Source organism: Patella vulgata, chromosome 9 (assembly GCF_932274485.2).
Source record: "Patella vulgata chromosome 9, xgPatVulg1.2, whole genome shotgun sequence".
NCBI lineage: Eukaryota > Metazoa > Mollusca > Gastropoda > Patellidae > Patella > Patella vulgata.
The window spans coordinates 36673226-36745314 of NC_065887.2; the positions used below are offsets into that span (position 1 = coordinate 36673226).

The following is a 72089-nucleotide window of genomic DNA, read 5'->3' on the forward strand; positions in this document are numbered from 1 at the left end:
ACCTGTCATTCTCTTTGTCATCCGCATGGTAAACGTCTGTCATTTTCTTTGTCATTCGTCTGCTGAACCTCTGCCGTTATCTTGGTCATTTGTCTGCTGAACCTCTGTCATTATCTTTGTCATTAGTCTGGTGAACCTCTGTCATTATCTTTGTCATTCGACTGGTGAACCTGTCATTCTCTTTGTCATCCGCATGGTAAACGTCTGTCATTTTCTTTGTCATTCGTCTGCTGAACCTCTGCCGTTATCTTGGTCATTTGTCTGCTGAACCTCTGTCATTATCTTTGTCATTAGTCTGGTGAACCTCTGTCATTATCTTTGCCATTTGTCTGGCGGACCTGTCATTCTCTCTGTCATTCGTCTGGTGACCTTGTGTCATTAGCTTTGTTATTTCTCAATTGGACCTTTGTCATTCTACTTGCCATTCCTCATCTTGGAGTCTATCATTCTATTTGTCATTCGTCCGGTGAATCTCAGTCATTCTCATTATCATTCACCTGGTAAACCAGTTATTCCTTTGTCATTCGTCAGGTGAACCGCTGTCATTCGCCTGATAAACCGGACATTCTTTTTGTCATTCATCTAGTGAATCTGTCATTCGTCCAGTGAACTCCTGATATTATTTTTGTATAAAACCTCGTCGTTCTCAGGGGAGGATGGACAGTGATAAGAGACGCTGGGCAAAAAGGAACATTTTCCCCACAAACCATTTCATCCAACTACTCATTCCATAAGCAAAGCTTGGAACAATTACATAGATTGTTCCGTATAAGTGAACAAAGCTATATAATCGCATTTGAAGTAGCTAAGCCTCTAACTCAATATTCGAGAGAGAGAGAGTGAGTACGAGAGAGAGAGAGAGAGAAATGGGGTTTAACGTCCACTCGACACAAACTAGGTCATTTCGGGATTAACATATGGTTTAATTTTATTTCAATAATTCGTTCTCGCGTAGGGGTCTTTAGCAGTGTGGGGGGGGGGGGCGGAGAAAACCCACAAGATTGGACAGGTGACCCTACTCCTTTTCACGTACAACCGGGGGAACCGAAACCACGCCAATCCTTATGATACAGCGCCCACGTGCTAACCATTCGCCCCCCCCCCCACCACTACCACCAAAGTCTTCGACATTGAAAACACGAATTATTTGTCAATTTAAATCAACATTAATGTTGTGATCTGTGATCTTACCGGGAAAAGATGGGCTTCCGATATTTACGACAAAATAAACATTTTACCATTGGTACACGAATCGTGTACCATAATGAGTTTCAGTGCAAATTGTAACAAGGGACTCGAAGAACGAGGTTAGACATATAGACATATTCCACAAGTCATGTCAAATGGTGACCTCATGCGCAATAAATACTATCGGTGTAGACTGGATAAACCAGACGCTAAAGATTGCCATTCGATTGAGACTTCTGACGTACTTCGCCGAACATAGCTGATTTGAAATTAGAGTAAAACGGAAACGATTGCATGTAAATCAGTTTATATACATTCATATTACATTATTATATGCGTTGAGACCCATTTGTGTCAATCTCTAGGTCCCAAATATTAGCGATTTAGCGCCTTGAATTGTTTTGTCCTGAGGGGAGAAGTTATTGTATACAAATTTCTTGTCATTCGTCATTCGGTTGTCATTTGTCATTTAGATTAGGGAGTCCCGTAACTCCGACGTTTGTGACAACAATAATATATACACCCATATTTAATGTTTTCGTTTAAATAAAAATGGAATTTTGTGTCATTTTATATATTTATGGAAAGGTGGTAAATAGTATGCATGTGTATATGAAGTGGGTTTGTGGATTTTAAATGATGTACTTGTACATGAAGAGGTGGGTGGGGGGATACATTTTAAACTATATGTTGTAGGCCCATTAAATGGTTGGGAGGGTTGACTCTGCTGTATCCAGGGGCTCTAATATTAAAGTTGTCCCCACATTAGTTCTAAAATAAAATAATTTATGATTTTATTTATTATGTTGCATATGTTTGTGCCATTTAATTATATCTATCTCCCATACTGATATACAAATTGCATGTGTGTGGGTTTGACAGACAATGACCAGAATATGACCACTTTTTACTGTAGATGCAAGGGTCCAGTGACATTTTCAGCTATAGGAACCATGCAAGCTTAATTCGGCAACAGAAGGATGGCACGATTAATTTACATGCAATAATCGACAGTTCTTCCCCAATTTTGCCCTTCATTCCATATTTAGGTCATTTTGGGACTAACACATTGTTCATTTTTATTTCAATAATTTGTTTGCACGTAAAGGGTCTTTAGCAGTGAGAGGAAACCAGAGGACCCAGAGAAAACCCACGAGGTTGGACAGGTGACTCCTTGTCACATACAACCGGGGAATCGAAACCACGCCAGTTGACTCAATGACAGACCTTATGATACAGCGCGAAAGTGCTAACCATTCGGCCATCCAAACCCCCTCATTCCGTATCTTACTTTTCATATTTCTAAAAGGGAAACTTTACCGTGTTTCTATTCTTTAAAGAAAACACAAATACATTAATATGTAGTTATAGAATTTATTTTACTTCCATTCATAATTTACAGTACTTTCATTTAGCTTCTGTTTGTTATAACATATTGTATTCAGAACCAAACATTTAATATGGTGTTGAAGAAAGTTTAATTTTTGTCTAGGCAATTCAATATAAGTAGGAAACATCAAATTCAACATGTGCGGTTTCATAACCAAGAAATGATGGGGAGTGAGATATTCATGTTTAAAAATTACTGAGTTTTATCTAATATTGCTATTTAAATCCCCCCTACCTCCGAGTATACATAAATTATATATAAATTGGCGTCTAGAATATGAACAATATCATATATAAATAAATAGTGGATCCATTTCACTTTTTAAAACATTATTTATACATAACAACAATGATGTACATAATTTACATACTGCATATTTATCGTGATAAATAATTAAAAATATTCTTCAAAAAATAAACACAACACACCCATTGACAACAAAACATTCTCAAAACAAATTAACAATTTACGCATTTTCACAGACAGTGTCTGTGAAGTGAAAAAACCTTTATTTAAGGCTGACAATCAGCATCCACAATGAAGTAATAAGGCAGACTGAAATTTAATACTTTCCCCTAGATAAACATTTGAATTTTTCAACATGTGCAAAGACAAAATTTATTAAATAAAAGATATGTATATATAGTGTAGTCCAATAACATATTACATAAGCTTTAATGGATCTGTTTTAATTTTGTTCGAGAATGTTTTGTGAATGTGATTTTCAAAAACAATAAATTATTTTACACTGTGTATATAAAAATAAAATAATACAATTTTCAGAGGACGGATTGAGTTTTCATCCATATATGTAGATTTGTCAATGTGATAAACATATAGAAATATTTACAAGTAGTTGGACATCTGGTCAGTTGTTTTTATACAGTCTATTATATCCATACTGACATCACTGGTTTAAAGCGACAACATCCCAGATTAAAGATTAAATATACACAATCATACAACATACACAATCATAAAAAAATGAATCAAATGGACCAATTACAAATTAGGCTTACATTTGTTTCTACTGAATTTATACCACCATCTTTATGTGTCTAAGATAAATATAATAATAATAATAATTATGACATCTTCATGGAGTTTTATTTATACTCTGATGTCCTTAATTACACAGTATTAACAATCCTGTATGGTACATATTTTAACTTTTGAGATATGTGAAGTGCTGGCTGGTTGGTCCTTTAACAAATTTATTTTTTATGAGCCACGGTGGCTCAGTGAGTAAGACATTATTAGCTCTTTAGCCTGGAGGTCTCATGTTCAATAATGGTGTTGGTTGAGAAAGTTTATCAGGATTTTCCTGCGTTGTATCCTGTGTCAATAGTCAGTCGTTCGGATGAGATGAAAAACTGAGGCCCTGTGTACACACCGGTGTGCACTTAAAAGATTCGTATAGCAGGCATTCAATATAAGTGTAGGCTGTAGTGCCACTGTTTAGACAAAATTTCCCTCATAGTACACATTTCATTTCATTTCCTTTAACAAATATAGCACTACCGGTACCACAAAAATAATCAACATTAAACACATAAAACACACATTATTATTTCTATTGTATTCCAATTTATTGTAATATAGATGCTAATCATGAATCACATGGCTTAACTTCACAATAGCTTGATGACTTGGAACTGGAATATTCAATATTTACATGAGGTCATAAAGGGTTAATATGATATATTCCTAGATGTGGTCATTATTATGACATGCATCTATCAACAACAACCATAAGGTTTCGTACCTCTATTAAATAATTCAAAACATCACAAATAAAAACAAAGGCTTTCATGGTGGATTGACATCTTGTAGAGAAATAAAACAAACATTGAAAATGAAATAAGAATAGCAAATACTAATAAATTACAAACACTGGTCCTTGAGGTACTCCATTATTTGATGACCAGCTGCAACTACTGGTACTCAAACAATTTTAACAAAGCTCTTACACATATACAAACATTAAAGTTTAAAAAATAAGGTTCAGTGGATTTTTTGGGGATACAAAATCTACATAATTTATTACATCAGAAAACGAAGAGATTCAAAAATTTATATTCGTAGATCTACTACTATACAGAAGAATTGTATGTGACGTGAACTTCCTGATTAATCAAACTTGGCGTCAAAGGCCTGGTGACTTATTCACAAAATCTTAAACTAAAATGTTTTAAGGATGCAGCCATTTCATTGGCTGGCAGTTAAAAACCTAGTATAAATTAATACACGTGAACTTTTTAAAAAATTTTAGTTTTATTTTTGTTTTTATTAAAGCAGAACCAGAATATGACAGAATGAATATGATCTGGAATCATTAGCATTATTAGCATAAATAAAATGCAAGCAATAATTAATTTATATTTCTCTATAATTCTATGGTGAGCAAATCTTTGTACTGTTACAAATACAATCTCATCTGAATACTTCAATTCTTCCTGATCTGAAAATATCAATTACATTTTATTTCTAATTACTTATAGAATCAATGTAGTACATTTTAACATTAGTGAACCATTAAAACTGTAATTTGGTGACAATTGAGGATATATAAATGTTGCAGCTTATTGAGAAATATATCCATACTGTAGGCTCTAAATACTGATAATATTTATGAAATACATCTGTAATTTATATTTTTAATTTGATTAGATGAACAAAATGAAATAAAGCCATACAAAAAAAATATTTTGGTTCTCAGGCAATTCTTACCAAAAATTTGATGCGTGAGGGAGGTTTTTATTTTTGTGTTTTATTTTGTTGAAGGATCATTACTTTGTTAAATGGTCAAATTTAAAGGCACTACATTCATCTCATGTTGTTTATAGGAATGTATGATTATCCAGTATCATATATGATTGCCATTAACATTTATTAGGGTTGTGTACTTGATAAATGAGCCTATGCATTCATTCAATTTTTCTACCATTTTCATTCATAAAATATTTACATGTGGTAATTAATGAGACTGTTTTTATTTTTTAAAATAAAAAAGGGTCATGCGGCGCTTTTGAAATAACATGGGACTATCCGAGAACCCGAAAAAAATTTTTTTATATGGCCCAATAATTGAATTTTTCTAAAATAAATGAATCCATCGAAACCTTTTATCACAGAAGTAATCAATATAACAATCATAATTAATGAATATCTTTTCTACGGTAATTTCTTATTTTATGGTTCACTGAATTTTATGGCCTTTAACTGAAATTTGGATGGCAATAAAAACTACTAATAAAATATTTTCCATCCAAAAAAGGGTCCATGGCATGAAATTATCAAGACATAAAAACTGGTGGCTGTATAAGGAAAATGTATTGTTAGTTTTTTAAAATCATGTCCATTAGTGGTGCCAGTATGTCTAACTTACAATTTGTCATCATGTGATTCTATAGTGAAGGCTGGATGTAAACATAACAAACCCTTGCTAAAATACATCCCATAATAATATAAAAAGGGGCTAATTGGGGATAAAGAGAGGCTGTGTAGTATAGCACCCCAGTGTCGACAGTTGATCATATTTAATTTTGTATATTCAAACATAAAATAAGAGATCTATTTCGTGATAAAAATAACAACACTGTTATCATTTTCTATGTAATTATCACATTGGAGATATTTTTTGCTTTTCAACCAAGAAAACTATATCTTGAGGAACAATATTCATACATTTGTTTTTATATGATCTGATATAGAAGCATATTTTCATTCAAATTCATAATTGGTATTCATCTAGGGCAAGACTGCTGGTGGCCCCTAGTTATCTTCTATACAAATCTAGATATAAATTATTCCTCCAGTTTTCTATGCAGTGGTCAGGGTTTATTACTTCTCATTTAAGTGAAGTTTAACATACCACTTTTCTGAACCAACTGGGATAATGAAAACGGCCATATGCAAATTGTTTTCAATTTTTTTTTGTGTTTTACAATACATAATTATGCTAACAACTTCAACAATTCAATATATCATGAAATTCAACAGATACTGTTAAAGATTTTACTGATAGACTTAGGTAATGATGATTTTAAACAAGCTTTCTTCCAGTTAAAAAGGAAGTATCGAAGTTGTGCCATCAGTGGCATGGTCAGATTGAAAGTGGTGGGGCTGTCCTAGGCAATAAGGGTTACATGTATGATTTCATCAACCTGTTAGGTGAAATTTCCTGTGGCTTACAGTGAAGTTTCTGTCCATATTCTATCAGGAATGAAGTTACTGAGTCCCTGAACCAATCCCTAAAATCTCCTAAATCAAAACTTATCCAGTACCCAATACACTGGAAAGTAGAATATCAGAAGAATCTTCTGACCCCCTTGTGGATACGCCAATGGACACAAAATCAAGGCACTTAGACAGATCATCACAATTATCAGACTTATCATTATATCAGCTCCTGCTGGGACTTTCCTGTAATGTTATAAAGGGTAAATTAACAAAGTCGTAGTTATTATTTCATTATCTTCCCAAACTGATGGTGGTCCTTATAAACCTTTCTAATCAAAAATATAAAATATTGACATAAGAATCCATTAACTGAGTGAATAGAAAATAATGGTCCTTTGTTAGAAGCTCCACATGGAAATTAAAAAAAAAAAAAACCTGGTCGTCTGCTAATATTATGACATCACAGACATGTAATATTTACAAATGTTATCTGTGCGTACATCTTTAACAGGTTTATTTTACAGTTGCCCAGATTTCATCTAATAATAGGGATGCAGACTTGAACGTAAAATCATTAAATCTACTCCACGCGGAGCTGCTGTATGTAACAGAAGTAGCTGGGTTATATAGAGTAACACAACTAAATCTTTCCACTTATTCATCAATCAGAATTATCTCCTCCTGATCTTGATACCTAATCCCGGCATCAATGTTATCAGTTGAAACATCAGTTCTCCCTCGGTTTTATCATACAAATTCAACAATGGCCGCCAAAGCAGACGTATTGTTCCCTTATCATTATCATCTTTACATTAACAAAGCCAACACACAAGAATACAATCTAGTAACTGTATCATTTTCTATGGCTAAATTAGTCAAACAAGTATTTTAAATAGCTTTACATAATCAACTCCTTTTAAAATCATTGTTGCTAAGGAGCCATTTTCTTTCAAATGTAAGATTATGTTAATCTGGCCGTTCTTTGTACGATTTATAAAGATATCCTACTGTTTATTATTTGAAGAAAAATAACGTCTTTTATGGAATCACACTGAGATAACGAGGCAACTGTCAGGACATTTAAATTATAATGTATGTTTGTATACAGTGTTCTCTTTTATATAAAGAGTATTTAGACATCATTTCTGCTTATTAAAAGAAACAATTTTGTCTGCCGTGGAGACTGGAGGCTGATCAGCACTTTTTATTTTCAAAGAAATGGAGGCTCATAACAGTTGAGAGCACGGTCATATTAAAATTTGAGAGCATTCCCGTCAAATTCAGTTATCGTGAAAATGACTATATGTAACACTAAATTACCACACCCTTTTAGATAATGTTTGAAATGAGTAAGAATTACAAGTTAGTCTACAAATGGCTTTCTATAAGCTGTTCACAACATACTGAAACAAATCGAAACAGTTGATTTTAACCATTTCGATAGGTTGTACTGTCAGGCAAGATTATATTAAAAAGTCTGAATACTTAAGTTATTCATATGGGACAGCCTTGAGATTCACATGTGTACACGTGTGCAGATAAGAGAACTCTTGACAATTGAAATTTTATGGCAAGTATGTGGTAACGCCCTGGTCCGACCATGAATCTCCTTCCTGGCACATCTTTCCTTTCTTAATGGGTAAATAGAGAGATCAGAAAAGGTCATCAAGTTAAACAAAGTGTATGACAAATAAATCTAAAATTTGAATCACAAGTTACCTTCTTCATCATAATGCAAAAAGAGCTTGACTGTCTGTCTGGTTGATGTTTTTATCATCATCTTGATTATCCATATCATCTAGATTAGGAACTATGGCTTCTATCTTCTTTTGACGCCTTTTTTCATTAAAATTATCTGCAAAAATCACCTCAAATAATCAGATAGAAATCAGTATTTTACAAATATTTCAAAATTGGCAAAACATTTGATTATTTTTTTTAGGGGGAAATATCTTAACACTGAGACAATGTCAATACAGAAGAAAATAGTGACAAATTTTAGGAGAAACAGTTGATTATTTCTAGCACTTTCTAACTTGAATGCAATATAATGGGCTTTACATCTAATCAATGCTATAATAAATTTTACTTAGTTTATTCTGAGACTTTTTGTTTGATTGATATAACAATTTGCCAAATGAAAAATAATCAGGTCTGGATTGAACTTGCGTGGGTCCCTGGATGAAAATGTCAACAAGGACATTGCATCAACAGTGAAAAGGGGGCATATTCTGGTCACTGTCCATCACACTCCCGCAAATGCAATTTGTCAATTAGGTAAATAGATAGATGTATATGGCACAATCATATACAACATTATAAATGACATATTTAGGGTACAAAATCTTGTTCCAAACTAATTGGAGGGGGTGGGGGGCACTTTAACATGGGGGTTCCTCTGTCCTTTGATCTGACCCTGAGGATAATAGACAATAATGGATACTTGTTTAAAAAGACATTGATCAATAACCACTACAACCAAGACAGTACAAGATACAACATTAAAACCAAAGAAAAACAACCAGAAATTAATTTAACGACGAGAAGAGCAAGTAAGTATTTTTGTTTTCAATTTAGTGAGAAATAACTCAATAAACTTACCACCATCAGGAATGTCTGTCACAGGTAAACCAAACGTTTCCGAATCAAACATGGCTGTACCAATATTATCTCCAGCTAATGGAGGTAATTTCTTCTTCTTCTTTTTCTCATTATATTTCAAATTAACTATATTATCTACAGGTCGAGATTCTGGCGTCTCATTAATTGTACCATTTTCAGTAATACTTGTCTTCTTTGGTGCAGGCAATTTCTGTTTATGTTCAGATCTCTCTGTTGAGGAAAAAAACAACAAATAATCAAAAATCTAAAACAAAAAGTTTGTAACAATCATAATATACAAAATATACAAAATATACAGACTTTACTGTGCATTTATTCCTGAAAGACATACAGTGTACATATACATGTCCAGTATTTTCCGCTTTGTGAATTTCTGAATTTAAAGATGGAATGTGGTTTCTCAGCAAAATACATAGGTCATTTCTATGTGCAATGCCAGAGTGAAAATTTTGCCTGGATAACAGCTTTTCCACCTACTATTTTCGAATTCAACTTCAACAAGTTCTTTTAAGTGCTCTTTAAGTCCAATTTCCTTTTTATAGACTGATATTTCTTTCAGAGATTCAACTTTAACAATATTATAGTTTACATGGGATGAGTATCAGAGACTTTAAAATGAACAATAAGAAATGAAATGAAATGAAATGAAATGGGGTTTAACGTCCTACTGTTCTGCTCCTAAACTGGGCTAATGAAGACGGGCATGCGCCATACAGGGTGCTACGAGGGAAATTTTGCCCGGGCAGCAGCACTATCGCCTACTCTTATATCGAATTCCAACTGCCAAGGGATCTTTTACGTGCATTCCAATGTATACACGGGACCTCGGTTTTTCTTCTCATCCGAAGGACTAGACAGCTGTCCTTGTCAGGCCTTCCGCAATAAGAAATGAATCAAGAGAGTGTCAACAAAATATTAAATACATTGGTGTGTCATTAAATAAATTCAGTTTAAAATCATTTACAATTTTCTTATTAAAATCAATTGATAACTGCAGGGGAACTACACAACATATAAAACAGAATCCAATGAGACAAACCCACCGAGAAGACATATCATATAGAGTCAATCTAAGTAATCGACAGCAAAAATATTATCAAATCAAGTGAACTGATCCAGCGGCCAGCCGAAAGCATCCACCACGCAACTGTGTTACAACACCGCTGTGCAGTAAATAATTTCACGTTTTAAAGCCAGCTGTAAGTGTCCATAACACCAATGTTCAGTAAATAATTTCATGTTTGAAAGTCAATCGTAAGTGGCCAACACACCACTGTGCAGTAAATAATTTTATGTATTAAAGCCAACCGTAACCATTCACCACACCGCTGTGCAGTAAATATTTTTATGTATTAAAGCCAACAGTAACCATCCACCACGCCGCTGTGCAGTAAATAATTTCATGTTTTAAAGCAGTATATACCTCGTAATCCTTCTATTAATCTGCATCCTTTACCAAGTCTATCACACATTAAAGCTATATGTTTCTTTACTTTACTTGCATCTGATGGAATAGTTAATGGTGCTGGATTAATGGACGTATCTTTCGCTGTTTTAGCCAAGACTGTTCGTAATAAATGTGTTACAGCTGCATCTACCATTTCCTCCCATCCCTGGTAAAAATATTTATCATCATAAATAAAGACATTATTCTACAATTCAGTAATAGTTTCATTTCAAATTTTTTATATCTACTACATTAAAGTCGCCAATTCCAATTGGTATAGACTGATATATACAGTGTGTTACAGCTAACTTTTACTTCCAACTGGGCGGATCACGTGGCTAAGACGCCGGCTCTCTAGCCTGGAGGTCGGGTGTTCGATCCCTGCATTGGCCAAGAAAGTTCATCAAGATTTTCCGGCATGGTTCCCCCTTGTCAGTGATGCAGGACGGAAGGCCTGACAAGGACAGCTGTCTAGTCCTTCGGATGAGATGAAAAACCAAGGTCCCGTGTATACATTGGAATGCACATAAAAGATCCCTTGGCAGTTGGAATTCGATATAAGGGTAGGCGATAGTGCCACTGCCCGGGCAAAATTTCCCTCATAGCACACTGTATGGCGTATGCCCGTCTTCATTAGCCCAGTATAGGAGCAGAACAGTAGGACGTTAAACCCCATTTCATTTCATTTTTCATACTTCCAACTGTGAGCAGATCTTTAACGTTTTGCCAATGGTATACACATTAACTCCTTTTCTTGTCACATCTGAATGACCAGCCAGGTCCTCCATTTTGCATCAATGACATGGGCAAACTGGAAAAGTCAGGAAATCCTTGACAGTGTGCCAGTGCCATACTTACGGAGCAACCTTTGATTCATGAACCTGAGTACTTACATGTTGTGTTGATTTAGGAAGCCCGACTACTTACACGTTGATTGATGAAGCTGAGTACTTACATGTTGATGATTATCATTAACTATAGGTGTTATAACAGATGTTAAAACACTGAATTCTTCCTCCGTTAAATCTAACCATAGTTTAATTAAATAATTGAGTAGATTTGTTCCACTAGATAAATTATCTGACGTATTATTCTGAGCCTGATTATTATCTTCTATAGCGTCTGCTAACGCTAATAACTATAAAATAAATAAATAATATCAGTCATTTACCAATAATTCAAACATTTTCATGTTGAAAAATACCATATGAATCGCATGGGAGCAAATAACGACAGAGTTTAACTCCAATTGACACTAACTCAGTCCTTTTAGGAAGCGAGAGAAAGAGAGAAACAGGGTTTAACGGCCACTCGACAAGAACTAGGTCATTTTGGCCGAACTTTGGTTCAATTTTGTATTAATGATATGCTTGCGCGTAGGGTTTTTTAGCTGTGGGAGGAAACCAGAGGACCCAGCTAAAAACCCACGAGGTTGGACAGGTGACCAATTTTCTTGTCACATACAAGCAGAGATTTGAAACTACGCTACTTGACGGTTATTTTAGGACTAACATATGGGTATTTCAAGCATTTGCTAGCATGCAACGATGTTTAGAACTGGAAGGAAACCGGAGTAGTACCCAAAGAAAACAGATAAGGTTAGATAGGTGATATTACTACTGGTCAAGTACAAGCTTGGAACCAAACCCATGACTTGCATAGAGAACAAGGTTTATGATTCACATTCCTCACAAAAAAAGGAGAGAAATGGGGTTTAATCTCTACTCAAAACAATCTAGGTTATTTTGGGACTAACATATGGTTCAATTTTATTTCAAATAATTCGCTTGTACATAGAGGTCTTTAGCAGTGGGAGGAAACCAGAGGACCCGGAGAAAACCCACAAGGTTAAACAGGCAACCCTACTCCTTGTCATGTACAAGCGGACAATCGAAATAAGCCACTTGACTCAATGACAGACCTTATGATGAAACCATTCGGCCACCCAACCCCTCCACAGTGCACACACCCTAGGTGTTAGAAAGAACATAATCTTGAATTACTAACCTGTCTATATGTGCCTTCTAATAATGTATCTAGATTTTGTAATGGTGAGGGAGTTTTATCTTTAAACTTTGTTAATAATCGTCTCTGTATAACACGGAACTGTGACGCCCTCTGTCCTAACATTTCCTCACATTTTACAGCATTCATACGATACTGAAATATACAACAAACATTAATTACATCTGGAAATAACAATTTTAAAGGTTATGGACAAAATGTCTACGACAGTTGAATATATATATTTCAAACTATGTGTCAGACATTTACTACAAATATTGACTTTTGAGAATTGAAAAAAATAAACAAAGCAGGCTTCAAGCATTTTTCAAGATCCTGAAGAAAAAAAAATCAAATTGCTGTAGAACAAATGTCAGAAATAAAATAACATCCTACTGTTTCACAAATGTCAGCGTTTATATTATAAAATTGACACTGGTAATATTCTTATAACTTACACACAGTTAAGATTTCAAACACTGTGCATAGGAAGACAATATTCCATAACATAATGTACAATTTAATGACCTAAAAGTACCACTGCATGGGACACAGTATTAAAGATACAGGTTTGAACTGGCATATAAAACATGTAAACAATTATCTTTAATCTATCTTGTTTTAAAAACAAAATTAACTAATAATTACCTCAAAATGAGCTTCTATTAACTCAAAATATTCTTGTAAGGGTAAGGAACCGTCAAATGAAGCCTTGAAATCACCTGATCTGCCACGATTAAGATGTGATGTCAGTCGACCAACTAAATCTTTTAATGGTAACCACATAGCTTCAAACTGATCACACTGTATTCTGTAACGCTCTGTAAGATAAAAGATTTAAAATTCTAGTCTCTTGCTTGTCCACAAGTTTTTTTGAAGTAGGAAAGGTAACATTTTCAGTATTCACAGACACATCTTTATAATGTAAGCTAGCATATAAATATTACACAAGGATTCTGAATTTTCATTTTGTTTTTAATGTGGATAATTAGTTTATTTTAATAGAATTCAAACATTACACCAACTGCCGTCAATAATAGTAACAAAAAATCCATCAAATTCTAAAAACCTAATCATATAACCACAGAAGAGACACCTACGTGATGATTTAGAAGCCAATATAGTAACAACTGGTCCACCAAAAAACTGAAAACCTAATGCAGCTCCAGCAGCTCCAGCGCTTCCAGCATTCTCTCCTAATAAATCTATGGAAAAAAAATTTCATATATCAATAATAGCCATAATCAATGTATGACAGAATTAACATTTTCCAGTCAAATTGGGGCTTGGATAAGGCACAAGTTCCAAGATGAGATGCATGACCTGATTACATTTACAAGTCAAAATTAGTAGGGTTGGAGGACAGAATAACATTTTGCAGTGAGAAATTATATTATCAGTAAATTGGTATCTATGGTTAACTTACCTGGGAATATATCATTTAAACTAACAGGTGGTTTATTGGTATCTATAGTTAACTTATGTTCAGCATTCTTTACAGGAAATACTGGTTTTACCACTAATTTTAATGGTAATTTAATTTTAGCTGTTGCAACTCTTGGAGCACCTGAAAAATATTGTATATTTGTCTTAATAAAACTCAATTCATGGAGTAAACTATATAACTATCAAATAAAATTTTTAAAAGTAAAAAATAAAAATGTTTTATTATAAAACAAAGACAATGTTAAAATCAATTTAATTCTGTTTATTTAGATATGCATTATGTAAGAGCTCTATCTGCCTATAGCAGATCTTTCTTCTGGCTTCAGATATTATATAAATTATTATTTAGGCATTTATTTGCATCACAATCCCATAATCTTGGATAGCTGTGATGTTAAGTGGATCAGAACATTCATGCTATTTAATAATTCAAAATGGATAATTGAGACTTTGTTTATTGTAGTAACAATGGTACTCGACAATCGAAACTATCTATGCTACATCTTGTCAAAACTTCAAACGCTCATAGCTTCAATCAGAATAAAGTAATTTCACTGAAATTTTCAATATATTCATTTTCCATTATCTATTTTTGAACTAACAAGAACGGCCAGCTCTTCATCTAAATCTTACATAATGTATCTGTACCATACTTTATTAACTACCATAGATACAAAGGTAAGTATATTGTAAATGAGGATATATATTAGACTTCACAACTACAGAAATAAACGTGGGTAGTTTTTAGATACGTATTATAATAAAATCATAGGTAAAGTATATTTCCAACTCACCAGTAGCACTGGGATATTTAGCGGATACTTCTGCTGATAAGGTTGAAGGTAAACTGCAATATTTCATATAAAACTGAACAACCAATTCTGTACTTTTACCAGATTCTGTTAAGAAAAAAAAAAAACACAGTTAAATAATATACGATGAACAGTACTTATCTAGGATCATATATCATTTAAAAGCATAATCTGGTCAAGCGATATTTCATATATGATATCATGTGGTCAAATGTTTTACAATACTTAGGGGGTTGGGTCACTTTAGATCACAAGTGGTGTGGTTTCAATCCCACACTTGTACATGACAATGAGTTGGGTCACCTGTCCAACCTCATGGGCGTTCTCCAGGTCCTGCAGTTTCCTCCCACAGTGAAAAACACCTACACAAAAGCTAATTAATGAAATAAAATTGAATCATGTTAGTTCTGAAATGACCTAGTATGTGTTGAGTGGCCGTTAAATCCCATTTCTCTATCTTTTACAATTCAGCTTAAATGTCAACAAAATTCTATATTTGACCATCTGGCCTTAAAGACATCTGTCATCCAATGTCGACACCAGCTGGGTTAAATGGCCACATCAGAGGTAATATCACCAAAAATTGGCTACTAAAAAATAAAAAGTCATTGAAATTAATGTGGTTTTTAATGATCCAAGCTAATTGATGAAGAATTCTGTTTACCTAGAGAAGATAAGGTAAAGCTGTGTTGACTTGATGTTAATGGTCTGTTAGTATGAATATCAACATGAATATTCTCTACTAAGGTTTTGGCTTTTAATACAATCTAAAATAAAAACATAAAGACAAATGATCAAATTATGAAGATTTTACAATCAGTAAGGTCTGGCTATTTTTTTAAATGCATAGGAATAAAAAGTTACTAAAATTGTCATAAATGAATTCATCATCTGTTGTTTAAAAAGCGAATTTACACATAACATTTGTTTTCTTTAAAAACTTACTCTGGCTGTGATGGACGGAACTTTTTCACCAGGTATTTGTGCATCATGAGCTGCCTGTAATTACAAGATTATGGTTATTCAAATGCAATTAAAATACAAAGTAAACAGATTTCAAACCAGTAAAATTGTAACCAGATTAGATTAGTAACGTGTAACCAGATTACAGATCAGTAAAGTGTAAAAAGATTACAGATCAGCCAAGCGTAATCCGATTAGTAAAGTGTAACTCGATTACAGATCTGTAAAGTGTAACCAGGTGACAGACTAGCATAGTGTAATCAGATGACAGATAGTAAAGTGTAACTAGATGACAGATTAGTAAAGTGTAACTAGATGACCGATCAGTAAAGTGTAACCAGATTAGCAAAGTGTAAAAAGATGACAGATTCGTGAAGTATAACCAGATGACAGACCAGTAAAGTGTAATCCGATGACAGATCAGTAAAGTATAACCAGATGACAGATCAGTGAAGCGTAACCCAATGACAGACTAGTAAAGTGTAACCAGATGACAGACCAGTAAAGTGTAATAGATGACAGACTAGTAAAATGTAACCCGATGACAGATCAGTGAAGCATAACCCGATGACAGATCAGTAAAGTGTTATGATGATAAATCAGTGAAGTGTAACCCGATGACAGATCAGATCAGTGCCAAAATAAAACTTACGGATGAACCATCATCATCTAAGTGTTGATTAACATGGACTGTAATCTGTAAATCATCATCTGTTTTTAAATTTGGTGTTATCACTGAAATTATAACACATAATGATTTATAATACTTTTCAATATTAATCTAGTTAACCACATTCACATATTATGTAATTTTTTTATTTTCTCAAAATAGATCTCGTTTAGAATGTTATAAACGGAATTGAAATGAAATGAAATGGGGTTTAATGTCCTACTGTTCTGGGCTAATGAAGACAAGCATACGCCATACAGTGTGCTATGAGGGAAATTTTGCCCAGACAGCGTCACCACGGCCTACTCTTCTATCAAATTCCAACTGTCAAGGGATCTTTTACATCCACACCAATGTGTACACGGGACCTCGGTTTTTCGTCCCATCCGAACGACTAGACAGCTGTCCTTGTCAGGCCCTCCGTCACGCATCACTGACAAGGAAGAAGCATGCCGGAAAATCTGGCTGAACTTTTTCAGCCAATGCAGGGATCGAACACCAGACCTCCAGGCTAGCGAGCCAGCGTCTTACCCACTTAGCCACCATGACACCCGAATGTTATAAACACATTTTTCACAAATACTACTAAAGACAAAAGAAAAGTATATAAATACCAGCTTTATGTGCTTTTTCTCGTATTTTTTTCTGTAGTATTTCCATCTCGGCATCCATAGCTTTGTAATTCAAATCTCTAGCGTCTGTAGCTGGTGGTATAAAGATGGCTGGATCTGTTCCGAGATACGAACACTGTAAATGACCGTCATCACTTAATGTAACAATACTTCCTTTTAAATCTCTGAAATAAACAAATCATATTTTCATTCGTTCATCTAATGGTAATGGCACATTGCTGATGTATTATTGACAGATGACAACAATTACATGACAACTGAGGGGAGTACCTTGGGGATGTGGCTATAGTGTAAGGTCAATGGGTCAATTGTACAAGAAGGTACCGAAAAAGAGGTATGATTAAGGTCTTACTAGGGAGCTTTCTAGTTACAAATCTTCATATCAACAAAGAATTTAAAGGAATAACAGCTTTTGATTTACATCAAAATAAAGTGACAATTAGGAGGATCTGATGATTTATTGACTAATTTCTTTATAATAAATGTTTCCTTTCGGCAGATTAAGTACAACTCGAGCTGTATTTCATATTCTATTTAATTAGCCAACTGCTCAATACAAAATCATAAATATCACAATACTGATTTAAGATACAGGCATTGTAAATATGAAAAGAAATCTGTACCATTAACACAAAGTAAGACGTTCATTACAATCATTACATCAACTAGGGTATGGAACAATAATGCACAATCCTAGATGGGTGTCATGAAATATATATATTCCTGGGACTTTATGTTATATGAATAGTTGAAAGACCTTGTTATCTTACTGAAAATTTGCAACTTTTACTTGAACTGGACAATGTTCTACTTTTGCTGCCCATTTTAATGTGACATCTTGATAGACTAAAAGAGACTTGGTGGTTGTGGCTACTATATAATTTATAGTCCCTTCTGTCACTAAAAGAAACAAAAGTTAAACATGTAGCAAACATTAATAGTTAGTACAGGGGGACTGCACAACATATAATTTACACAAAACAAATCTACGGACAAGACACAATACACAATCTTTGGAGAGAGGGCTCATTGCCTAGCATGGTCTTCAAACCCTATTTAGATTCTATGAAAATAAATATAATTTTGAAAAAGACATAAGACATAAACTAATTTAATGGAATAAATTTCTGAAAGTGGGCATACTCTTTGACACAAATCTTCCAAAAGGCCATCTTTTCCAAAATCATGACTTTAAAGACTTTAACCAATCAAATTTTAAGAGTTTCAAGTCTTGTCTTAAAATCATATCAAATAAAAGCTTACTTACTTGAACCATATGGTAAAAAACAACATGGATCAAATTCCATTTTAGACATGTAACGTAATAAACCACCTTCTGTTAAACAATATAAATTCCTCTCTCCTGTAATATAACAACATTTTAGAAATGTTACGTAACATCCACCTTCAGTTAAAGAACATAAAATCTGTTCCCCAAAATAAAAGATGGGAGCTAAATATAAAATAAGAACGAAGTCACATGATTTACAAACTAATTATTTCAGTTTTAGACACGGACAAAAAATAGAAACTATTTTGATGAGTATACTCATCTGTGTCTATCTAGTTGTTGAGTTATAATCTAGATCCTTTTTCCATTTATAAAACTTACCTAATACAAGTATAGAAGATGGAGCTTGGGGGAAAGCAATAACATTTATATCTAACGCTGCTTCTCCAATAGAAAAAGTCCAATCAACCTTAAAAATAAAGAAATTCATACATAGTATACAATAGTACAACAATTTGTTAGCTATGTGAACTATCAAAATGAGAAGTGACATCAGGCGTTCCTCATATCTTTATCAATTTAAAATTGAAGCAATAGTTTTGTAATCGTTTTGCTGTCTGTGGTCTAAGGGGGGATAATATTGCGTTTGGGTCTATTGAAAGAGTTACCTCCCCTTAAGTGTTTTCTGACCTGCTGTCATTCACATCAGCAATTTAAAAACTGAAGAGACACTATAACTATGGACCTTGACAGGCTCATCTTATAACATCAATTTCTTTTTCTACCACAAATCTCTTAAACAATGATATTAACAACATCTGTCTTACCCTAAATTAAATTACTTAAAAAAACCCAACAAAACAGGAAATCTGTTATACTTACAACAATCTTTTTGCCTGATTTAATATTCTGTGTTTCATCTACACCAGGTGTCTGTGAGGCTGCTGCTATTGACTGATATCTATAAATAATAGTGTAATATTGATACAAGAGGAGGGTATATGATATATTGGAAATGAAAGAAGTGTGGTTCAGTGCTTGGTTAATGGCAGTTTGTCATGAGGGAAATTACCACCTACACTTTATCTAATTCCAACTCTAACAGGTTCTTTTACATGCATCTCTTTTTTTGTCCCATACGAATGACTAGATGTTTCCTTGCCAGATCATCAGACCTGCCCAACTGACAAGGGAAAGTTAGGTTGGAAAATCCTGAGGAACTTTCTCATCCAAGACTGGGACCTCCTTGTTACTGAGCATGCGGCTTACTCCATGAGCCCCTGTGGCTCTTCTATTAGCCTGATATTGTGTCAATTTGGTTATCATATAAATTAGATCATTTACTTGTATATCAATCTTAAAATATTTATATTAAAATCTTACTTGTAACATTCAACATGCCAGGATGAAGAAACAGTAATAAAGCTATCAAGACGAGGAACATATTTTAAAGGACCTGGTAATAAGGCTCCAGGTAAGAAACGACTAAACGCAAAACTTTCCTGTTCAAAAAATGACACAGTTCCATCCATAGATTGCACACATATAAAATCTTTTCCTGTAAATAAATTATAACAGAGGTGAATAAAATGAAATATGTAAACATCTAAAATTGAGAATTTTTCACATCTTTCTGTTTTCCAATTGTTTACTTGATTCGACTAAGTTATGCAGTTTTATCAAAAAATTTACTGTAAGATTGTCTGGAAAACAATTGGTTAATCTGCTGATCCATATCAGTTACAACATATGACTCATAGTCATACACAATTGATGGTCAGGGAAGCAATTCTTGATTGGGGGGCTTCATCCTAGGTCCTTAAAGCCGTGGGTCCAGGGGCCGCAATAACCTGGAAAAAGAGTACTTGCGGCCAAATTATTGGGGTGGGGGGGGCTAAAGCCTAAATTTACAATAATCTGGTTAGCCTAAGAACATTTTAAGTGGTAATGTCAGTTATTACATTTATACTTCTTGGTATCCATGTAGGCAGGGCTGGGGTAATGATAATGGGTAATGGAATGTAATCATTACATTTTTTAAGTAATGGCCATGTAATAAGTAATGTAATGGAAGACTTCTAAGTAATGAGTAATGGAAATGTAATTGATTACATTCCAAACATCATGTAATGATCAATTACTTTTCAATTACATTTTATGGCACATATAAATATTTCCAATAAGACAAGCCTCATATTTTATGGCAGAAAAGAAATAATTAAGTGTATCTGCCATAAAATCCAATTCATTATAATTTGAAAAAAGATTTAAATCAGTTTCAACAAATTATAATAAGAAGGCATTAAACATTTTCTTTATTTCCTTTTCTTTTATTACCTTTTGTTAATATTTTCAATAGCTAAATGATTTAGCTATTGAAAATATTAACAAAAGATAAAATTATATGGATACACAATTATAGAATTTATTCCCGTGAAACGTTTCAAAGACAAAACTCTTGTCTTATGAAGCATGTGCTGTATAATTAGCATTGCATGGGTAGAGCTCTCTGACACTTCCTTATAAAAGTTTCATGTACCCGGACGTGGTAGTGCAATGCTACAGGCAGCCCTAGTATTGCAGGTAGCCCCAAACAGACAAAGATACAGACAAACGACAGTCACAAAAATATAAAGATTTGTTTGCTAAAGACAAGAGTATCAACTTGTACCTTGTGTACATTAATACTGTACCTTTAATTCCTCCAAATGGACCATAACAAAAATTATAGGTAGTTCTCTGTAGATTGTGTTCATATAATTTCTGTATTTGATATTGTTGACCATGTTCTACTGTACCAGATATAGCTGAAACATCAAAATGTAATGACTACTAGTGTTAATCATTTCATCAACTTTATACCTGTTAACAGAAGGGATTAACATATGGGTCTTTAGCTGTGGGAGGAAACCAGAGGACCTGGATAGAAAACCTGGAGGGTGATGTTTTACAGTTTCGAGACTGGAGGGTATAACAATATAACAATTATGTCTTATTATGTCAAGACGAGGGTATAACAAGATGTTTTACAGCTTCAAGACTGTAGGGTATAACAATTATGTTTTATAGTTTTGAGATTTGAGGGTATAACAATCATTTTTTAAATTTTCGAGATTAGAGGTATAACAAGATGTTTTACACTTTCGAGATTGGAGGGTATAACAACTGTGTTTTATAGTTTCGAGATTCAAGGGTATAACAATTATGTTTTGATGACAAAGATCATTTACTTTTACCTTTCACACTGTAAATAGCCAGTTTTCTCGGATGTAAAACAGCCAATTGTAAATTTTCAGTAACTCTGAAAAACAAATCCACCACATTAGTCAATGAGATCAAGAATATTAACATAAGATTGTCAAAACTATGTCCTAGATCAGTGATTCATCTTGACTGTATTCACAAAATAAATCAATATATTTATCTTTCGTTAAACATACATTATGCAAGAGCTAAATCTGTTTATTGAAGGTCTTTCTTAGGGCCTGAAATGTTATCTAAATTATTAATTAGACATTAATTAACTTATCCAGACCATAATCAAATCTCGATGCCATCACTAGCCTGCGATGTTTACTGGATTTGAATGATCGATGATTTAACGGCAAAATGGAAAATCGAGGCTTTGTTTTTTATCATACCGACTTTAGTAAATGATGATCGAGAATGGAGTAATTTGACTGAAATTTTCAGCATTCTCTTTACGTTATCTATTTTTGAACTATAATAGCGAGAACTGTCAGCTCTTTATCTAATCTCCCATAATTCCCCTTTAACATTGTTAATATCTGGATTATAAGCTAGCTAGAAAGAAAGATTTTCTGGGCTGTACATTCTAGATTTCTGACAGCAAGAATGGAAATAATGTTTTTGGTTCAGGCTGACAAAGTTACCGGCAAACAATACTTATTTCTTAATATTAACTACCAAGTGAAGCTAATGATTTATGTGAAATTTGTATTTGTACCTGACATTTTTGACTTTGCACACAGCATACATTAAAAATAAATAAAACATAGAGAAGAATGAGATCACTGTCTAAAAAAAGAAACGGGGGACATTTACCCGACAAAGCCTGAATTGGAGTCTTGACATTGCGACTCCAAGTTGCCAGTCTGTGTTTTGTCTCTAATAAAACTGCAGGCCCCAAAGAATCAAGAAAGCCTTATTGACTTGTTCAAAATATCTATCTTGGAGTAACCATGTCATATTTATTCATAATAAACATGTCTACTTACGATGAGAATTTACCCACTTCTATCTGTAATATAGGAAGCTGAAAAGCTTGTTCTACCATGACATCTTCCACCTTATACCCACTCCAGCCATTTTCGGTCTTCGTTGGATGTGGGTTGTAAATTCTTAGTATACCATGAAAACTACCAATTATTATTTTATCTGAAACCAAGTTATAACTGTTTTAATAAAAGTCTCAAACAAGCATGTAAAAAGATTGCACCATATTTTCTGTTGCTGGGGGTAGGACTGATGACAGGAGTATTTACATATGTACAGATATACTAAGCTAATCTGATAATCTAATCTGATAATCTTATGCAAGTGCAGTCTCATCTTTACCCGTTGAAATACAAATGGTTTATGTACGATCACTAGACACAAAGTTTTCATTTCAGTCGGTAAAATCACTGAAAAATAATCTGAAACGTATCAGATATGCAAATAAAATAGTTTTTGTGATGAAGTGCAAGACTGAGCAAGATTTTAGTACTGCATGAATGTGTGAGAGAACGGGGGGGGGGGGGGGGGGGGGGGGGGGGGGAACGATAAATAAATCAGGTATTTGGATATACTGACCTACATTATCAGGAATATTATCTATATTACCAATACACAGACAACCATGATCAAACTCTTCATCTTCACCTACGGCCACAGACCACCAATCACGTGTTTTAAACAACGACATATTATCTCCTGTCTCTCAATTTATCTGTAAATTGTAATATACAAAAATGAAACAGAATAGGCCTATTGGCTATTGTAAGTGCTAGACATATTATATTATAGAGAAATATCAATAAAGTTGGTCTTATTTCTGCACAACTTTGCCAGGCTCATGATTTTCATGTGAAAACTCTCAAAAAACCCCAAAGATATCAACTAGGTCGGCTCTGCGACAGTAGTGTGTCTCTGCACACTGTCCTGCAAGTGGCAGTGTGTGGGAAATGAAAAATGTTTTTTCTATTTGTAAGACAATGTCTGGATGAATTCAGTGGAATTCTGGTGTAAAATTATTCATTCAACATTTTTTCTTAGCATTACCACATTATTGTGACGCTGCAAGAGAGGAGTCGCTTTTCGGGCTTACATAGAGGCGTTCACATGATGTAAACTATTTGGTTTCCATCGAAAACAACTTTATCCACCATTGCTAACTATTCGTTAAATGCGCATGCGTGAAGTTCAGGAAATCATAAAATATCTGCTTTGAACATCAAGACCCTAAATGCTAAGGAAAATTATTGGGCATATATGTTGTTTTTTTTAAAAAAAGGTCAACAGCACTTTAATTTATAATAATTTAACATAATTCAAGTCTTCCACGATCAATTTATTATATTAAGAATCTTTAATCGCTGATTGTGTGCCAGAACGCCCCTCCTTTATTTCCCTTGCGATATTCGGTTTGCCGAGTATAATTTTCCAAACCACGTGTATGTGACGATTGTATTTTTGTCGGATGAGGTTATCCATAACAGCTATTTTTTCAAATCCCTTTATTTTTTAAACAGTATTTTTGTAAATAACAATTTTCCGTTTCCAGAAATCGCTTAAAAATGGAATAATAACTCATTTTTTTTAGAATTGGATAATAATTTTCAAATTTCTTAAATCTCGACTTGCCGAGATTACACGCATACACTCGGCCATATTTGTTTAGATTTGTCTGCTGGAATCTCGTGCACTGCTGTATGCAGGAAAGATTTAGGGAAATATTACAAAGACAACCATGAAGACATTTACTTCTGTTCAAGCAGTTCATGTTGTTTATCTGTGTATCGCCTGGGTAAGTATTTATGCACGAAAATGGGTGCATTCTCTCTGAAATATCCGCAAATATGCTTATTTCTGAAACTGAAATAAGTTAATAATAACCGGATCCAGGTTTACTATTTAGGTTATGCGTCTGGGGCTACTACTAGAATCTACATCAATCTAAGAGTAAAGCAAAATCACAATTATTCACTCGACAAGCAGAGCAATTAGTACAGTTATTTAATAATAAACATTGCCCATTTACAATTTCCTTCAACAATTAAAAAACAATATTTCTCATGTCATGGTTATCACAAAACAGAAGTCCAAGTAACAGGCACAGGAAGGAAGAGGGCCAAGCCAATAATATCATAACATATGTAACAGGCATTGCCTGAGTAGAGTGAAACTGATGTCAATGTTGTCAAATTGTCAAATATAAAACCTTCATAATTAAGTTTCTCAAGTGATACAAATAATGTTAAATAATTTTGTTTTTCCGAATTGATCTTAATTTAGATCTAAAAAGTGTGAGAATTATTTTCATCGACTTCAGAAATATTCAACGTCATTATTCATTGATTAGACTCGCCAATGAAATATTTCTATGAGACGCGTAATCTCGCTTCGGCGAGATTGGTAGATTGAAATATGCATTGCCAGTTTTGCCAGGTGTATCCGGTTCGGGTCTGAACTGTTTTTTTTTAATCAACAGTCTGCGGATGACAGTTTTAGTTGTGCTCCTGTGTTATCAGGAAAGAGCTTTGCTCTATACTGATAAGTTTAGGACATTTAAGCCATCTGTGAATATTATATTATAGGAACCTGAAAATTTAAATGTAGGAGTACTACATCCTTGTCAGTGGCTTACTTCCTCATGAATATTATTATATGGTGTTGAGTTGTCACTGTGTATTTAACGTCCGTTTCCACCGAAATCATCCAGTTTCCGACCACAGCTAGAAGACAACTGTGTTCAAGCAAATTATTGAACCTTATGTTGGTTCCGATATGACCTAGTTTGTGTTGAGTGGACAATACAGCTGTATATAAATTCATTTTTGATTTTATATTGTACAGTGTATAATGTGCATTATTGTGGCAAGCAAAGCCACCATTTTGGTTCGTATGATTTTTGCTGTTCCACTAAATTTTGACATCAAAAATGTTCTTTTTTCAGTTGTGTAATATAATAAATCCTGTTTATGGAGAAACTATTGCTCTTAATGATGGAAATGTTAATAACATATTAGGTAAGTAAACATAGCTTGAATATCATAGTACCGAATGACGGCACCACAATTAACTAAAAACCCAAAAGACAAACAAGCAAATAAGGCATTAAAAGTAGATGTTAAAATTATTTGTGGACAGGCTTTAAAATTATCAAACTGAAGAATAAGATAAAATATTTTAAGAGGAAAACAGTTTTAGTTATTATGTAAGAAACAAATAAAATGAATTCATAGAAATGATGCCTGTATCGGAAGCAGGTCGTTTCATCCCACTACCAGTTCATCCCGGGCTGTTTCATCCCAAATTTACACGGGTCCTTTCATCCCACTTAGATCGGGTCCTTTCATCCCACAAATTTAAAAAACGTTATTACATGAATTTTTAATTTTTATTTATACATTAATACCAATAACAATATATCAATGCAATTTTATCATGAATAATGTCCTACTCCTTCTTTTGCATACGCCTTAGCTTATTTTCCGAATATTTTATTTATACAATGTCAATGCAATTTTAACATGAATAGTGTCCAACTTCTTCCTTTGCATATGTTTTAGTTTATTTTCCGAATCCACACCACTTCTCGACATCAATTTCACTAAAATTACATCGCTTACAATCGAGCGATGCTCATAGCAAAACACTCAACTTGTAATACACTGTATTTTCATTTTCATGCATAACAGGATTGCCAGTGATAGAATAGTCTATCAAAGAATAAAATTGCACGTAGTCACTATTTAGATGTTCAGACTACTTGGCACCTCAAATAACCCATCGTTAAAAGAAATCATGCAGTGTCCACCTTACAACAGGTTCCATTGGTTTACGATTTATTTTATAAATTAGCACACAGTTCAGACCACAATGTGTTGCAATTCGCATTTTGGTATTCTAAATGAATTCTTATTCGGAATTCTTATATTTGGAGTTGTTTAGTTTCATTTCGTGTACGGAAATTAAATCAACGATCAGTTTTAAAATTAATTATGGTTTCGAAATAATATCAATCTAATGTGTCTTATTTAAAAGGGGCTCCTGTGCGCAATTTAGTTGATTATTTGGTAATATGTAGAGTCCATGATGTATTTTGGCGAGTAATTAAGCTGTCAATATGTAATTCTAAAATACCTTTTTATAAAGAAGATAAATGATGTTAGACATCATAAACTAACAAACAATACCGTATACTTTATTACAAAACATCGGTGAACTAATCTTAAATCATAACGGCAATCAACAAAAATCGACGAGTAAAACTTATTTATTCCATACATTATTGTTTATTTAACAATAAGTAAGTGTTTAACAGTTTATTTAACGATAAGTACAACTCAGTTAATTGACTGCACAAGGGGGGTGAAACAGCCCGATAAAAAATTAGGTTGGGATGAAACAGCCCGGGGTGAAACGGTTGTGGGATGAACTGACCCGCGTCCGCCTGTATCAATCCTTATTTAATTCAGTTGAACTTGTTTCCATGTGCAGTGGGGCCCTTTACACAACACTTAAAATATTTTCTTTTTGGAGCGTCATTTAGCAAAATTTAGTGGCATTTAATATTGTGATCATCCTTTATGTGGTAGTTGGATCTAAAATTATTGACAAGGGTGCCACAATTATTTTTTTGATAGTCATACATGTACATTTATCATCCAGAATTCTATATTTTAAAGAATTGTATGTATTGTATTGCAGGAGGCCATGATATTGTATTTATAAATTTTTATGCAGATTGGTAAGTTTTTTTGGTGATTGTATTTATTGTGTACTGCATTGTTGAGGAAAATTCTACTGTCCAGGCAAAATTTCCCTTATAGGACACACCATGGCATATTCCCGTCTTCATTAACCCAGTTGGTGCAGAATAGTAGGATGTTAAACCCCATTTCATTTCATTATTAGCTGTACCAAAGTAAGAGTGTATTTGAAAAGCTCACAGGTCAGTAAAGGTGTAATTGACAAATGTTACATGCATTTAAACAGTGGCCCCTCACTCTCACTTGATCTACAGCACAGTATTCTGTCTCTACTAATGTTTGTTTTTCTCAATATTTTAATGTTATTTCCTTTATTTTTACCTACTTTATGCTTTCATCTTTGGGCACCAGTGATGAGTGTTTTATTAGAAATAATAATATGTAGTTACGTAATCTTCAGGTCGTGATTTACACAAGGTTATTATTGTTTCAATATTTTTTAGTGGAAAATCTTTTGAATCGTTCTTTAAATTTTACAAATTATTTAGTAGAAAAGATTGAATGTGAGCTGTTTTATACTTAGTTCATTCGTACCTCACATGAGCTGTTTCGTACCATGGTTAATTTCAAGAGAACTAGCTTTAATTGTAATGGCAATAGAGATGTTTTTTTATGGAATAGTCTACAGAGTAGGTAGTATTTGGGATTGGCAATTACTGCTTGGGTGTTTAGAAATTTGTTGAAAATTCGTGTATATTTAGTAACATTTCATTGTTTTTCTTTTATCAAACAAACGAGCTTGATGTTTTTAGTATTTTAGAATTGTGGAAGCCTAAATGTCTTTTACGTGAAAAGGACTAATTGCAATCAAAACATGGCTGCCATTATCGATGACTGAAAACTCATGTTTTTCTTCATCCACCAAAGAACCGTAAGGTTTCTTTGCACATACAGTAATATCAGGATTATCTGTAAATCAGCTTTAATTATCCCGCTTTTCGGAAAGACTTTTCTTTGTACGCACTAATTTATCCATTGGTACTGACTGCTATCTGGCAAGCTTGTTGAGGAATTTATGTCAACATGCAGCTTATGGATTATCATTAAAAATTTCTTTGGACTCCTAAAAACAGTGCATGTCGTGTAAATATTTACTTTTGTTTCTGTGTAAGTCATTTCAAAATAAATTCAACATCATATTCTTTTTTAAAAAATAAATTACTTTACGGGAAACGAACGATGATAAAGGAACGTAGTGCAAACTAATGTTTTAGCGTTTGGTGGAGCCTTTTAATAATCACAAGTTTCATTTTAACGTTTTCTTTTGTGTTTTGAATTGGCTTATTTCTAATAAATTTATCAGCTACCTTTTTACATATTACAGATATAAAAAAATAAAACTTTCTTTTCATAAACATTCAACATTGGAAAATTTGCTGTTCCTTAAGAGGTCTATACAGTGTGTGATTAAAAACAACAAAAGGCATTTGGATTTTTTCAAATCGTTTAATTATGTTTCACCATTATTTCAACTTATTTCAACAACATATAGGAAAAAGTATGAATCAATTTGAGGTACGAAGTGAGGTACAAATGAACTAAGTACGATATAGCTAGTTTACAAAACAGCCTGCACCCAAAAGTTTTAAATTTTTTGGTCGTCATTGTTTTGACTATGGCCCCTTTTTACTTTCTTCAGAGTATAAATTCAACATATCTTTGTAAATACTGAAAAAAATTTGGATTGATATACTCTTTTAGAGATTTAACTTTCACAATATGGTAGTTTACAAAGGATTCCACAATCCTTAAAAGGACGATCAAAAACTTTCCTCCACCTTTAATATCCTGTTCTTACAAAACTCTCTCTCTTAATATGTAGCTAAATTTCTTACATGTGTTTATAATATGAATTTATTGTTGGTGTTTAAAAAAACAAAATTGATTCCTCACTAAACTTCAGGGCCAGAGTATATTATGCTGGACAAAGTTTGAATTTGAACTAGACATTGTGATTGATACATTGTACATTATATTATGTCCGGCTTGCATTAAATTATTGACATAACATGTATGAAGAGATAAAAAGATATATTATTGAAGGGTAATGTTACATTTAGATATAGGGTAACAGCAGGATAAGTTAATATACGTACATTGTTCAAGAGTGACGTTCTCAATTACTGGAAAATAAACAGTTATTGAATAGGCAAACAAAATGCTATTGGCAAATTTTTAAAGTAATAATTGCCCAGGAATGAACAAATAAAATCTATTTTTCAAATTGTGAAATTGAGACATTGCAATAAAAACTATTAAATGAGATGGTCCATATTGTTTCTATATTCTAATAAAAAAAAAAATTTAATCTCAGCTACTTGGATCAACTTTTAAAGAATTTGAGGTATCCTTGTGTTCCTGTTCTGGCACTGCCCTTAATAAGAGTTCGTTCGTCATATCAATACTACTGGCACCACCCAGCACACATCAGTGGGAATTGTTAATTTTGTGTGTAGAAGTTGATGATTCTAATACTGATTGAGCCAGTGATGTCACAAACATTGATTGTGGATTTCAACAGATGTGTCTAGAAAGCCTCTAAATACATGTAGTTGATTGTGTTACTGTCAATGCTATCTATATGTATCTTTCGTTAAAATACAGAAATAGGAGGACCATCTCCTTCAGATTACATGCAGAATCGTTACGTTGGTTTTTTTTTTTTAACCCTATGTGAATATTACACGATGTAATATTCATATAGGGTAAAAAAAACATGCTCATGCATGCCCACAATGTTGTCATCGATACAAATATTTTTCATTCTATAGAAAAAAAAAGAGACTCTTACATATACATTACATCGATACAATTAACGTAAAACAAGACATTAAAGTGATTAGTATAACAAATCCCAAGTCACATCAATTACAATATTCTTTCCTTTTCTGTAAGGGACAAACTAAATTATTGAATAGTTTCAAAAAGTATAGGTTAATCAGCTGTATCATCTAAACATGATAACTGTACAACAGAACACATTAAAATAATCAGTGATTAATCAGATGATAATCACTAAATAATTGTGATGTAATGATCTGATAGTCATCACCTATTGTTAAAATTACAGAATATATATAAATGGCAGATCACCTTAATTTCAGTTTAATTTCCTGTTTGACACGAGGAAAGATCTTTTTGTGTCTTCAATCTGTCACTTGATCGATATTATATCTGTCATGAAATACACGATACATGATAAATATTTCAATAATGTTACACCTAATCAATATATTAATACAGCTGTTCTCTTGATTAAAAATGTTGTATTTATTTATAGCTCTATTGTCATATTGGTAGATGTTATCTGCTTTTCTGTTGAAAATAATTATATTTTAATGTCATGGCCCAATATTCCAGAAATATTATTATGAATACTTAAATAGTGTGTTTATGTTATCCACCATTGTGCTCTAAGCCTCTGAACTTGTAGGTGACAAGGAGTAGAGTTGCCTGTCCAATTTTTCCCCCACTGCTAAAGACCCTTGCGCGCAATAAAAATGAACCATATGTTAGTCCCTAAATGACCTAGTTTGTGTCGAGTGGATTTTAAACTCTCTATCTCTTTCTCAAAATTAAGACTACATGTAGACATAATGAAAAGTTTTCATGTTGCATATTAGTCAAATATTGATCAATAATAATTAGAAATTGATCAGTCTTAACAGAAGTTGTGATCTGTCTAGATTTCACATTACTTTCTATTAAATTATCAAAAGTTTCTGCCCTTTGCATCTTTAGTTCTGTTATAATAATTAATTGGCTGTTGTCAAGTGACTGACATGTATTGAGCTATGCTGATGTTCCTTCATGAAACATTTTAATGAAAATATGAAAAGTTGGGTTAAAGAAATAGGACTTTGTCCATTTAAATTCAAACGATTTTGGATTTGAATCTTGATTTTGAACAGTTAATACCATAAGTAGCATTCCTTGCCAGTTGAAACGTGAGAGTACATGTATATGAAATTCTGTCCTTGCAAAATTCTACCACTCTGATTTTATAGTTATGTAGATATTAGGATGTTAAAGGAATACATATTTTGTATCCTAGTTACTATACATGTGTTTTATTTTTATTACCAGGTGTCGCTTCAGTCAGATTTTAGGACCCATATTTGAAGAAGCATCGAATAAAATAAGACAAGAAGTACCGGTAAATCAAATTTTATACTTTTAGTTATACATTTATGTTTGTTTAACTATGTACATTATTATTTTAAATAAAATTTTCTATATAATAACATCCATATGATCACCAATTTAATAAAGATAAAAACAGGTTTTGGATAATGAATGTTTTATTGCGGACATTATTGTGATATTAATTAACATCAATGCCCCACATGTAGATATAAACCAGAACTGTCAAGCAGCTGTATGTCTCATAGACTATTTCTGATAAATATTACACTCTGCTGAATAAATTAGTAGTTGTAACAACATCATCCAATAACACAATTCAAAATTTAATAAAGTGACAAAGTTTTTGAAGGAAAATTGTTTTGATAATAGGATAAATATATCATTATATTTATCTAAATAGTAAGAAAAGGCAAACAAAGTCAAAGAGCTCTCTCCAAAAACTAAATGAACATCATTTCATTTTGTAAGAAAAGCAATCAATTTTCTTTGAAAATTTTACAGCCCAAGTGATAAAAACTATATTTTTGTCAATTTTTGAACCCCTTTTTTTTCTTTTACAAATAATTTTGATTTTCGACTCTTGGTAATGTAATTTTAAGGAATATAACAAAAAGGGTTTTGAAAAAAAAGTGGGATGGAATTCATGATCATCATAGTTTAAAAAGAGTTCTGCTTTACATGTTTTGTTAGAAATAATGATTGTATAATTATAGGAAGCAGGGCGTGTGGCATTTGGTAAAGTTGACTGTGATAGAGAAGGTAAGATATATTGAATTATAAATATAGTTATATAACATATTCTTTACATGTTACATGGTTATCGCTTTATAGCCTACATCATTTATAGAATTATTGATCTCTCCTTAACAGCGTTGGATCTAATACTAAATTCAGAAGAACCCGACAAAGACAGCTGTCTAGTCTTTCGGATGGGACGGAAAACCAAGGTATATACATTGTCGTGCACGTAAACAGTCCCTTGGCAGTTGGAATTTGATAAGAGTAGGTCATAGTGCAAAATTCCCCTCACACAGTATGGCATATGCCCATTTTCATTAACCCAGTTGGAGTAGGATGTTGAACCCCATTTTGATTTCTCCTTGAATGTATGTCACTATTCTTTCATACAATTTTGTTACCATGGTTCATGACATCAATTTTATACGCCCACATTTTCGTGGCAGGCCTTCTTGTCTAAAAATAATCATGGGGAGCTGAAAAAAAGCTCTCCTGGAATCGTCAAAAAATTGAAAATCGCTCTCCTGGAAATAAGGACAGGGAGATGACACGTATGATCATATGTAATGATCTTTAGAATAAACTGAAAAATAGATGAGCCTCAATATTTTCCTAATTTAATTCAAATACCAGGAAAAATAACAGCCAACAATCCATTCTAATTAATAGCCATACATACTATTTTTACTAAAACAATTTTAAAAAAATAATTTGTTTTATGTTTTATTTACAGTAAATATAGCTTCAACATACAGAATTAGTAAATATCCCACATTAAAATTATTCCGTAATGGACAGGTGGTTAAAAAAGAGTTCCGAGGTCAAAGATCTGCAGACTCGATAGCTAATTTTATACGAGAGCAGATGAAAGATTCAGTGATAGAACACACAAACGTTGAAGATTTTGACGAATTGGATGTAAGTTAGATTTAATTTGGTGAATAACCTAATATAATAAGAGCTTATTTGTCAGTGTTTGTCATAAAGGAGAGGGATAAATCAATTGGATTAATGTATATTCAGTTATAAGGCCTGTTGTATTATCAAAGTCGTGGGTTTGATCCAGCATTTGTGCATGATAACTAATAATGTTGTCGATCTGGCACTTGTGCATAAGTAGTAGTGTTGTGTGCTAACCTTGTTGTTTTCTCAGGGTACTATTACACACATATTTGTTACTGAAATGAAATGTACTATATGTTAGTTCTTCATTGCATGGCAAACCTTGTTGGGTTTTCTCCAGACATTTTGTCCCAATTCTAGAGAGCCTGATATACAAACTAGATATTGACTTCACAACTCTTGAGACGATGTTATTGTAGGCAGTACAGGTTTGATGAAAGTTAATCAGATGAAGTGTTATAGAATGACAAAATATTACGATAGAAGTTCATGTGATCATAAAAATACAAATAACATTTCTTCAGGAATAGTCAAAGAAAACATATAACAGGAACATTAAAATGTTTTTCCTAGACTAACAACCCAAGAAAAATTATTAAATCTAATATAATCAAATTTGATAAATTGGTTTAAAATGATATATTTTTCAGACCAAGAAAAGACATGTGATAGGATATTTTGATACAAAAGCCTCAGACACTTATAAAACATTTACTAAAGTTGCCAGTAGTCTTAGAGATGATTGTGTATTTCATGCTGCTTTTGGGTAAGTTATTAGGAACATTAAACATTAATTCAGGAACAATCAACTAATAATTGTGTAAGGACACACTACATATAATAAAGAACCATGATGTGACAGATTGTGCACCTAGTTTATTAAAAGATTGCTGTGATCTTGGGGAAAGAGGAGTAGGAGAGTTAGTATTTGGACTGTTGGTATACACTATCTGTAGAAGTTTTATAATTCATAAAAGTTTCTTGAAATGAAAGCTGTAAGTGCTGGACAAGGAAAAGGCAGAGTCATAAAGATTATATGGAAATGGCAATAATGCTTACAGGCAACACCTATTTGTTAACTCATTTTAGATTATTGGACTGTATCATATATATATTTTCAGACCAGCATCAGTTGCGGAAAGGTCAGGGGGTGATAATATAGTCTTTAGACCTGCAAATGTAAGTATTTCTTATAAATACCTGATAAGGATCTGTGTGTGTTCATTAGGACAAGGCAAATAAAATGGGATTTAATATCTTGTAATTAGGAGTTTACATACGATCAGATGTCGCAGTTGATCAATTTTGAGTTGCGTAAAAATATGCAGACATTAAAAAATAGCGTTTTTGCTCCCTACATCTGCGTGATTTAGAGCCTCTCAAAATACTCAATAGAAGCAAGTAAAATTGTTACGTCAACAACCCTATTTTAAGCGCCCTTCTTTCATTGATACTGTATTTAATCTAATGACGACTGGAGGTTGATGGCACAGTCATTTTAATCTTTCACTTCGACAGGAAGTAAAGAGCTAACTATCGCCATGAAAGCCAATATTTGATTGGCTGAATGTAAACAGTTTATCATGTTCTAGCCAATCCAAAGTCTTGTATGAAATGTGCTTTATTGCTTCCAGTGCGGCAAAATAGGGGTGTCTCAGAATAGCTACGTATAGAAGGCTTTCTGCCATGAACTTAAAATAGAACGAAATAAGAGGAAATATAAAAACCTACAGAGACTACTGACAGTAGGGGTGTGTAAATGCCGCGTGATGCACGGAAATTGATGTTGTAGTGTACAAACTACGAAATAGAATAATCTAATTATTCTCACTTCGGGGAAATTTTCTGCGTGTAAATAACGCAGCGTTCGTCAACATTTGCATTTATTTTGAAAAAAAATGTGTGAAAAATGCAGATTTTTGCGTGACTGCGACCTCTGCATACGATATTGCTAAGCAGTTGGAATTGGAATTCTCTTTAAAGTGATCTGTTCCTTGCCAGACCCTCTGTCCTATACCACTGACAGGTGGGGGGGGGGGCATGCCAGAAAATATGTTGAACTTTCTCAGCCAACACCGGGATCAAACCCAGGATCTCCAAGTTTGCGAACCAACATGTTACTCACTGAACCAAGACGACACCCAGGTTTGAGAAATACAATGTCTAATATTGTCCGATATTGTGTTTTATAAACTTGTTATTTATTATTTCAGTCTAGAAGACAAGATATAGTATACATGGGGTCATTAGTAAATTTTGATACTGTTAAACAATGGACTAGTGAAAAATGTGTACCCTTTGTTCGAGAAATTGTATTTGAAAATGCTGAGGTTAGTAATTGATGATTTTATCAATGGTGTAAAAAAACTACTGAATATTCCAGACTATTAAAGTAATCATTCATATTTCAAGCCTGGTTCCCACTTACTCTGTCGAGTGGTGTGGTTTCAATCCCAAGCTTGTACGTGGCAAAGGGGGGCAGGAGGAGGGGTGGGTCTGTCGTTAAGTCAAGTGGCGTGGTTTCAATTCCCCACTTGTATGCGACAAGGAGTAGTGTCGCTTGTCCAACACCATTGGTTTTCTCCGGTTTCCTCCCACAGCTCAGCTTATGATCCATACGTGCAAGTGAATTATTGAAATAAAATTAAAACATATGCAAGTCCCACAATGATATAGTTTTAGTGAGTGGACATTAAAACTCTCTCTCTCTCTCTCTGTACGGGACAAGTAATAAGGTTGCCTTCGTAATCTAATTGGTCTTCAGGTTTCCTCCCAATGCTCAAGACACAATAACATTATTGAAATAAAATTATACCATATGTTACTCCTGAAATGACCTAGTTTGTCGAATAGAGGATAAACCATACTTTTCTGCCATGCCCATTTTACCTCTTGTAAAAAATTTTTTTGTTTGATTTCAGGAATTAACGGAAGAAGGTCTGCCATTTTTAATTTTATTTCATAAAACTGATGATACTGCAATTGTGGAGAAATATCATACAGAAGTAGCTAGACAGTTATCATCTGAAAAAAGTAAGTTTATTAATTAAACAGTTTTAATTATTGTTATTAACCCAAGGTGAAACTCAGTTTTGAAACCTCAGCCTTTTCTGTTTCTACAGTCTATAAAGGGGGCCTTGAATATTAGCTAACTAGGTATATTAAAGTTAACACCGATCTGATAATTGACCTCCGGTCATCAATGAAAGCTACACTTAATACTGGATATTGAGACTATAGTCACATTCAAATATTTATCACAATATAGATATGGCATGATTTGAATCATGATACATATTCTTATCACGTATTTCATTTTAGTGTCATACCCCAGTATTCTCTTGTATGTCTCCAGCCACTTGTAATTTACTAGTGATTGAATACAAAGAATTAAATATGTTATATTTGTATATTTATATCTTTTCTCTGCACCTGCATCATTAATGATCCATTAGTCACTCAGATCTAATAGATCTGTCCAACCTATCTAACTCAATCAATGGACACAGATCTAATTGATCTATCAATCTAATTAAAACACAGGTCCTATTTAGTTTCATTTTTTTATAGTTCAAAATTTTGTTTCACTTGTCTTTACTACACTAGTATCTGGAAGAGTTGTTATATAACAGGCGTTCTACTTGATGTGAGGAATTAGCCAATGAAGCAGTCTGTTACAATGAATTCTTGGCGTACTGTGCACGACACTGAGGGCAAACCACTAGAAACTTCAACGCTGGTTGGTTAATCAATATCTGACATTATAGGGTCAAAAGCCGCTTGTTTGACCTCTGCCGCTACCTATCACTACAACCGGTCAGATCTTCATGTAGTGTAGGCCATTGAAAGTATAAAAAAACGAAACGAAATATAGATCTGTATTTTAATCAGATTGTGGATCTGTCAAACATTCGCCATCCCTTTCCATCTCCACTTTTGCACCTAGTTTAATATCGGTCTTTGTTTTTCAGCCAGTGTAAATTTTTTAACTGCTGATGGAAGCAAGTTTACGCATCCTCTGCATCATTTGGGTAAAACATTAGATGATTTACCTGTGTTAGCTATCGATAGTTTTAGACATATGTATGTTTTTCCTGGGGACATCCGGGAAGAAATGTCGTAAGTATTATTCAATTATTTTTGTTAAACGTAACATTATGCAAGAGCTAAATCTGCCTATTGCAAGTCTTTCTTTAGGCCAGAAATGTTATCTAAATTATTAATTAGACATTAAATAACTTATCCAATTAATTAATTAATTTAAAAGGTCAGACAAGTTGTGGGAATGTAGTAATACAGACTTCACTTAAACTGAAAATAAACTGACATCAAAGGAGATATATCCCAATGATAGTATTTATTTTAGTATATTAATTTATTGATTTTTCTGCTTAATTAGAAAACCTGGTGTTTTGAAAGCCTTTATAGATGATCTTCATTCTGGTAAACTTCATCGTGAATTTCATCACGGTCCTGATCCTACTTCAACAATCCCACCACCTCCTGCTCTCGTAAGTAAAAAAGAAATATGAATTTGCTAATATTTTCAAAATATACTGTTAAGAATCCCAATGCCACTAAGCATTTGGTGATCATGTTTATAGTTTTTAACGTTTTAAAACTTAAAAAAGGCCTGCCCTTGTAACCTCATCACTGTTTCCTGAAACAACTTCACATCATTCATGTTTATTTCTATAAGCATCTCTGTCCCAACATCAACACTATTATCAAACTTAACTCGCATTTAAAACAATGTACAGAGTAGTTACCCCCAACTTCAGATTGAAACAATGTACAGAGTAGTTAACCTGAACATCAAAGCTATTATTAAACTTAACCCCCCTTTAAAACAACCCCCAACATCAGAGCTTTTATCCTTAACACCCCTTTTAAAACCCCCTCCCCCAGTATCAGAGCTATTGTCAAACTTATCGCCCCTTTTAAAATAGTACAGTAATCAACAGTACTTATGTACAATGTTGTTTTTATCTGAAAACTGATATTTTAAATCTTAGCGGAGGTTTTAATGTGTGCACATAAGATCATATGGTCTGTCGTCGAATCAGGTGTTGTGGTTTTGATCACAAGCTTGTATATGTCAAGGTGAGTGGTTTACCACTCGCACTTCAGATCCTAAGGTCTTTCATTGAGTTGTTGCTTTAATTTCGACCTCTGATTTCCATCCCACTACTAAAGACCCTTATGGAATTAAAGATTAAACTGTTAGCCCCAAAATGACCTGACTGGGTTGTATTAAGTTTAATATACTTTTATATCACCCCCTCTTCAAGCCTTCATGACACATTAATTTCCTGGAGCAACAATTTCATGAGGCATTAATTCTATTTTTCTACAGGGTCAACAAGGAGATCAAGAAGTACAGAACCAGCCTAATCACATTCCAAAAGATGCCAGCGATTCACAGCCTGCACGTGAACAGCCAACGTCTCCACCAGAATCGGCATTTAGAAAACTTGGTCCCTCTAGAAATAGATATACTATATTACGTGATGAACTTTAGATAGCTAGTGTAGATAACATTAATTTAAACAAAGATATTCATTTATAGTACAACACCCAATATAACTGGAGTAACATCGTCAAAACTCCTCTGTATGATAAGAGATCTCTACAAATGACTACTGTATAGTCGGCGAGCCCTTCATAAAATTCATAGGAGGGTCTGTAAGATAAAATTTAGTTAATAAGCTGGAATTAAACATTCAATAGAAGACAGTTACTGTTTATTACTGTAAAAGCTTTGACTTGAAATAAACAGTAACGGTCTCCCATAGAATTGATTCCTGTGTATTAAAATCTTCCAGATTGGAGAAATTTCTCCCAAATATATTTTTTAAGTTTTTATGCAAGTTGGTGAATTTGTACCACATGGTCTGGTATTTATTATTAATAGAGTTACTATGGTTATATACTGAATATTGATAGATTGAAATACTTGTCAAAGCTAAAAACCATAGACTCCTCACTAATACATGGTGTAATGTAATATTTTAAGGCCCTGTCTAACTATGAGTTATTTAGCTGAGGTCCATGTTATATTGAAGTCCTATTGTTGATAACTATATTTATGTATAATTTAAAAGTTAGGTATATTTGTAAGTAATACCGAGACAGATCAATTTAATAATAGCCAAGTGATAATTGTTAATATCATTTTGTTTAAGTTTATGAATTTCGTTTATGTTAAGCTTTTTGTTTTTAACTGAGAAGTAGAAAGTGAAGCAAATTAAACTTGTCATGTTATATTTAAACAATCTAATTTAGACCCATTGTCAATTTTGTGTCATTTTATTTTTTTGTTGTACTACATATATATCTGACAAAAATTTTCTTTCAAGATAATGTTCACATCACATATCTTATTGACCATTCAAATCATTGTGGTTAATTATGGATATTTTAAACTCCCGCATATTAAGAGTGAAAGCGAACATTAAGTAAATCTATTCACACATGGGTGGAGTGTTGATTTATAGTTCGTTGATATATATATATATATATAGAATTGTCACTGAATGAAAGTTGGTTAGATTACAATGTGGTGTATAAATCAGAAGAAAAAAAACAACAAAATTGTTATCTGATTTTAATTGTATCTATAAAGGTAAGAATGTGTTGAGTTTTTGTAAAACAATCCTTATTATAAAATTCAAACAGATCACATCCACTGCTGTCTGAATTCTTGAAATCTTTAACACTTTTATTAATATATAAACTAAATTATTGATAATACAATTAAATATCAAATCTTGCCCATTCAAAATCAAAATATTTTACAAAAAATGACATTTTTATCGTTTTGTCAAATTAAGGATTTTTTTTTTTTTTTTTTTTTTAAATTGAGATGAGATAGTTGAAAAATAGAATCAACATCTGATCTCAAAAGGATGATTTACACCATTCTCCAAAGTCAATATTAAATCAACTAGTCTTAATAAACTTGAATCTATGTAACAATCCTGTGACTAAATGATCAAGACTGCATTTGTTGCAGTCAGACACTGATCAGCTTGTTAATCAACGATCGGGAATACTTCTGTTACGGAAATTTGTTGCCAAACAATGTAGTCTTGAATGGTTTTGACAAAAGTTTACAAAGGAAATCAACACGAGGGGAAGGCAACACTTCTGAAACAATTCCTGATTTGATTGTTAGAATATCTTTTTATTAGGTTAATGTTTAAAAGTTTTAAGCTTAAAGATGTTTATGGGAATTTTTGATTTAGAGGAAAAGAAAACAAGAACATGATGTGCAGATATATAGAATGTTTTGTATATTATAAATATAGCATAAATGTATCTAGTTGTTGTTGTTGTTGTTAGGGTTTGTAGTATGAAAGTTTATTTTTATCTTCAGAATTTATATTAGATTGTGTGTAATAGTAGAAGTTACAGCACTGTATTTCAGACTGGCATCAGGGTATTTGTTGGGATCATTTCATTACTATTTTTCATCAATTTTAAAACCCAAAGATGAAAATATAGGACTGGTTAACAGAAGAATTATTTGATGCCGGATCGTCACATCAGAAAATACTTTACATCATGTCTCTATTGAATCTAACAGTTGTTGTTTTTCAAACACAGATTTAATTCTTTGGTTGAAAATGAGCAATAAAAAAATTTTCCAAAAAGACAAAATTAAAATTGTTTTATTCTCAAGAATGTGTGCTGAAAAAGAAAATGTTTGTTTTTGGAAGGTAGTTCTTGTGGGTTATTTATTTTGTGTTCATATGTACATGTTTTGATCTGTTTCAATTATTGCTCTACACACCACTATACTGTCTCTATTAGATCATATTTCTTAGTTTCTAGATGGTTTCTCCATAAACATGCATTATGTAAGAGCTAAATCTGCCAATTGCAGGTCTGTTTTTTTTGGCCTCAAATGTTAAATAATTTATTAGACATTTATTCACATGAGAAGCCCATATTCAACGCTCTAGACTATCAGAGGGTTGTGATTTTTAATGGATTGAAACTGCATCGCATTTAATAACTGATTCTAAAAATGGAGAATTAAGATTTTGGTTTATTATTGTAATAATAGTACTTGACTGTATTGTGATAACTGTGCTCAGAAATACTGAAATTTTCAATATATTCATTTTTATACATCCACATACATATTCCTTATACCCTAAGGATGATCCCAACTGTTTTTAATGAATGCCCAACCCCCAGTGGCAGAACCACTATCATTTTTTCTGTGTGTTGCCTACAGCCTGCCATTCTTAATGGATTGTCTTTGAACCTGGCATATATGTATTCCTTATAGCCTAAGGACAGCAACTATTGATTTTGGTGCATGTACCGATCCCCAGGGGCAGCACCACTATCATTTTTTCTGTGTGTTGCCTACAGCCTGCCATTCTTAATGGATTGTCTAGGAACCTGGCATATGTATTCCTTATAGCCTCAGGACGGCAAGTATTGATTTTGGTGTATGTCCTGACCCCTTGGCATATTTATTCCTTATACTGTAAGAACAGCATCTATTTATTTTCGCGCATGCCTCAGTCTGTAAATTTGGCAAAACAAATGCTTAGCCTTCTTTGCCTCTTGTCATATTACAGTTATTGCAACCGTTTCATATTTCATTCTCTTCATTTTAAAAACTACCATATCAATCAAAGCAGGAATGTGGATGTATGTTGTGGCAGTAGCAATATTTCGTCATATATTTCATTATTTATTTTTGAACTATTATAGCAAGAATGACCAGCTCTTATTTAAATCTTACATAATGCATTTTTAATATTGATAAAGCTAGATTAATATTTCTAATATTTCTGGTAATCTCAGCACTTAATAGATAGTGAGCTATAATTAGTATTTATATAGCTCAAAGTGATATGGGACCAGTTTTATATTAAGAATTTTGATGCTGTTGTCCCCAGAGTGTATAGTAGAGTCCCCAGAGTTTGTAACCAATCACATCACCTGTTGCTATTGTTGTAAATTATACCTGTACATACACGACCCTCTATAGGTGATTATCAAAGCTAAAGGTTCATATATTATGGTTTACAGCACATTTTATTGTATAATTAGTTCTGTTGAAACCACATCTATTACTGGGATATAAACATTGTATTATTTACATATATTAACTCATAATGATGTTCATTACAAATTTTATTGTCAATTTTTGTGTGAAAGATCTTCAAACGATTTATAATCATTCAATAGAAAAAAAGTATTATTACAAGTTGGTGTGATTTTTACTCTGGAAACCTAACTCTATATTTCACTGTATGTGAGTGTGTGTCAAGTACTAGTAAGTCTAACTGAACATATAGATAGTTATTCACAACAAAACACAAGGTATATATGGTCATAACTACCATCTTCAATCAGATTTAATTGTGTAATGAATATTCATGAGGTGATGTAGATGAATATAACCAATCAACAGTGCCATTATAGATGTCATGTTTATTCATAGTAATGTGTGTTTCCGTATGCGGTAGTGTTTGTTGAAATAAAATGCATGTAGTCTTTAAACATTTCACTGAAAACTTTTCTTGTACATTAACTATCAAATATGAACCGTGAAATAACCATGTAGCTAAATTGCTCATCTAGCTTTTGTATATTGTTTTGTAAAATTTAGCTATAAAGTAAAATCTGTGTCACTTACTTTTGGTGAAATCTGAGATAAGACTTTGAGTCAAGTTTGGCTTGTAATTCTGCATTTGTTCGAAGGTAATTGACTTTTACATTTAAATGCACTTTAAATAAGGCTAACCAACCCATATTATTGTAACACATGACCCATAATCACCTCTCTAGATGGCACATTGGAATAGCTCTATGTTGGGTCATGGATTATAATCTTGTGGGGACGATAGTTATTCAAATAGAGTTAGTGTATTGGAGGGGATGGTATCGACTTTACCGGTAATTTATTTTTTAATATTTGAAGATTGGTATAAGTTTGTATGGTTTTCATTCTTATAATATTTGTAAATTGGTGAAAGGGGTGTACATGTTGTGTACAGGAATTAAAAAGGAATCTATCCTCTATGCAGGTTCATGAATACATCATTCTCTGTATCCCCAGTGGTATCGGTCCATCCACTAGGTGTTCACAAATTCAAATTATCTCCCCTTGGTCGTAGCTTGATTCTATGAACCAATCAAAAAACAATTTACTGGTACATACCAATCTTTATGTTTACCATGATAATTTTTGTTGCAATAATTTGACTTGGTGTCTCCCTTGTGGATGGACCCAAAGGCTAGTGGAGTAGAACAAAACGATACCACTGGGGGATACCGAGAATGTGAATACATATACTCAATTTACCTCCCATCTTGATCAATTGTTAGAGGTCATATTGAGAAATGAGAAACAGGGATTTAGTTATCACTCATCACAATTAGTTTATTCAGGACTAAAAGAATGATGATGTTTATCCTTTGTTTAATTATTTATTGTGTATGGGGTGTGGGGGATGGTGAGTAGACTAGCTGCAGAAACCTATTGAAGTTAGGCAGGCAGCCTTACATGTCATCTTGGAATATAATACACAGATGGCTCTAAATCCAGAGTTTGAAGGGTTAAAATTTTAGAAAAGCTGTTATTTGAGCTACATATGTAAATCGAGGATGAAACTGCATGGATGAAATTTTCCATTTAATTTAATTTTAATATTAATTTTTGCTTTATGTTGACATGGCAACATGTATCAATATTCTTTGTATTATATTGTTTTGTATATATTGGTTATTTGTTATATATTACATGTATAATACTATCACTTTTTACATATAATGTATATAATAATATAACTATAGCCTTGGTCAATTTGTTTTCTCTGTAATCTCACAAACTGTTTCTGCTGCATGGATTACGAAAAACAATTTTGCTCGTACTATTCAACCACGAATTGAATAATCTTCATTTGTACAATTCTGTATTTTTATCTTTCCATCAAACAATTTATAAGTTGTCTAAAAATAGATCACTTCTATAATAAAGAAAAAAGTCACATCTTGAAAAATTGTGTTGTGTAATCCATTTGGCAGCAACAGCAGATTCTTTAACAAAGATATAAAATATAGTTCCATTCAATTTATGAATACAATATAAACTATGAAGAATCCAGGCTTTATTTATACATTAGACATCATCCCAGTTTTGGAAAGTTTGTACTTTACATACTGGCATTCTGATGCAGTTGCTCATTCTTCTTTTGAAAACTTTTTTTATTTAATTCACAAAACCAATTAAATTTATAGACAGTAATAATGTATTTATTGATTAAATCGTCTGTCTTGAAGATATATTAGTTCAAAATATATGATCTCTTCACATTTGATGGGCATAAGGGATTTTTGGTTAAATACAAAGAAATCTTTGTTCTAGTCCAGAAGATTAAGGTCAAATGAACAGATTAATTTTATGAGACTCGGGATTAAATGAAGAATGGGATTAGATGTTTTGATCATAAACAAGATAATGCACTTATGACCAATTTACGAAAGACAAGATATTGCAATAATTATACTCTCTTGTATAGCACTATGGCCCTTAAGACAATTTTGGCTCTTTATAAAATTGTCTTTTCAATTTTGTCTATAAAGTTATATCACACGTACTAAATGAATGTGGATATAGTTATTCGTAAAAAACAGTGATGTTTTGGTCAAATTATAATCATTGTCAAAATAGTCATCAAATTCTAGCTGTTAATCGACCTAGGGTTGATAGACCAAAAATAGGTAATGTTGCCTGTCTTTTTTGTGGGAAATATAGAGTTTTATTCCTTATATGGTGTGGAAATTCACGTCAAGGTTATTGAAGACCTGCAAAAAGTAGGGGGTATAAATTAGGGTGTAGAGGAGAGCTAGATTAGAGCTCACCCAGAAATTCTTACCAGTCATTACCATTGAGAACGAGGAACCTGCAAAGTTATTTCCAGTTTACTAATAAAGCTGTGAAATCATTGTTGCTGTAAGTATTATTTACGATCACAAGGAACACAACAAATAAAGAAGTCGGTAGTACTACACTTGCCCCCTCCTCCAAACACATAATGAAGATCCACATTGGGAGAAAACAGTAGTATTCATGTTTTATGGATTTTAACGCTTCACCGGGCAAATAAGGACGGGCTTACATCATACAGTTCGCTATGAGGGACATTTTTGCCTGAAGAGCAGCGCTATGATCTACTCTTATATCAAATTCAAACTGCCAAGGGTCTCAGGGGGTTTTTTCTTTCGTTTTTTATTTGGCACTTACCAGGCCATCTGTCCTTCACAACTGACAAGGGGGAACCGTGTCGGATTCTAGATGAAATTTCTCTACCAACACCAGGATTGAACTCAGGATATCTAGGTTAGCAAGCCATCTTATTCACCGCCCCAACGTGGCCCCTTGCCATTTCGACAAATGCAAAGTAGGTGGACATTGCTCAAAAAGCAAGCCAGTAACAATTGAACTAAATGATGCAGCAATGAATACTGTTTTGTCATTTAACAGACGACTATAGCTTTATATACCTTATTTACCACCTGTAACGGTCTTTGCACGGTTAGAACGTCAAAAGTTAACATTTGAGATTTTGTAGTACTTTTGAAAATTTGAAACCGTCTTCTGGGAAGGTTATGCGTTCGATCCGGGTGTTTGCATAAGTAAAGTTTTGTTTGTAATAAGCCGTCTACCTGTTATAAAACAGCTGGAGTAATAGATTGTTTTATAACCTGGTCATGTTCTGATATGGAATGCTACATCATGTTATTTAACTTGGCATCATAGAGTTCTTTTGTGAAACAGTCAAAATGCTAGATTATTAGGCCTATGTTCCATTTAAAAGTTTTATGAAATAGACGAAATACTATATTATGTTAAATAACCTTATAAAATTCTTTTGTCTCATATCTCTTCTCTGTCTGATGACTGGAATAAAAGATCTTGACCATCTTATATAGTTAAACTTTAGTTTTGTCAAATACTTACGACTGCTCTTAGTATGCCTTCGTCCAACATGGTGTATATCAATAGTAATGGTGTCGCCCCATTGCCCAACATGGTGTATATCAGTAGTAATGGTGTCTGCTCGTCGCCCAAAATGGTGTATATCAGTCGTAATGGTGTCCCCCCATCGCCCAACGTGGTGTATGTCATTAGTAATGGTGTCGGCCCATCTCCCAACATGGTGTATGTCAGTCGTAATGGTGTCCCCCCATTGCCCAACATGGTGTATGTCAGTAGTAATAGTGTCGGCCCATCTCCCAACATGGTGTATGTCTATTAATGGTGTCTGCCTGTAGCCCATGTAGTAATGGTGTCACCCCATCGCCCAACATGGTGTATGTCAGTAGTAATGGTGTCTGCCTGTAGCCCATGTAGTAATGGTGTCACCCCATTGCCCAACATGGTGTATGTCAGTAGTAATGGTGTCTTCCTGTAGCCCAATATGGTGTATGCCAGTAGTAATAGTGTCTGCTTGTCGCCCAACATGGTTTGTCTGTAGTAATGGTGAAGCATTTTTTGCCAGATTTAATAAGGAGGAAAATGGGCTAGAAGAAGACATTGGACACCTAATGTGAAATGAAAAGGGGTGTAACTTAGATTTTTTGGCACCAACAGGGATAATTACATGTGTTATGAGATAAATTTGACTACAGCATACTCTATTTCGAATTCCAACAGTCATGGGTTCTTCTACTACGTGCCATCTGAATGACAAGACACTGTCATGGTGTCACCCCATTGCCCAACATGGTGTATGTCAGTAGTAATGGTGTCTTCCTGTAGCCCAATATGGTGTATGCCAGTAGTAATAGTGTCTGCTTGTCGCCCAACATGGTTTGTCTGTAGTAATGGTGAAGCATTTTTTGCCAGATTTAATAAGGAGGAAAATGGGCTAGAAGAAGACATTGGACACCTAATGTGAAATGAAAAGGGGTGTAACTTAGATTTTTTGGCACCAACAGGGATAATTACATGTGTTATGAGATAAATTTGACTACAGCATACTCTATTTCGAATTCCAACAGTCATGGGTTCTTCTACTACGTGCCATCTGAATGACAAGACACTGTCTGGCCAGTCCCTCCACACTGGAAAATCTATGGAAATTTGGGCCACCACTGGAATCCCAGGTTAGTGAGCCAGCACTGTATTCACTGAGTCACCATGGATTCCTCACACAGCATACATACACCTAGTTGATAAACAGAGCTGTGTAATAATATGATTATTTTGTGACCTGTGATAGCAAAATGAGTTGTAAGACCAGGACCCTCACAAGCCCAATGTAGCCCAGGGCAAAAGTTTCAGTGTTTTGTGAAACCTGGTGCAACATGTTATGATGTTAAAGAAGCTAAACCCCTATGGTTTAAGTCAAAATATTGAATCTGGTTGATCTAAGGTATACATGGCAGTTCAAAAACATATACAATTAATAAAATTAATTAATAAAATAAAATAAAATTCAGAAGTAGTATATCCATATTAGTGTGTTATTTTTTAGTGAAATCTATTTCTATATGTCTTATAAGGATAATGACATTAAATTAACATAACAACATATTACAAAAATCAATTATTATACATACCAATTGGCATCTATTTCATAATTTGGTTTGATTTATATTAATATGCAAAATATATAAATTAGAATATTGAATAATTATTTTAATTAATTGTGATGATAGAAGGCGCAGTTCTCTTGCTGGACACTTCACAGGCATTGAAAATAAGCAGGATGAAAAAAAACGCCTAGAAAGTCATAAACTTTATTACAAATAAATTTCAACGGAAGAACCATCCGCCGATGCATACTTTCACCAGGAATGACCCACGTTTCGCATTTCCTTTACACTACATTTAATAATATCGCAGTCCTCTACGCCATAGACAAGTTGTTTTGACGATGTGGTCTAAACAAACACGTGATTGTTTTACGCTCAGAGTATCATAGCAAGACGCACATGTAAATATTACTCAGGTCGTCTCTCCACTGCGAAATCATTCTACCATGAAATGTAATGGGAGGCTCAGAAAGGGATAAATAATGAAAGAACAGAAAGTATTTGTCACTTTTCGGTTGAAACGACTCGATAATAAATACTATTTTTCACATTTTGCTTCACAATACTCGATAGAAATGTAATGTAAGTAACTTATTAGCACCTTTCCTCGGTGTATCGGTGAATACCAGGACAGTTTTGGTCGGGAGCCGCCACGGCTGGGCCCCTCGACCAAAACTGTCCTGATATTCACCGATACACCTCGGAAAGTGTGCTAATAACTACTACATATTAAGCAAGTCATTTTGTTGACTAATTTCAGTATCATTTATTCTTGTCCTCATTATACATTATACTTCAATAACAAATTATATTTTTATCACATTTCAATCATAATACATTATTCTTCAATGACAAATCATATTTCTATCACATTTCAATCATAAGACTTCATTCTTCCGTAACAAATCATGTGTTACATATGAATTATTATTCTTCCGTAACAAATCATGTGTTACATATGAATTATTATTCTTCCGTAACAAATCATGTGTTACATATCAATTATTATCCTTCCGTAACAAATAATGTGTTTAACACACTTCAATCGTTGTACTTCAACAACAAATCATGTGTTTATCACACTTCAATCGTTGTACTTCAACAACAAATCATGTGTTTATCACACTTCATTCGTTGTACTTCAACAACAAATCATGTGTTTAACATACTTCAATCGTTGTACTTCAACAACAAATCATGTGTTTAACATACTTCAATCGTTGTACTTCAACAACAAATCATGTGTTTATCATACTTCAATCGTTGTACTTCAACAACAAAACATAATTCATTCATACTTAAGTAACAATGCATGAGTTTACCATAACTAAATTATTCTACTTCAATAACAAATGTATTAGGAGAGGCACTCGGGCTAAATATCATCGTGTATTAAAAATTGTTAAGAAAAATAAAGATCAGATTTGTGCAAACAAACTAGCTGATTATTTACTAGAAAATAATTGTAACAACTTTTGGTCAGAGATTAAGAAAATCAACGGATCATGTAAATCTCTTCCTAATACGGTTGACGGTCAAATAGGTGCAAATAATATCGGTAATCTGTTTTGTAATAAATATAAGCAATTGTTCAATAGTGTCTCCTTTGATGAGGGGGATATGTCTACATTGCAGAATGACATTGAGTTTAAATTAGATAAGTGTAAGAGTAATAAGTGTAATAGAGTTCATAGTGTTTGTACAAATGAAGTAGAAAGAGCAGTGAAACATTTGAAACGTGGCAAAAAGGATGGCAATATTGGTCAAACATCAGATCATTTAATTTATGCTTCACATTCTTTCTTCATTCATTTATCGTTACTGTTAACTTCTATGATTACTCATGGTTTCTCACCCAGTAACTTTGTTCTCTCCTCAATAATATCCATCCCAAAGAACAGAAAAAAATCGTTAAATGATTCCAGTAACTATCGTGGTATTGCTCTCAGTAGTATTATTGGAAAATTCTTTGACTGGATAATTTTGAAACATAACAGAGATATCTTCCAATGTTCGGATCTACAATTTGGATTCAAGGAGAAACATTCAACAACCCATTGCTCATTCGTAATAAATGAAACTATACAATATTATAATAATAGGAATTCTGACGTCTTTGTAACCCTCCTGGACGCAAGCAAGGCTTTCGACAGAGTTAATTATGTCCAATTATTTAAGTTACTGCTATCTAAGGGTATGTGTCCTTTAACAGCTCGTTTTTTACTTAACATGTATTTAAATCAGAAAATCAGAGTAAAATGGGGTAACATTGTAACCGAAACTTTTAATGTCAGTAATGGAGTGAAGCAGGGTGGGGTTTTGTCTCCAATCTTATTTACAGTTTATCTTGACGAACTGCTGAATCGCTGTAGGACCAGTGGCCTTGGCTGCCATATTGGTCACGTTTATGTAGGAGCATTGGCTTACGCTGATGATCTCACATTCGTGACATCCAGCAGACAAGCTCTGATTGGCCTACTTAATATTGCTAAACGATATTCAGAAGAGTATGATCATAAGTTCAATCCTGAGAAAACTAAACTTATTTTCTTTTCACATAGCAGAACATTTATTAATCAATTTAAAGACATATGTATTGATGATAAAAAGATAGAAGTTGTCGAATCAGAGAAACATTTAGGTAACACTCTTAACTCCTCCTCACAAAGACAAAACATATTTCATGGTATTAATAGTTTTCTCGTGAAGGTTAATGTCACTATTAAAAATTTTGTATATGCATCATCTAACACAAAATATAAATTATTTAAGACTTATTGTATGCCTCTGTATGGCTGCCAATTATGGGATTTGAACCATAAAAATATTGATAGATTTTATTGTGTCTGGCGAAAAAGTGTTAGGAGGCTTCTTGGTATATCACCACGCGCACATAGCAACTTATTAAGCATAATTTGTGACGATTTGAACATAAAAACCCAATTGTATAAAAGATTTACTAAGTTTTATTTTAGTACAATGTCAAGCAACAATGAATGTTTAAGTATGTGCAGTCAGATCGCTTTAAATGGAAGCCAGTCTTCTATGTGCAATAATATTAATTTTATTTGTAAAAAGTACAATGTCAAGCAACAATGAATGTTTAAGTATGTGCAGTCAGATCGCTTTAAATGGAAGCCAGTCTTCTATGTGCAATAATATTAATTTTATTTGTAAAAAGTATAACTTTAATAAACATGATGTCCTAAATGTAGGAATTTCTTCTGTTTTAAATAGAATAAAAGACCTAGATCGTAATTATTATAGTGATGATGATGTAAGAACAGGGCTTACAATTAGAGAATATATCTCTTTCAGGGACTCTAATCCAAATGAAGCACTAAACCTGAATCAAATTATCAACTTTCTGTGTACTTCATAATCAAAGTGATATAATTATTTGTATATTGATTAATTATTATATATGTATAACCTATGTGTACCATGAGTACGAATAAACTATTATTATTATTATTATTCATCATACTTCAATAATGAATCATATTGTTTTTATCACAATTCAATCATTATACATTCAATTATTTTAAATTTTGGTTAAAGTTGGTGTTGAGTCATAGAGGTGTTACTCTGGTGTTCTCAATACACTAACCGATCCAAAAGAGACTTGATTTCATCTATAGTAAATTATCGGGAAAAGATAAATGAGAATCCAGATTTATGTGATGTTTATCACTGTTTATCCTAACCATGGGTTACTTGAAGAACATGGGTCCCATGTTATACCAGATTCTTCCTTTGAGTTCTGGAAAAACAAGGATAAAACTCATTTTAATCAATCTTATTAAAATACATCATCTGATATACTTTAAATTTATGTTCTTTGTTTTGATTATTGTGATGAATATGTCACAGAATCTTGTCAACGTGCCAATGATACTATAGAGTACAAAGATTTTGCCTTTTTGTACCTAACCTTTATAGACAGCTCAGACAACTTCACTTCTGTGGCCAATCTTCATTAGCCCAGTCGGTGCAAAAAATTAGGATGTTAAACCCATTTCATTTCATTTCTCTTCTGTGGTTATAAGTTTTGCTCGCCAGATAATCTTTCTTTTTTGAGAGTATGGTCTTTTCATTACCTTTCTACTCTCTACTTCTATTTGAAGTTCACATAATATCCCATACCCACTACATTAGAAGATTTTCATAATACGATTAACAGTCCACAAAGCATTCTCAGACTTAAAAATTTACTCAAAACTGTTGGCCTTATTTTAAAGAAAATATAGTCCATTATAAAACTTTTGTTGTTTAATGTATCCAATACGTCAGTAAGAAACTATGTGCAAAGTTTTTTGTTTCTGGATCAAAGATATTTCTCATAATGGGGTAAATTCTTAACTTAAGTCTGAGAATGCTTTGTAAACTCAGTGCTTTGCAAGGAGCTGATACCAGTCATGAACAGTTTATTGTGATGACAAACGAATTGTCCAGAAAGGGAGACATAGAGGAGAACGCCATTAGAGATTAGACCCCATTTGGTCCAACATATTGACTGAAACATATGAATAGTACTGAATCCTGGAATCTAATATTCTCCCAAAATGATTGAAGCAGTGCAGGGAGTAAATTTAGTCAGTTATTCAGATAAAAGGCTGTCGGTATATGAAATTCAGTTTCAACTGAATTCAGCTCAAAATATTGAAATTTAGAATGCATAAAGACAAAGGTTATATATATTCCTACCAAACTGTCCATGCCCTCTTGTGGAATTTCCCAATCAAATACTTCTGCATTTTCTTTAATTCTTTTCGGATTGCCTGATTTTGGTATGGTGATAATACCCATCTGTACACTATAGCGAATCAAAATCTGAGCTGGTGATTTATTTAACCTGTAATAACAAATAATTATCAAGTGAAATGAAAAGACGGTTCATACTCGCACCAGACAAGACGGTTCATACTCACACAAGACAAGATGGTTCATACTCGCACCAGACAAGACGGTTCATTCTCGCACTAGACAAGATGATTCATACTTGTACTAGACAAGACGGTTCATTCTCATATCAGAAAAGACGGTTCATACTCGCACCAGAAAAAATGAAATCGAGACAATAATTAGATATTGCCTACCAACAGCTTTCAGATATTTCCCCCTGAGATCAAATTAAAAGATTTTTCCATTATGTAAAAATGTGCAGCTAGGTCATTTCGGGACTAACACATGGTTCAATTTTATTTCAATAATTTACTTGTGAGTAGGGGTATTTTAGCAGTGGGAGTAACAAGGTTGGACAGGCCCTATTCCTTGTCACGTACAACCAGGGAATCTAAACCATGCCAGTTGACTCAATGGCACCCCTTATGATACAGTGCGCATGTTCTAACCATTCAGCCATCCAACCCCCCCCCCCCCCCAATACTGGCAAACGAACAATAACCCTTTTCTCATTATTTAATATAATTAATTATCAAAACAGCTGCCAGGCAGGATACGCCCACATTTTTGAGAGATGGATAGAGAACGAGCTACAATCAGGGGCCATAATTCAGGAAGTTACTTTCCAATTTGCGCGAATATCGAAAGGAACCGAGATCTTTGGGTCATAAGCATACATTTCAAGTTTAAACCAAATCGGATAAAAATTGTGACCTCTACAATGTTCACAAGCTTAAAAACTGATTTTTTGTACAATCAGGGGCCATAATCCATGAAGTTACTATTTCGATACATGCCAATATCGAAAGAAATCGAGATCTTAGGGTGATACGTTGAAATTGGATAAAAATTGTGACCTGTAGACTGACGGACGGACAGGGGCGACAACAATATACGTCCACATGAAAATGTGGGCGTATGAAAACATGATTATGTGTTCAGTTCTATACACACACATCATGAGTTGATATGGATTTCTTTATCTGATGTTTACAGCTGTGCGGATGAGATCATTCGTAACTATGTTTAAAATGGATTTGGGGAAAAATTTGCCAAATTCGGTCAATTATTAAGATATGGTCCTGACTGACTTATATGACCAATATGGAACCTATGTTGCCTACACACCCAGTAGAAGACGGTCATGGAGGAGTGAAGATCACCGTAACACCAACATACAGTATTCACATTTATATACAAATAATAAACTCACTGTTTTGACAGTCGCACAACGTCTGGGTCATCAAATTTTTGTTGTCTGACAACTGGACAATAACCAACGACAACTATATTTTTCTCACGACAGAAATCCACGAGTTTTGGTCTCCTCTGCCAGGGATGAAACTCTATTTGATTGACGGATGGGGTTGGCATGCCAGCATCAAGTAATCCCTGTATATGATGAATTCCAAAGTTGGACACACCTACTGATCTGAAAATCAAATTTTCAAATCAAAATAGAGAGAAATGGGGTTTAACTTCCACACTAACTGGTTCAGATTAGGACTAACATATTGTATATTTTTATTACAAAATATTCACTTGTGTGCAGTGAGAGGAATGACATAAATTTTTCCGGCTGTAGGATCGATGGTTTAAAAAGTGGGATAAATTCTATTTTACTCAGAATCTTGTTGCCATGACAACTTTACCCATAATTCTAAAAGGCCACCTTGATGCACTCAATTTATACTGAAACAAAATAACATGACAGGGACAGACTGGGAAATCATGTAGTTCTGTTCAACATTCCTCCACCATTCCTGTGGTGGAGCTGCTGTGACTCAGTGGCTAAGGTGCTGTCTTGCTAACTTTAAGGTCCCTGGTTCAATCCCAGCGTTGGCAGTGGTGCAGGACGGAGGGTCTATTGAGGAAAAGTGTCTAGTCATTCTGATGGGGCAATAAAAAGAAGCTCCTGTGTACACCTTGGCATGCACATAAAAGAAACATTGACAGTTGGACTTTAATTGCTGTCTGGGCAAAATTTCCCCCATAGCATACATACTACATGACATATGGTCATCTTCATTATCCCAGTTGGCGAAGAAAAGTAAGACACATTAAACCTTTTTTATTCATTGTAACTTGTGGCTTACCAGTAATTAAAAGACCGATAAATGTATATAGTCTCCATAGATGAGATTGAAAGTTATGAGGTTTAAAGTCCACTAAACACAAACTAGGTCATTTCCAGACCAACATATCTAGATTAAGATAAGAGGATACTAGAAATAGCCTGCTTATAAGAAAACCAGTGATTGTTTACCATAAAAATTGTGTTCTGTTAACATGAAATTGGGGGGGGGGGGGGACTAACGCCAAACTTTTCTGAGCCTTGCTGGACTTTTTAGAGAGAGAAATGGGGTTTAAAGTCCACTCAATACAAACTAGGTTATAGGGGGACTAACATGGTTCAATTTTATTTCACTAATTTGCTTGCGCATATGGTCTTTAGCGAGGCTGGACAGTACAAGCTGGGAATTGAAAGCACACCAATCAGGTCAATGACAGACCTTATGATCTAAAGCACACACGTTATTAAACCATTTAGCCATGCATCTAACACCCAACCTCCCAGTCTCCGCGGGAGATGTAGATGGGTTAATATTAAGTGTATAACATACCTTACTAAACCTTGTTGTTTCAATTCTAACATAGCTTTATATGTTTCAACATTACGCCCTTCATTTGGTGAATGTATCAATAGTTGATCAACATAACCACAATCTAACCTACAAATCATATACATAATATTAACATCATATAAAATATAAATATATTCTGGTTCACAGATACTACATATAGTCGTGAAACAAGGTCCATAACTCTATAAATAATTTACAGGAATTGTTGAAATTCAATAGATTCTTTGCCTCACTAATGTAAACAAAATACACGATCTGTTGACAAAAAGCCCCCAACAAAAATGGAAACCCTGCAACCCACATCAGGATTTTCATATCAATATTCATATCTATATATAAATAAATATTGTTAACATGTTAGTGAGGATATATCTTTGTTTAATTTACCTTTTAAAAGATGCTTGGAACGATTTTTTACTTTCTTCGTAACCATGGCAATCGTGCCATATTTTAGTTGTAATAAATATATCTTCTCTTTTAAATCCTGATCTCTTGATACCTCGACCAACATCTTCTTCATTTCTTTAAAACATCAAAAATAATATAATACATCAAATGAAATATAATACAAAATCAAATCAAATCAAATATAATATATTAAATGAAATATAAAATACAATACATGAAATGTAAAATATAATACATGAAATATAAAATATAATACATCAAATGAAATACAAGGAAAAACACCTACACCTAGTTGTTCAGATTGTAGGGAAATCTGAGGTCTTTGAGTGGCATTTAGCCAGTAGGAAACACATTAACAGAAGACAATATTTATGAGAAACAATCACTAGTTTTTATTCTAAATGCACAACGTTGCGACAAAGTATCCCACTATCGTTATCAAGCACACAATGGCTTTTAGTAAACTTGAGGTCAATATCTTTTGTTTATATAAACATTAAACAATATATTTATTCAGATTTGTATCTGAATAGGGATTGGGGAATAGGCATAGCCTATATTAAACCCCTCTCCCAGTTGGTGCAGAAAGGTAAGACATTTAACTGCAATTCATTTAATAAACTAATAAGGGTATCCTATTCAAGCGACTGAAACCATTGTCTAAAAATGATACTTGGAATAAGTCGACATTATCAAATAATGGTTCCTCAACTTTATGAAAATTGTTCTTTTTTTTAAAATAAATGATAATGATTGCCTTGATTTTAGTTATTAGCTTTCAATACCCATAAAAAACTGCAGTATCAATATATCTATAACCCAGTTGTAAAGCTGAAACTACTGCATTTTCAGCTTCTTTATTGGCACCAGATTCACTCAGAAATGTCCCCAATCCAAATAAGGGCATGTCCACTCCATCATTCAGTTTAACAGTACTGCTTAAACTAGTGGCAATCGTCACAGCCATTTTCTTCAAATATCTGAAAATGTATTTTAAACAACTACAATAAAAAATATGCTTGACATTTCTCTAGACATTAAATTGGCAAACATGAGGCCATTCATGAGACAATACTGCTCAATAGTCAAGGATATTCATTCATCAAGCACTATTTATCTGATAAAAAGAGCAGATTAATTTCAAACTCTTATCTACATATTATGGTATCTGGACAAACCATGTGTAAAATATAACCTTGTCCTAGATGGGAAATCATGTTAGGCTGAGAGGTCAGGGAATGTCTTGCTTGGGTTTGAATCCTAATATGGGCCTAGAAGAATGTTCTGATGGCTGATTGGTTAGCATGTGCATCTGTCATTGCATCAGCTGGCATAGTTTTGATTCCCTGGTTGTACGCGACAAGAGTAGAGTCATCTGTCTAACCTTGTGGGTTTCCTCCGGGTTCTCCAGTTTCCTCCCACAGCTAAAGACCCCTATGTATATGTGCAAGCGAATTATTGAAATAAAATTGAACCATAGATAAGATAAGATAAGATTTTATTGTATCAAAACACCCATTGAGGACAGCATACAATATAAACATGTACATAAATTTATAACAATATGACAAATAATATATATATTTACAAACAAGGTAAATGATAATTTTAATCTAGAATATGGGATAGGAATGCTAGAAGAATTACATGAATCGAGTAATAAAACATGGTATGAAATATATTAATACATGGAAATCTCGATAATAATTTTGATACAAAAGGTCTACACAATATATGTTCTTAGATTCATTGCAGTGATTGCATGAAATACAAACGTACTAACTGATTTTGCAACTGGTTTAATAGATTTTCTAGAGAATATAGGGTACCGGTAGATAATTATCTTTAAATGTTGGGTATTATGTGAACAGTACATAAATTTTCATACAATGAACATTCTAGTAAAGAATGACCCAGTTTGTGTCCAATGGAGGTTAAAACCCATTTCTTTCTATCTCTCATTTGTCAGTGACACTGCAAAAGGCCGTCATGGAATGCTGAGTCATTCGGGTGGGATATAGCCCACCTGGAATTGCAGTGCAAGCACCCTAATAAAAATTACTCGTCTTGGTTTGTCTCAAAATGACCTTTGCATTGTGTTGAAAAGAGATTAATATCTGGTATAGCCTACTGGCAGCTATTTGTTCCATACATAAACTGTCTATTCACTATTAGTATTGCCATATTGGGCTCATTAATCTATGCCCAAAAAATTTTATGATCTCGGATGGTCACTGCAGCTAATCACATGAACCCCTTTCTGGAGCAGTTCCAACAATAGCTCATATTAAGCGAATACAAAGCTCAGGACTTCATCTGCTATATTATATTATTATATAATTCCTGTGAAAACATATCATCATTCATTATATTTGTCTATAATTTCAACAAAAAATTCAATAATTTTTACTCTAAATTCAACATACCCAATAGTTCTATGGCTTATTTAACTATAAAATGGTGGTCTTGTTAATTCCCAATTCCGATTCCCACTGTCACTGCCTCTGTCACTTTCAAAAAAGACCTCTAAAATAATATCACAGCCACCAGTTCAAATCTTCTGGAAACATTTCTTTCTAATTGTTTGTCTTCAAAGACGAAGAGTTCCGACTGATATTTGACGATGTTTGCCGATCGCGTGTTTATTTTGAAGAGTTGTATAAAATGGCGGCTACTTTTACAAGTCCATCGCAGTTACTGCCGCTTGGTTTGTTTAAATTTTAATAATAAGATTTGACCAGTTTGTTTGGATGAATTATTATATATTTTACGTGTTATTCTTCAAATATGAAATGGTTACCATACACAATTGTAGAACTATAAGTGATATTTCGTGGTCAATTGTTTAATATTTTGTTGTGTCGATGGGGTGAAACGACCACCAAAAATGTAACCGTGTTAATTAATAACTGCTGATGTTTATTATTGTCTTTTTGCCATATATTAAAGGGCCAATCCCGATTATATTTTGGAGAATAAAACTGGTTAATTTTGTGTTAAAATCACTTAAATCCTCTACCCTAGGGCCAAGCAACTAACTCAATATATTTGATACGTTTTCAAACAACTTAAACCCGTCAGTCTTAATCTGGAAGTGGGGACCGGTGCCCAAAGCTGTATTATGCAGTGTCTGGATAACACCAGCCTTTTATTTTATAAAAATAATGTGTAGGTGGAATTTACTTTTCGTTATCAAGTACAGCACATGGGTCATTCACTGTATAAACCTCTAAAGGTAGGGTGACCCGTGCACTCTACAGAAAGTTGGTCTCGACACGGCTAAATGTGCATGCTTCAGTTGCGTGTCTCGAACTGATTTCTGACTACCCCGCACTCTCTTTGAGTCGATAAATAACCATGGCACGTGCAATTCTCTACAAATATATCAACTATTACAGCCGTAAAAAATCTATTGTTGACGATTTTGAATAGCAGTAAAATTTAGCTTCTTGGTTATTACAGCAGCTTTAGAAATTACGTTTGTTTTATTTTTTAAATTGCTTTATCACTAACTGTACCGTTAAGAGCGGCTTCTTTTGGTTTAGTACAAATACTATCTCTGAATCACTTTCTTTAGCAGGAACATGATACTAGCAGTAGTTTCATTTTACATTTACAAGTTTCTTAAAACAATTGTTGAGTTGTCTAAAGTGCTTATTTCTAAATTCAATTTCTTGTTCTAGCTCTCTGTTATGTTTCGTAAAAAAGTAGTCTTGATTATCCCGACCTGTCAATCAGACGTAGAATGGTCGATAGACTGGTTAAGCGAGACTAATTTCAAAACAAGGGCACGTAACCTATCTTTTACTCAAAAGTGTCTGGATGTTATGGACGACACTTGGAACCAGTTTTCAGTCTATTATTTATAGATGATTAATGGTCATAGCTTATTAAGTACAACATGATCGTTTATTTAGTGACTATAATTGTGTGAAACTGATTTGAGGCTTGGCATATATATAAATATTGTGGCGTAATTGTCGAGATATTTGGAGATATTTATATATGGTGGGTCACCCTACTAAAGGAACGGGAATCGATTATCAGGTCACCCAACGAAAGAATTGACCCAAAATCTTAAAAGGGTTACGTGTCCGGATAAGCAGTTTTGACGTTCACGTCCAAATGACTCAATATTTTGAGCTGAAATTTTGAGACAGGGTAAATACACCATTTCTCTATATTTAGGTGCTTAAATTTCATACATACTCAGACTTTTATTTTTGAGACTCTGTTCAATTCGGGATAGTCCCTTTAAAAGCTACATGTAATTTATGAATCTCATTTCACAGAATTGGTAGACAAATGTATTGGATCAAGAATACACATTATTATGAAGAATGACATAGAAATAGTGGGTACTTTTTGGGGTTTCGATGACTATGTCAGTATCCTTTATTTATAGAACTTCAATATTACCATATAGATATATTATTCACTATCGTTCTGTTAATATTTTTTTTTACAGTTCATATAATATTAGAACTGGAAGTAGAACAATACACTTTTCTCTATTGCTAAGTATTTAGCGATTATTTTAGTAGCAAATATATGCTCTTTCTATTGTGTGAAGAAAATGTAGAAAGTTTGTTCATTGTTTTCCTGAGTGACAGCTAACATCATGTAAAATGGTGTTTAATGTCCTACTGTTCTTCTGTGACTGGGCTATGAGGAAAATTTTGCCTTGACAGCGGCGCTATTGCATACGCTTGTATCAAATTTCAACTGTCATGGGTTCTTTGACCTACGCGGCCAATGTATACACGGGACCCCATTTTTTTTTTCTCACATCCAAACAACATACATTGTCCCTTGCCAGGCCCTCTGTCATGCACCACTGACAAGCGGGAGCCAAGCCGAAAAATCCAGATAATCTTTCTTGGCCAACATAGGGCTCGAAGGACCTCTAGGCTAGCGAGCCAATGTCTTACTCTCTGAGCCACATGATCAGAAGCTATTAAGATGTAAGAGACTACTACAAGAGAAGTTGATGCCACCTGTTGACGACATTATTATCCAATCAGTACAATCTGTTAATCAGAAATCTGACAGAGAGACATAGTCAGATTGACAACTTTCGAAACATATAACAAAAAACATGTTTCAGTTTCAATAACAAGCCAGAAACAAAGTATTTTAAAATATAAATTTAGTTGAATCCCTTCTGTCTTCTCTTCTTTTCAAATGGACGTATGTACATGTATATACTGTTGTCCGTCCGTCTGTCCACAGTTTGTTTTTGGACACACTACAGGTCACAATTTTTTTCCAATTTTGATGAAAATTGAAATATATTATCTCCAAAAGTTCTTGGTTCCTTTCGTTATGGCCGGGTGTGTATCAGACCATAACATCATGCATTATGGACCCTGATTGTATGAAAAATTATGTTTTTAGCTTGTGGACATTCTTAGAGGTCACAATTTTTATCCGATTTTTTTGGATGAAACTTGAAATATATGTTATAACCCAAAGATCTCAGTTCCTTTTGATATTCATGTATATCGGACTGTTACTTCCTGGATTATGGCCCCTGATTTAAAAAAAAAACTTTTTAACTGTATCACGGTTACACTCTAATGACCATAACTTCCTGGATTATGGCCCCTGATTTTATGAAATGTTCTCTGTAAATCTCTTGCAAAATGTGGGTGTGTCTTGCATGGCAACCGCTTGTTGGATTAATTACATGAATCGACTTTAAAGAAAATTGTGTGTGGAGTGGTGTAAAAGATCAGTGTGCAATATTCATTCACCATCTGATAAACATTATAGATTACACCAATCTGATGAAAATACAGATCTATGTTTCCTTTCGTTTTTTATACTTTCAATGGCCTACACTACATGAAGATCTGACCGGCTGTAGTAATAGGTCGCATCAGAGGTCATACGAGTGGCTTTTGACCCTATGACATCAGACATTTGATTAACCAATCAGCATTGATGTTTTTAGTGAATTACCCACAGCTCCGTGCACCACACGCCAAAAACCCGCTGTAACAGACCGATTCATTGGCTAAACCCTCACATCATCCAGAACATGTTAATGACAACAACTCTTCAAGATCCTAGTGCAGTAAAGATAAAAGACAAGTAAAATGAAATTTTGAACTATTAAAAACGAAACGAAATAGGATCTGTGTTTTAATCAGATTGAGTTTACACAAATCATTAGACCAAAATTTGTGTACAGTGTAGCCATATTTAATTTCTTTAACATATAATTAGACATGGTTTTAGAAGATGTGTCAGAATTGTAAGTATAGGTTGAAATATCTCTAGAATTTTTTGCACACACATCTTTTCCTTTGCCTTTTGGTATCTTTTAGAAAATTACACCCCAGTGAAGATGGAATTGGTAATAACTTACCAGTACTGCTTTTTGGAGCCTGCCATCTAAACCTTCTTGTTCTATTAGTGTAACCAACCCTACCACTCACACATCAGTTACAGGATACAATAGCCTCTAAGATTTAGTGAAATGAATTTAAACTAAGAAGTCAAGTATCAACCCTTTCTTGTTCCTGATGTTAGCTAACTATTGATTATTTATTTTGTAAACTTTTTATATGTAATTTAACACTATACATACATGTATGTTGATCATAATATATGTTTATATACTTTATGTACAGTATCTTACTTTTGGGATCGACTTATTTCGGTATCCTGTGAATAATATATTGTTTAAATAAACAAATGTTCGTGTAACTTAACTGTAGCAGCCATGTAAAGTCATCTATAGAGCATACTAGGATAGCACATGAGTTAACTACTAACTTTTCTAATGACTTAATTCATACTGTGTGTACTGGATCTCGGAATGGTGGATTATTCCAGAATATATGGCTAAAACTAACTCTTAATAAAAGCAATGTGACAATGGTATGATATTTATATGTTTTGTACCGTCTCATTATCCCAGTCAGAGCAGAACAGTAGGACATTAAACCCTATTTCATTTCACTTATATGTTTTGTTCTTTTAGTGAGAGTACACCAGAAGGTAGAAGGGTAACAAGAATTGATAAAATTTTATTGAATGGTAATAATATTACTATGGTAAGATATTTACTTTTTTATAGGAGCTAAACTGACAAAATAATAATTTTAAAAAATATGTAAAATACACTGATTGGACAGTTCTTGTAGTATTTCACCAAACTTAATTGATAAAGCGGTGGATACACCAGCCTAATGATTCAGTCGAATCGTTCGGTCGAATCATTCATTGTCGAAATTCGACTTGTGTGTCCACTGTCATTCGGACGAATTTCTATTCGACTGAATGATTCGCCCGAATCAAACATGTTTGACATATTTCCCGATTGTAGAATTCATTAGCCAATCACCACTCATCGAGAAGTCACGTGATTGTTTGTAGACATGGATATGCATGCAGTCGACTGTGAATTGGGCGAAGGATTCGACTCGTGTGTCCACCCATTCGGCCAAATGATTCCATCGCTTTAGAAATTACAATAAATCTTATAAAAATTAAGTATAAATCATACATATTTCATTAATATGTGCCTTAGAACCCTTTTCGTCTATTTTAAACTTCCAGAGAATAGAGCCATACATCCTTTAAATCTTTTGTGTTATACCAAACTATCTAGAAACTTGACCATACCACAACCGGATATAACTTTTGTGATAGCAGGGTGCCCTGTACGAAGCCCTAAAATGTACAACCACTGCAAGTTGTGGATACATACAAACTTTTGAAGTGCAATTAACCGAATTTATACAAAAATATTAAAACATTTTGGAAGCAGAGAATGGATTTTAACAATAAATTATTAAATGGCGCAGTTGTTCAATGTAATGTTAAAATGAATAATCAATAATTAGAGATAGCAGAGCATTTATGCCTGACAGCACCTGAATTTATACCTAACATTGTTCATGACAAACATTTAAGCCAAACAAAGTTTGAATTTATGCCTCACAATGTGTATGACATGTAAGCAGACCCTTTAAGCCTGACAAAATCTGAATTTATACCTAACAATGTGTATTACAGGTGGTGTATTTGATTACATGATGTTTCAGTCCGCAGCATTTCCGCCTCAATAAAAATATGTCTTGGGTAGATGACACTTGTTATTAACTTACAGTTGAAGTTACAATAATATTTTTTTTTTTGTGTTTTTTCAGTTAGTACCAGGAGGTGAAGGTCCCGAGGTTTAGGATTTGTCTCCTGTTGTTGTTTTATATATTTTGTTGATATTTTTTTTTTGTCTTTATTTTTGAACATTGTACAATACATGTATCATTTTCTTCTGTAATAAAATTCATATTTCAGCAGAATTTGAACACCTTTGTATCTTTAGTTTGTGAATATATTGTAACTAGTGTCAAGTTTTAAAAATTAGTGTCGTATATTTCAGTGACATATTTTAACAATAAACTGGCACTTTTAATAGAATCATAAAATATTGAAAGCTATTCTCATTCTGCTCCAATTTTAGACAAATAAATGAAATGGGGTATAATGAGTCGACCTACATGCATCTACTAAATAGGGTGAAATTTTGACTGGACAGCAGCATTTCAGGCTACTCTTCATATCGATGACGTCACCAAAATGATGTCATGCCGCCTGCACGTCATCAAAGCTTCTTGACGTCAGGTGTTTTACTGACCTACTGACACTCGGCAAACCTCGGCAGATTCCGGTACCCTACATCTAGCCTCGGCTGTATACAATTGCGATGCGGCACCGGTTTACTTATTAGAAAAACGTACCGCTTGTAGAAGAAGTTCTCACAATTGCGTCGTTCGAAGACTAGAGTGTGTAGAATTTTCAGTGCAAACTTGTCTGAAGAAAATCGGATAAAGTTGAGAGAAAAACCGCTTCAGATTTTTAAATCTTTGTATGATAAAACATTCTTCAAAGGCGTCGTCATGGGCAACGTCGTTGGTAATCCGGGAACTTGAAAGTAGTTTCAATAGCGGACTTCGTCATACAGCCGAGGCTAGATGTAGGGTACTGGAATCTGCTGAGGTTTGCCGAATGGACCTACTGACTGACATAATGACGTCAGTGTAACCAAATTCTAGAATGGTTTTGCACGTCCGGAGGTAAAGCACCGTAGCCTATAAGCCGGTGTTTACGTAAAAGAACATTTGATAAAGCGTACTGCCGGAAACGCCACTGTCCAACTAAAGTTCCCTTATTATTGCACACATGCATAGCGTATGCCCGTCTTCATTAGCTCGATTGGTAAAGAAACGTATACATTCCCGGGTACAAACTGGGTGATTTGATGATATTTGGACTAAAAACATATTCAAACTAATTAATTTATCATAATTTTGCTTCAAATCCTTCTCAAAACATTGCAATTGTCGGGAATACCCTGGCTATAAAAAATCGACCAAAAGAGGTGTTTGTGTCATGTGACTTACCTCTCTCGGTACCGCGTACGTAACTAACGTACGAAAATTAATTGGTGGCTAGCTTTTTTTTCGCACGTATACAGTGAATGGCCATTTTGCTCAGTAATCCCAGCCAGAATTTGGCTATTTTCTAAATTTGCGATAAAGTTTAAAATATTTGTTTTAGAACTGAAACACATTAACTATTAGTCAATCGCAACGCTAAAAACATCAACAGAATTGATTGTGTATATCTGAAATAGACCCGACCGACGCACAAAATAGTGCAATATGGCGGCCTCTATGAACAACCCTCGCAGACGCTGTCATTGAAGACAACGTCAATTCTATGAGTTGTAGATGTTATTTTTGTGAAAAATCATTGGAAGAAGAGAGAACATGTTGGGACTCTACGAATTATATAGTCTTTATGGGTGCAACGGACACAATGCTGAAGATAAACCTATTGTTTACAATGTTGACCTCATGACCCATTGACGCCAATGTCATGACCTGTGATGTGTAGATCACGTGATATGGATATCGTGGCTACTGACTGTGTCTGAGATACTTCTCCGCAGGTAGCGTGTCTCAGACGTTCAGAATGTCGGTACCGATGCAAAGTAGGAGAATTCATTGCGTACACAATACAATGTTGTCTTTAATCGCTGACTATTTATTACAAATATCGAAGCCTAATTAAATTATCGGATTATCCACCGCCCACGTCTCTTTCCGTGACTTTTATCTCAGAAAGTGTTGTACATCTACTTTTTACCTAAAGTTTATCAACATGTACATCCAAACTGCACGCAGCGATCCGTCTACGTCATACTTCGAGATTATGATCACTGCCCTAGTTGACCTCCATTTAAAACGCTCACGAGATCATTTTGGGGTGGGACTTATCGACTGGACTACTGCTTTGTGTACACAACAGAGTAAAAATAACCCGATCAACATGTCATTGGCAAAATTCCAACTTCTGCCACTCCGGTAAAAGCGATATATAATATGTGCTAGTGGGTAATATTGCAATACCTTTTTTGCCATTGTATACTATCTTTAAGAGTTTCAATCTGTTTATCTTTCAAAACAAGGTTAGATACTCCTAAATTTGTCTTCGCAAACAAAACCGCCTCTGTGAAATTATCTTTCATGGGCGCCGCCATATTGAATAATTAGAGGACTATTTTGTGATTCGGCTTTGATTAGTTTGACATCTTTCATACACACAGCGGCTAAATAAACATATTTAATTTCATTCAATATGACAATAGAAGAGAAATAAATACTTCCATGGGCGCAGATCCCGGTTTTGGACACCGGGACGCGTCCCCACCAATATTTTTAGTGGTGGGGACATGATATACTGTGTCCCCACCACTTATTTCCGATGTTTTGCTTACTGTTTATTTTTTGAAATTGAAATCATTCCAGAGCTTTTATTGACATTTCAGAAAGTGTAGAGTTGGTCCCAGGCACTTGAGGCCAGGGTCCTTGAAGTTGTACAGCTGCACCCGGTGACCGATTTTTATTTAACAGGGAATATGTGATAATTCATATTATAACAGTAAATAATTAAAATATTCCATAGGGATGATAATAATATGTATATGTAGGTGTGCATATCTGTTACGCTGGGTATTAAATAGCTGAGATTTTGTTTTTATCTGGTATACTGGATGATAAATCACGCAAATTATAAAATTCCAAACACGTAATTTCTAACATAACATCACCACTGTCACATTCAAAATAGATAATATAATACAACTGGTACTATGTGAATTAAAATAGCTATGGGAACAATATAAACAGCTAGATTTAAAGATACATTATGTAAGATTTACATAAAGAACTAGCCATTTTTGCTATAATAGTTCGAAAGTAGATGATGTAAAATGAATAATTTGAAAATTTCATTCAAATTACTCTATTGCAAGCGAAGATATTAGCCTTTGAAGGTTTGACAGACGTGTGCAATAATTTCAACCACCGTACTGGTTGATCGAAGCTAAGTCTCGGTCCTCCTTATTTGATTAAATCAAAGTATCGCTGAACCATTCTAATCTATTTAATATCGGAGAAATCTGATGCCACCGAGAGTTGATTAAGGCCTGGCTCAGTTAATTAATGTCTAATTAATACTTTAGAAAACATTTCAGACCTAAAGAAAGACCTGCAATAGGCAGATTTAGCTCTTGCATAATGCATGTTTAACTTTAAAAAAAAAAAGCGAAAAGTTATTATTTCAATGTGGTCGCCATTTTTGAATTTTAACGTGGGAAAATTCGCCTTTGCCATCGGATTTTTAATCACCAATGAATAATACAGTAAAATGTTACATTTATTTCAATTGGGATTGAATATTGATATGTTTAGCTGTGTGTGTGGCATGTTTTAGTTTATATAAATTAAAAGATTTGTAGGATTGTACATTTGTGTATCCAATTCGAACACTACTGGGAATGGAGGCGGAGCTGGAATCTCAGTAGTGTAAATATTTCTAGTTCTTGTAGTGTACATGAGAGAATAAATCGTGAACGGTGGCTTGAAGATTTGTCTTTAGATTAGATTTCCTCTCATTTGCTGCCTCAGGGATTAGAATTGTTTGCCAGAAAATGATGCTGAAAATACCGACAGAGTGCGTTTTAGAGCGTCTAGTTTTCACAAAATTTCGGGGGAGGACCCCCGAACCCCCCTCTTTACCAATATTCGCCCGCGCATGGACTGTCCCCACCACTAATTTTTGTCGATCTGTGCCCCTGAATAGTTCTAAAAATTACTAAAAGCATACACAGTGTTTTCGACTAAAATCGTCGATGTAGGAATTAAAATGTCGGTTAATTAGTGTAGGGCCTGTTCTCAGGCGGAGCTAGCTGTAGACAGGCAGCCTAAGTTTGGGATGCATGTACATCAAGCGCTCAATCTCAGCGTGCAACCTTCGACGTCACGCGTGCAGACACTCCTAATCGTCAGGCTGTCGATTAGGGAAACCCTTACATTTTTGTCCTGTATGCGCTCCATGAGTGTTTTTCAGGGAATCCAGTATTTTTCTAGTAAGATTGGATATTTCTACTATCCATATATACCACAATTGCCATACTTTTATTGGAAATAACCACCCGATAAATACTTTTCTGGGAACGTAGCTTAAGGAGGTAAGTCTCTAAGTCTCTAATTCAACCTTGCAAACACGACTTCTTATACCTTTCTAAGTTCAAATGCATTCAACACGTGACATCACGAGGCGTAAATTATTGGCTGAAGGGCGCGTGCATTGTTTACATAACGTCTAAACGTCAACTGATCCGGGCAGAATGATTCCTTTAATCATTTTATTCCACTTACACTAAATAGGAAATTTTTGTAGAATTGAATTTGCCGAAGGAAAAAAAAGTTAATACTGCTGGCCGGACATGACCTCTTCCTTTGACTGCAATAATTACGACACCTGCGAACTGGTTAATGATGAAACAAGCAGTATAGTTTCTGATTACAGATATCCTTGCCCTACCAATAAGAATAATTTGATGAGAGACCTGCAACATTTGTGGCAGCCCATTTTGAGTATGGTATAATATTAATTTGTCTAATAAGTAAACAAACGAAAAATAAATTAGAAAAATAAATCACAGACAAGAAACAATAATTACACTATAAATAAAATAAAGACATATTTTAAAAACAGACGAGCTGAAAACAGTTAAATAATGTAAATTTTGATTAATTTCGAGACTCTTCTTTAAAATATTTCAAGTTGGAGTGTATTGTCCTGAGATCGGACAAGTAATATTAATAGATTTTACGTGATATTTTATACGACAGGCATCGGATGCAATTTTTAAAACGAGCTGCTTTATTTTGTATTGTTTAAAGAATGTTGATGGATTTCGTTGGTAATTTATACCAAGGGAAATTTCAATATTCTAATTTCAATATGTACATTACAGAATGTAAAGAATCAGATAAACCATATTTGTACACAGTTCTAACTAGTTTTACCACAATCTGATTAAAATACAATCTATATTTCGTTTCGTTTTTTTATATTTTTGAACTATAAAAACCGAAACGAAATACGATCTGTGTTTTAATCAGATTGGTTTTACCAATAACCCCAGTTAAGAATTGAGCTGAAAGAGTCCACGTAATCTTATACTTTAAAGGTATATCAATTAAACATATACTTAGGACATCTATTATCTTTTAAGTTTCAAAATATAGCAAATATCATTTTAGGCCTATTTCGAAACAAATAATTTGCCTCCATCAAATTGCATTTTGGGGTCCATGCAGACCCTCTCCCCCTCTCTCTCTCCAAAGCATAACGACAGCCTATTCATTTATTTAGAGATGTACAATGCCAGAAATTATTCATTTACTAATCAGAAGATGTTCCTCATATATATCATCAGTATCACAGAAAAGCATTCCCAAACGCTTGATCACCACCTAGAATCTAAATCTACACCACAAAACTATTCTAGAAGACTAGGTCTCACAAATTCCCCCCTCGTGTGGAGATGTTCTTACTTCAGTCACTGAACTACATCCATGTTGTTGACACGTACAATCAAACAATTAAACATGGGCGTAACAAATTAGTAGAAAAGAGAAGAGATTTTAATCTCCAATCATATCGACCAGTTAACAACTCTTGTTTGCCTGGAAAGTCCGTTTAATTAAACATTCTTTTTTTTTTAAGGAAAACCGATTTGTACAGAAAAGAAATAACAGTTGAAAAAAACAAATTATCAAAACATTAAGGTAGTAAAAATCGACCACGATTTAAATTAAAAATAAAATACGTATATTTCCTGAATTCATGTTTCTGGCTTTAAAAAAAAACGCCATCAAAACAAAACAAACTTCCTACTATAAATTGAGGGGGAAAATCTTTGAAGTTTGTAAATGAAAATGAAATGAAATGAAATGGGGTTTAACGTCATACTGTTCTGCTCCGGCTGGGCTAATGAAGACGGGCATACGCCATACAGTGTGCTATGAGGATTTTGCCCGGACAGCGGCACTACGGCCTACTCTTATATCGAATTCCAACTGTCAAGGGATCTTTTATGTGCACGCCAATGTGTACACGGGACCTCGGTTTTTCGTAACATCCGAATGACTAGACAGCTGTCCTTGTCAGGCCCTCCGTCCTGCATCACTGAAAAGGGGGAACCACGCCGGAAAATCTGGATGAACTTTCTCGTCCAATGCAGGGATCGAACACCCGACCTCCAGGCTAGCGAGCCAGCGTCTTACCCACTTAGCCTCTGCGATCCCCAGAGGTTTGTAAGGGCTGACCTAGGTGAGCCGGGTAATAAGGCGGGCCGTTACAATTTATGTGTCCAGTGTCCATACTTTTATCAAAATAGAAGGTATACCAAAAGAAGGAAAACTATTTAAACCAAAATTCTGCGATACGTGCCTTGTTTTTTGAAAACCCGGGGTGCATTTTACAAACACTTTTTAACTAAGCAACGATGGAGGACCTCGAATATGCCTTATAGTAAACGCCGCCTCTGTCCCCCCTAAAAAAAAAATCGATGGATCCACGCTTGTTTCGTGATCTCCAATCACTCACTACTAGACAGTACCCTCGCCGACAGGTTTTAGTAGTGGTCTTTTGTACATTTATTTAATTAACCAGAAACGAGTCTGTATAAACGTGTTGTATTTGTTTACGTCACTTCTGTGTTACATTAGATTCAAGTGATGTTTACATTCAAGCGGTCAGTCAAATATGAAACCGGAAAAAGTACGACTCGAAGTTTAACGAAGTTGACCGGTTAAGACAACGGAGACGCGCTTGGTATCCCAACTCAGTGACTTCTTGAAATTCAGAAGTCTATATCAACCTGCTCGGGAGTAGAACAACGTGAGGATTGGGAAAGTGAAGGGATATATTGGTTAAAACTTTAATTCTGGTGGGGATTAAAAACAGTTTAAATTGTGAAAAGTATCTTTAAGATAAATAATAAAAAACAAAAACAATAACACTTTAAAAATCGAATACGATTTAAACCTAGCTTAAACATGATCTTTAAAAACCATGATTTAGAATTTGTGACTTGACGGCGATTGTTTTTCGTGAAACTAAAAGGATATCTGGTTGACATCGGCTTTACTTATGAACTAACAAATTTTAACAAAAATAACCATAGCGGAAACTCAGGTGTTTTTTGTTTCAAGCTATTTCATATTTACTATACATGTATTATGGTATGCCATAGACGTATGAAACATTTCAACTCAATGTGTCGTGGATTTATACCATCCATGTGGTAAGTAATTTTAATTATAGAAAAAAAAGGGACAATATAACTGATTCCATTAAACATATCACTAATATTTGATCGAAAACAACCATTGTCCAAAATTACTTTATAATACTTATTGTTTAACCATATCAAGTAACTAATATTATGCAAACTATGTTATTTTAATCCTTAACATAATCGGCAAGATCATTAGATTTAATTTCACTATTGATGCCATAATTTTTTTTATAAATTATCTTGTGTCTTCACTCGTAGATAATTGTAATAACTACGCATTGGTCCCAGGGGTTAATAAAGTTCAAAGTTCAGCCACTATAACATGCAAAAAACAAAATGAACACATTTCTCATCATTTTTATCAAACTGCATTGCTTACCTATGTAAGTTTTATTATACGACAACAGATCTCTTGGTGTACAAACTCACCAAAATATGAAATATGTTTTCTTGTAATTTACGCAATAGTCAAACAACAACTAAGAACAAAAATTGAAAACCCATATAATTTTACAGA

At 33.8% G+C, this 72089-nt stretch overlaps 4 protein-coding genes across 5 annotated transcripts in view; 2 read left to right on the plus strand and 2 right to left on the minus strand.

The window, feature by feature from the left end:
• Positions 1-2546: 2546 nt before the first annotated feature.
• On the minus strand, positions 2547-23998 carry LOC126832115 (protein PTHB1). 2 transcript variants are annotated; one of them, XM_050562803.1, is made up of 24 exons: positions 23917-23998; positions 23403-23538; positions 22826-22985; positions 21824-21888; positions 21281-21394; positions 19971-20145; positions 19470-19548; positions 18969-19056; positions 18624-18719; positions 18127-18256; positions 17339-17520; positions 16707-16789; positions 16037-16090; positions 15756-15858; positions 15074-15178; positions 14260-14400; positions 13934-14038; positions 13482-13654; positions 12837-12989; positions 11785-11967; positions 10806-10995; positions 9362-9592; positions 8480-8615; positions 2547-5039 (listed from the first exon to the last, which is right to left on the minus strand). In XM_050562803.1, the coding sequence occupies exons 2-23, from the start codon at positions 23512-23514 to the stop codon at positions 8488-8490; spliced, it is 2850 nt and encodes a 949-aa protein (XP_050418760.1). In that variant the 5' UTR covers positions 23515-23538; positions 23917-23998; the 3' UTR covers positions 2547-5039; positions 8480-8487. The 2 variants fall into 2 exon arrangements, with proteins under 2 accessions (XP_050418760.1, XP_050418761.1); XM_050562804.1 differs by having other exon boundaries at positions 23871-23981.
• Positions 23999-24484: 486 nt separating this feature from the next.
• LOC126831539 (endoplasmic reticulum resident protein 44) lies at positions 24485-44679 on the plus strand. The gene is made up of 13 exons (XM_050562079.2): positions 24485-24615; positions 25765-25837; positions 27522-27561; positions 31670-31739; positions 32443-32488; positions 33201-33385; positions 34021-34136; positions 34492-34549; positions 35584-35700; positions 36292-36403; positions 37342-37489; positions 37770-37881; positions 38727-44679. Exons 1-13 carry the CDS (start codon positions 24559-24561, stop codon positions 38889-38891), a joined length of 1299 nt encoding a protein of 432 aa, XP_050418036.1. The 5' UTR covers positions 24485-24558; the 3' UTR covers positions 38892-44679.
• A 6267-nt stretch (positions 44680-50946) lies between these two features.
• On the minus strand, positions 50947-57649 carry LOC126807732 (glyoxal reductase). Its single transcript, XM_050532505.2, has 7 exons — positions 57627-57649; positions 56685-56879; positions 55879-56013; positions 55471-55578; positions 54060-54278; positions 52649-52796; positions 50947-51704 (listed from the first exon to the last, which is right to left on the minus strand). The coding sequence occupies exons 1-7, from the start codon at positions 57647-57649 to the stop codon at positions 51639-51641; spliced, it is 894 nt and encodes a 297-aa protein (XP_050388462.1). The 3' UTR covers positions 50947-51638.
• A 13457-nt stretch (positions 57650-71106) lies between these two features.
• LOC126832461 (galactose-3-O-sulfotransferase 2) overlaps positions 71107-72089 on the plus strand; it is a 4345-nt gene continuing 3362 nt past the window's right edge. The window contains exon 1 of the mRNA XM_050563240.2: positions 71107-71578. Coding sequence (XP_050419197.1) covers positions 71514-71578 — 65 coding nt within the window. The 5' untranslated portion in view covers positions 71107-71513. The remainder of the gene's footprint in view (positions 71579-72089) is intronic.

Excerpts from the sequence above, each read along its gene's own strand:
- LOC126832115 (XM_050562803.1), bottom strand. The coding sequence starts at position 23,514 with ATGTCGTTGTTTAAAACACGTGATTGGTGGTCTGTGGCCGTAGGTGAA. Across the intron at positions 16,790-17,338 it reads AGAAAAAGCACATAAAGCTG|TGATAACACCAAATTTAAAA; the intron begins GTATTTATATAC and ends TTATAATTTCAG. Across the intron at positions 12,990-13,481 it reads TAATAGAAGCTCATTTTGAG|TATCGTATGAATGCTGTAAA; the intron begins GTAATTATTAGT and ends TGTATATTTCAG.
- LOC126807732 (XM_050532505.2), bottom strand. The coding sequence starts at position 57,649 with ATGAATCTAAGAACATATATTGT. Across the intron at positions 52,797-54,059 it reads GTTGTGCGACTGTCAAAACA|GTTAAATAAATCACCAGCTC; the intron begins GTGAGTTTATTA and ends TTGTTATTACAG. Across the intron at positions 51,705-52,648 it reads AAGAGGGCATGGACAGTTTG|AACTCAAAGGAAGAATCTGG; the intron begins GTAGGAATATAT and ends TTGTTTTTCCAG.
- LOC126831539 (XM_050562079.2), top strand. The coding sequence starts at position 24,559 with ATGAAGACATTTACTTCTGTTCAAGCAGTTCATGTTGTTTATCTGTGT. Across the intron at positions 24,616-25,764 it reads TTTATCTGTGTATCGCCTGG|TTGTGTAATATAATAAATCC; the intron begins GTAAGTATTTAT and ends TTCTTTTTTCAG. Across the intron at positions 37,882-38,726 it reads TCCCACCACCTCCTGCTCTC|GGTCAACAAGGAGATCAAGA; the intron begins GTAAGTAAAAAA and ends ATTTTTCTACAG.